Consider the following 72,089-nt stretch of genomic DNA (forward strand, 5'->3'; position numbering starts at 1 on the left):
AAGCATACAGGCTCGGTTTTCTTACAAAACACAGTCTAATCCGGTTTATTAAACTTCATAAACCACATGACATACAGTCTATTTCATTATATCCATGAACTTATCACGACCACCAGTCTGTTCATGCAGCAGATAAACTTATCTGCCATATATTACACTCCCCTTGTCCGGGGTTACCTTTCAGGAGTTCCACTCCTCACGCTGACTTCACGTCAGTCCCAGGTCCTCAACACAGACTGTCCAGGTCGACGGTCTCACAGCGCTTCCAGGACGTCTCCGCTCCCTGGAGCCTCCAACACTGACCGTCCAGGTCCACGGTCTCTAGGTACTTCCAGGACGTCTCCACTCCCAGGAGACTCCAACACTGACCATCCAGGACCTACAGCACACAGGCCACTCAGTGCCAAAGCCCAACCATGTGCTATTCAGGAATTCCCAGGATTTCCAAGACAGGCTTCCAGGGCCTTGCACTTGGACCATTCAGATCCAAACACAGGAACCATGTGACCCACACCCTGGTCACATTACATACCTGTAACCACTCCCCTGGGTGGGAGAAGAGTTGGTGTGTGTGGCTAGTTTGACCCTCCCATCTCTCATAACTAGCCCTGCCAGTCTCCCATTAGAACTTACACATTTACATGTGGGACTACAGGTCCCAGACCACAACATAATCTTCAGACTGACAGCACAGAGTGTCCTCCTCTGCGACACATACCGGCCATCTACAATTCTGCCGGACTTTGTCTCATCACAACTATGCCTCCAAGTGCATCTTGAAGTGCACACGCAGCGCCCCCAGGCTGTAACACTGGTCACTGCACCACAACTGCTAAATAGAGATGAGCGAGTGTGCTTGTCACTGTTCGCTACCCACTCGAGCATCAGGGTGCTCAAGATGCTCGTTACTCGGCGCGTATTTTCTGAATGCTCGAACGGAAGCTCGAGTTCTCGCCCTGCATGTTTGGCACTTTGTAGACTGCCAATGAAGATGCTTCAGAGCCATCTTGGTTGTGGCATTACTGTTATTGGCTGGCCGCATAGCGTCATCAGGTCTATATAAGACCCATGACCAGGGCTGTATTTGGTGTTCATGCTGCCCTAGGCACTCTAAGTCATGACGCCCCCTACTGATAAGTCAGACTAAAGTGCCCATATCTTTAGATATTAGTTAAAGTCCCCCATACACACCAGACTAATGTCGGCCAAACACGTCGGTATCACCTGGTTCGGCTGACAGTCTAAAAGGCAAGCGTTTGAGAAATCACCTGGGTTTCATCCAGAAAACTTGGACAATTTTATTATTTTCATCGGATTTTAATCTTTGCGCCATCCATGTGTCCATTTTTTATGTCCGTGTGCGATCTGCTTTTATACAACTACTTTAAAACATGTCCATGATCACATACAATTTCCCAGTTTTCCATGCGGGAAAAGATTTTTATCTCGCACCAAAAGACTTCAATGTGTGAGTCTCCTCCGAGACTCAGTAGACAGTAGTGCCTGCTGACATTTTATTCTCATGGACAGTCTGAGCGAAAAAAAATCATTCAACTGAACAGCCCTAATGCATAACATTGATCAGTGCACTGTCCGTGTGCAATGTGATTACAAATCAAGAGAGCAAAAGACCACTGTAAGGCCATGTGCACACGTACAGCATTTTTTGCGGTTTTTTCGCGGTTTTTCGCTATAAAAACGTGATAAAATCGCGAAAAAAACGCTTACATATGCCTCCTATTATTTACAGTGTATTCCGCATTTCTTGTGCAAATGTTGCATTTTTTTCCGCGAAAAAATCGCATCGCGGAAAAAAAAGCAACATGTTCATTAAATTTGCGGAATTGCGGTGACTCCGCACACCTAGGAATGCATTGATCTGCTTACTTTCCGCATGTGGCTGTGCACACCATGTGGGAAGTAAGCAGATCATGTGCGGTTGGTACCCAGGGTGGAGGAGAGGAGACTCTCCTCCACGGACTGGGCACCATATAATTGGTAAAAAAAAAAAATTAAAATAAAAAATAGTGATATACTCACCTTCGATGTCTTCCCGCCTCTCAGCAGTGCATGCTGCCGCTTCCGTTCCTATAGATAGTGTGTGTGAAGGACCTGCGATGACGTCGCGGTCTTGTGATTGGTCGCGCGACCGCTCATGTGACCGCTCACGTGACCGCGACGTCATCGAAGGTCCTGCACACACACACCATCTATAGGAACGGACGCCGCTGAGGAGATCGGCTGTCTGCAGGTGAGTATAACCATTTTTTAAATTTTTTTAATTATTTTTAAACATTCTATCTTTTACTATTGATGCTGCATAGGCTGCATCTATAGTAAAAAGTTGGTCACACTTGTCAAACACTATGTTTGACAAGTGTGACCAACCTGTCAGTCAGTTTTCCAAGCGATGCTACAGATCGCTTGGAAAACTTTAGCATTCTGCAAGCTAATTTCGCTTGCAAAATGCTAAAAAAACCGCGAAAAACCAGGAAAAAAACGCAAAAAAAAATTGCGGATTTCTTGCAGAAAATTTCCGGTTTTCTTCAGGAAATTTCTGCACGAAATCCTGACGTGTGCACATACCTTATATGCTCCTCTGCATGAGCCCCAAGGTCACATTCACACATCCATTGTGAGAGATAAGATCCAAGAGAAACAGACCAATGTTTCCTCAGGTGTCCTCCTAGTTGTACCTATTTGCTTCTGTGTGTGGAGGAGTCCATGTTTCCAAGGCAATAAAAACCTTTGGAAGATCACGACTTTATCACTATGGAATTAATGGTGCTATATAAATAAATAATAATAATAATATCACTAAGCAACAAATCCGTGATGAAAAACGGAAGCAAATGTGAAGTCTCCGATCTGTATCTGTGTGTCACGGATCCCCATAGACCTGAGTGAGTCTGATCAGCCGATAGGATCAGATTAAGACCTGTTCTGAGTTACAGGGATCTCACTACCAGATCTATGGTTGTAACAATGTGTGAATACATCTATTCTACTTTATGGGAAAAATAAAAACTGGACAGCACCAGGACGCTGTCAGACAGCTGAATAACCCATATGTACCCTTCATATAGTCCTGCCTATGTACCCCCATATATAGCCCTGCATCTGTACCCCCACATAGTCCTGCAACCCCCATATGTACCCCCACATACCCCTGCAACTCTCAGATATGTACTCCCCACATAGCCCTGCATATGTACCCCCACATAGCCCGTCAACCCCCATATGTAGCCCCCCACATTGCCCTACAACGCCCATATGTTGCTCCCCCACATAGCCCTGCAACCCCCATATGTAGCCCCCACCCACATAGCCCTGCAACCCCCACATATGTACCCTCCATTTCCCTGCAACCCCCACATATGTACGCCCCACATTTCCCTGCAACCCCCCCATATGTACCCCCCACATAGTCCTGCATCTGTACCCCCACATAGCCCTTCAACCCCCATATGTACCCACCCCCAGATAGGGGGTACATAGTCCTGCATATGTACCCCCACATAGCCCTCCAACCCCCATTTGGTAATCTTGACCTCTATTGCAGGCACTGAACCCAGTAACACAATATACATATCCATAGAGATACATTGGATATATAACAATGTATTTCTATGGTCCCTGTATACTGAGGTGAATGCAAATATTTTTTTTCCTATAATAGTAGTAAAAATAATAATGACCAATTATAAAAAGATGACTTTCTTTATATATTTACTTTTTCTCCTGTGATCAGGACTCCACTAGGACTTGAACTCATGTACATCTAGTAAAGTTCAGAAAAATTGGGATAGGTTCTTTCACTAATGAGGGCAGTGCAACTGGCACATTGTTGCTATTACTGACGACTTGCACATATGGGGGCACTGTGGCTATTAGGGCTCATTCAGACGTCAGAGATTTTTCATCAGTGTTTGTATGCCAAAACCAGGAGTGTCTCCAAAACACAGAATAGGTGTGAATCTTTCAATTATAGTCTTCCTCTTTATGTTCCTCTCCTGGTTTTTCGCATACAAGCTCCAATGAAAAATCACTGACATCTGAATGAGCCCTTACTGATGAATGACACATATGAAGACAATGGTACATTTGATATATTGAATCTTGTTAAAGAACGGGCCATAGATTGCTAGGGTGGGGATGAAGGCTGCTTGTGTGCACTTCCAGAGTGAGAGTTTAGCGCACTACTGATTCTAGGATATCTCTCATAGATGACTTGCCAAGGCAGTCATAAAGGACATAGTGACAAAGAAAAGAGCAGTATGGCTAGTCCTACTGTGTATGATCACAAGGAACAATTTACGTATGTTGGGCTTGATATAATGTGGTGGAAAGGACAATGATGGTGGTGGAGGGGGGAGGCAATGATAGAGGAGATGGAGAGGGCAATGATGGGAGTGGTGGGGGAGAAACCAATGGTAGAGGTGGTGAAAAGGGCAATGATGGCATGGTGGGGGAGAAGGCAATGATGGTTGTGGTGGAAAGGACAATGATGGTAGTGGTGGAAATGACATTGATGGTGGTGGGGCAGGAGGCAATGATGGAGGTGGTGGAAAGGACAATGATTGGGTGGAGGGGGAGAACAATGATGGAGGTGGGGGGCTGCATTATACTCTATGAGGGGGGCTGCATTATACTATATGAGGGGGGCTGCGTTATTCTTTACGAGGGGGCTACATTATATTCTATGGGGGCTGCATTATCTTCTGTTTGGGGGCTGCAATATTCTCTCAGGTGGCTACATTATATTCTGGGGGGCTACATTATACTATATGAGGGGAAGGGGCTACAGTATTTTCTATGGGGTGCTGCATTATATCTTATGAGGGGTTTGCATTATACTCTGAGGGGGCTACATTATATTTTGTGGAGGGGCTGCATTATACTATATGAGGAGGGCTGCATTATACCCTATGAGGGGGCTACATTATATTCTATGGGGGGTTGCATTATACCTTATGAGGGGGTTGCATTATATTTTGTGGGGGGCTGCATTAAACCCTATGAGGGGGGCTGCATTATATTCTATGAGAGGGGCTGCATTATATTCTATGAGGGGAGGCTACATTATATTCTATGAAGGGGGCTGCATTATATTCTATGAGGGGGGCTACATTATATTCTATGTGGGGGCTACATTGTATTATATGAGGGGGCTACTTTATATTCTATGAGGAGGGCTACCCCAACCCCGATACATAATTAAGACGTGTACTACCTTATATTATACTCTGATATTAGCGTGTTTTACCACACAATTGGTGGTCTTGTATTTATTTCTATGTAGCTACATAGTGGGCCCCAAGAATGATTTTCTCTGGTGGGTCCAAGGTGCTCCAGTCTGACGCTGTCTGCATCATATAGACGTCTCATAATAAATTAGTATTATGATTGTTTATTTCCCTTATCACTAGATTGTGGTTTATTTTATGTTCTTTGAATAATAGAATTTTGAAAAACAATCTAGTAGCAGGTACAAGAGCCAACCACAACCCAACTCCTGTCAACTACTTAGGGCACTTTGCACAGTTGTAGTAGCCATTGTTCTTTTCATGTTTTTTTTTTACATTCAACACTTTTCTTCTTTTACGGCATGTACATATATAGTTGATCCTCCTGAAATACTGTGACTACGATTAGGCATTATGTAAATGTATTTCTCATTTTCAGCCACTCGCATTAGTCTGGTAAAACAAGCAAAATTTGTCCCACTCCGTCATTAATTACTGTAATTGTTTTCGACGTATTCAAGTAAATGTTTTTTTTTTATTTAGTGTAGAATTTCAGATTTTTACATGATGTTGACCTAAAATGACATCAGCTATTCCAACAAGTCCTAAAAGTACAGTAGATAAAGAGAACCAAATCAAAGATGATTAAAAAATACTAAACTTTGTATTTTTTTAAAATTAAGAAAATGATCCCATATCTGTAACTATGTGACTGTAAGTGACAAAAGTATTTTTTTCTGTATCTGGTGTGACCTCGTTATGCAGCAACTGCGTTTCCGGTAATTGTTGATTAGTCCTGCAGCACATTGGCTTTGGGGAATTTTAGCTTATTCCAACAGCTTCAACTCTGTCACGTTTCTGAGTTTTCTCCCATGAACAGCTCGCTTCAGGTATTTCCGCAATGTTTTTTTTATAAGATTAAGGTCAAGACTGTGACTTGGTCATTCCAGAACTTTAAATATATGCTTCTTTGACCATTCTTTTGTAGCAAGACTTGTGGCTTTGGGTGGTTGCCTTACTTTGTGAGCCACATTCTCTTAACCCCTTAATCCTATATGACGTACTATCCCGTCGAGGTGACCTGGAACTTAATTTCCAGGGACGGGATAGTACGTCATGCCATTTAATGCGTTAAAGTATATCGTGGCACAACTGTAGTGGTGCTCAAAAGAAGGTTCCCACACCAGACAATAAATATGATAAATTTTGGCACTCAACTCGTCAAATGAAAGGATTTTATTGGCAGTCACTCGTATATAAACGTTTCGGTCAATAGCAATGACCTTCCTCTGTATACTGCAGAAATTTAAATAAACAATGTGCAATCAATGTATTTGAGACAAAATCATATGGTGGACACATTGAAACTAATACAACAATATTGTGCAGAATCGGTGAGGGATGGGAAAAGGAAACGGGAAAAGGAGAGGGATAGGAAAAATCCGAAAAATTAAGAAAAAAATGTGAAAAAATATATAAATCATACCTCGCTGCTATGCAGGAAAATTATATGTATGTGTATGGCTCACGCCAAATGTTAGGAGGTCCTACGATGGATCCCAGAGGATAGCAGTTACACACCATTATTATCATCATGTATTATAAATTATATGTGGGAGTTAGGTGTGGAAAGGGAACTGACCTATAGCTTAGTGTAGGTGAGGAGAATAGAAAGAGGGTCCCGTCTTGGTCCTCAAAACCATGTGAGGATCCCGAGACAAGTACGTTTAGAGTCAACGTCTCCTCATACATCAAGGTCAACAACAAATTTTAGGGTCAATTTCTCCTGTTACACTTGGGAAAATAAAAAAAATTGTTGCTAAAAGATCATTTTCGTGACTAAAAAGTAAAATGTTCATTTTTTCCTTCCACGTTGCTTCTGCTCCTGTGAAGCACCTGAAGGGTTAATAAACTTCTTGAATGTGGTTTTGATCAGCTTGAGGGGTGCAGTTTTTAGAATGGTGTTGCAACTTTTGGGTATTTTCTGCCATATAGACCCCTAAATGTGACTTCAAATGTGAGGTGGTCCCTAAAAAAAATGGTTTTGTAAATTTTGTTGTAAAAATGAGAAATCGCTTGTCAACTTTTAACCCTTATAACTTCCTAACAAAAAAAAATGTTTCCAAAATTGTTCTGATGTAAAGTAGACTTGTCGGAAATGTTATTTAGTAACTATATTGTGTGACATATTTATCTGTTTTAAGGGCATAAAAATTCAAAGTTTGAAAATTTCAAAATTTTCTACATTTTTGCCAAATTTCCATTTTTTACACAAATAAACGCAAGTTATATCAAAATTTTTTTACCACTATCATGAAGTACAATATGTCACGAGAAAACAATGTCAGAATCGCCAAGATCCATTGAAGCGTTCCAGAGTTCTAACCTCATAAAGGGACTGTGGTCAGAATTGTAAAAATAGGCTCGGTCATTAACGTGCAAACCACCCTTGGGGGTTAAGGGGTTAAGATTTAGCTCTTGGACAGATGTCCTGAAATTTTCCTTTAAAGTCTTCTGGCATAATTCAGAATTAATTGTTCCAGTAATAATGGCCGCTGTCCTGGTCCTAATGCAGAAGAACATGCCAATTCCATGATACTGTTACATACTTAGGCTGTTAACTGGTTCATGCAGCTTTACATGAACACCCGAGCCTTACACTATGGCTGGTCCAAATAACTAAAGCAATTGTTACCATCCACCTCTCGTGTCTCCCCTTTTCCTCATAGTTTGTAAGCTTGCGAGCAGGGCCCTCATTCCTCCTGGTATCTGTTTTGAACTGTGATTTCTGTTATGCTGTAATGTCTATTGTCTGTACAAGTCCCCTCTATAAGTTGTAAAGCGCTGCGGAATACGTTGGCGCTATATAAATAAAAATTATTATTATTATTATACTACCACCATTTTATTTTACGTATGAGGATTTAATGCTGTAATGTAGCGCTTTTCTTTCCAAACATAACACTTCTAATTTAAACCAAAAAGTTATTTTTTGGTTACATCCATCCACAAATATTGTTCTAGTAGCCTTATGGCTTGTCTAGGTCATCCTTAGTAAACTGTAGAATGGCACTAATGCACGTTTTTGGAAAGCAGTGGCTTTCTCCTTGCAATCCTGGTATGCACACCATTGTTGTTCAGTGTCCTTCTGATGATGGACTCGTGATCATTAGCAAATGTTAGGCTTTTAGCTAATTAGATGTTACCTTTGGTTCCTCACATTCTATTATTTGCCCTTCTCTTGAAGTAATCGTTGATGTTGGACCACTCTTAGGGTACCGTCACACAGTGAAATTTCCATCGCTACGACGGTACGATTCGTGACGTTCTAGCGATATCGTTACGATATCGCAGTGTCTGACACGCAGCAGCGATCAGGGACCCTGCTGAGAATCGTACGTCGTAGCAGATCGTTTGGAACTTTCTTTCGTCGCTTGATCACCCGCTGACATCGCTGGATCGTTGTGTGTGACAGCGATCCAGCGATGTGTTCGCTTGTAACCAGGGTAAACATCGGGTAACTAAGCGCAGGGCCGCGCTTAGTAACCCGATGTTTACCCTGGTTACAAGCGTAAACGTAAAAAAAACAAACAGTACATACTTACATTCCGGTGTCTGTCCCCGGCGTCTCAGCTTCTCTGCACTGTGAGCGCCTGCCGGCCGGAAAGCGAGCACAGCGGTGACGCGGTGACGTCACCGCTCTGCTTTCCGGCTATGGCGCTTACACAGTGGAGAGAAGCAGAACGCCGGGGACAGACACCGGAATGTAAGTATGTACTGTTTGTTTTTTTTACGTTAACGCTGGTAACCAGGGTAAACATCGGGTTACTAAGCGCGGCCCTGCGCTTAGTGTTGTGAAATTGGATTTTGGGCTCCCCCGGTGGCCACTGGTGGAATTGAACTGGTGTGCATCATCCCCTCTGTTCACCTGTTTCCATCAGGATGTGGGAGTCGCTATTTAACCTTGCTCCTCTGTCACTTCCATGCCTTTCAACATTGTAATCAGAAGCCTTTCTGTGCATGTTCCTGCTGCTAGACAACTCCCAGCTAAGTTGGACTTTAGTCCTCGTTTGTTTTTGCATTTTGTTCCAGTTCACAGCTGTAGTTTCGTTTCTGTGTCTGGAAAGCTCTTGTGATCTGAAATTGCCACTCTGATGTTATGAGTTAATACTAGAGTCTTAAAGTAATTTCAGGATGGTATTTTGATAGGGTTTTCAGCTGACCATGAAAGTGCCCTTTCTGTCTTCCTGCTATCTAGTAAGCGGACCTCAATTTTGCTAAACCTTTTTTCATACTACGTTTGTCATTTCATCTAAAATCACCGCCAATATATGTGGGGGCCTCTGTCTGCCTATCGGGGAAATTTCTCTAGAGGTGAGCCAGGACTATATTTTCCTCTGCCAGGATTAGTTAGTCCTCCGGCCGGCGCTGGGCGTCTAGGGATAAAAACGTAGGCAACGCTACCCGGCTACTGTTAGTTGTGCGGCAGGTTTAGTTCATGGTCAGTTTAGTTTCCATCCTTCCAAGAGCTAGTACTCATGTTTGCTGGGCTATGTTCTCTTGCCATTGAGAACCATAACAGTTTGACCGGCCTCCAAGGGTTAAATTAATTGACAGAGAAAGGAGAGAAAAGAGAAGTCTGCTGAAGATTTTTTTTTTTTTCCCTTCCCTTCAGTTCTGAGTGTGCTTGTAATTGAATCTCTTGCAAGTCTGCCTATATTGCAGCCTTTCTCTCTCTCTCTCTCTCCTTCTAATCCTGGAATGGCTCTGTGTTCACCTGTTTAAAATGGATATTCAGAGTTTAGCTGCAGGTTTGAATAATCTCACCACGAAAGTTCAAAATTTACAAGATTTTGTTGTTCATGTTCCTATATCTGAACCTAGAATTCCTTTGCCTGAATTTTTCTCGGGGAATAGATCTTGCTTTCAAAATTTCAAAAATAATTGCAAGTTGTTTTTGTCCCTGAAATCTCGCTCTGCTGGAGATCCTGCTCAGCAGGTCAGGATTGTGATTTCCTTGCTCCGGGGCGACCCTCAGGATTGGGCTTTTGCATTGGCTCCAGGGGATCCTGCGTTGCTCAATGTGGATGCGTTTTTTCTGGCCTTGGGGTTGCTTTATGAGGAACCTCAGTTAGAGCTTCAGGCGGAAAAGGCCTTGATGTCCCTATCTCAGGGGCAAGACGAAGCTGAAATATACTGCCAGAAATTCCGTAAATGGGCTGTGCTTACTCAGTGGAATGAGTGCGCCCTGGCGGCGAATTTCAGAGAGGGTCTCTCTGATGCCATTAAGGATGTTATGGTGGGGTTCCCTGTGCCTGCGGGTCTGAATGAGTCCATGACAATGGCTATCCAGATCGATAGGCGTCTGCGGGAGCGCAAACCTGTGCACCATTTGGCGGTGTCTACTGAGAAGACGCCAGAGAATATGCAATGTGATAGAATTCTGTCCAGAAGTGAACGGCAGAATTTAAGACGAAAAAATGGGTTGTGCTTCTATTGCGGTGATTCAACTCATGTTATATCAGCATGCTCTAAGCGTACTAAGAAGCTTGATAAGTCTGTTTCAATTGGCACTTTACAGTCTAAGTTTATTCTATCTGTGACCCTGATTTGTTCTTTATCATCTATTACCGCGGATGCCTATGTCGACTCTGGCGCCGCTTTGAGTCTTATGGATTGGTCCTTTGCCAAACGCTGTGGGTATGATTTGGAGCCTCTTGAAACTCCTATACCCCTGAAGGGGATTGACTCCACCCCATTGGCTAGTAATAAACCACAATACTGGACACAAGTAACTATGCGGATTAATCCGGATCATCAGGAGATTATTCGCTTTCTTGTGCTGTATAAACTACATGATGTGTTGGTGCTTGGATTGCCATGGCTGCAATCTCATAACCCAGTCCTTGACTGGAAAGCTATGTCTGTGTTAAGCTGGGGATGTAAGGGGACGCATGGGGACGTACCTGTGGTTTCCATTTCATCATCTATTCCCTCTGAGATTCCTGAATTCTTGACTGAATATCGTGACGTTTTTGAAGAACCTAAGCTTTGTTCATTACCTCCGCACCGGGAGTGCGATTGTGCCATAGATTTGATTCCGGGTAGTAAATACCCTAAGGGTCGTTTATTTAATCTGTCTGTGCCTGAACATGCTGCTATGCGAGAATATATAAAGGAGTCCCTGGAAAAGGGACATATTCGTCCTTCGTCATCTCCCTTAGGAGCCGTTTTTTTCTTTGTGGCTAAGAAAGATGGCTCTTTGAGACCGTGTATTGATTATCGGCTTTTGAATAAAATCACGGTTAAATATCAATATCCGTTGCCACTGCTGACTGATTTGTTTGCTCGCATAAAGGGGGCCAAGTGGTTCTCTAAGATAGATCTCCGTGGGGCGTATAATTTGGTGCGAATTAAGCAGGGGGATGAGTGGAAGACCGCATTTAATACGCCCGAGGGCCACTTTGAGTATTTGGTGATGCCTTTTGGTCTTTCAAATGCCCCTTCAGTCTTTCAGTCCTTTATGCATGACATTTTCCATGATTATTTGGATAAATTTATGATTGTGTATCTGGATGATATTTTGATTTTTTCGGATGACTGGGACTCTCATGTCCAGCAGGTCAGGAGGGTTTTTCAGGTTTTGCGGTCTAATTCCTTGTGTGTGAAGGGTTCTAAGTGCGTTTTTGGGGTTCAAAAGATTTCCTTTTTGGGATATATTTTTTCCCCCTCTTCCATCGAGATGGATCCTGTCAAGGTTCAGGCTATTTGTGATTGGACGCAACCCTCTTCTCTTAAGAGTCTTCAGAAATTTTTGGGCTTTGCTAACTTTTATCGTCGATTTATTGCTGGTTTTTCTGATGTTGTTAAACCATTGACTGATTTGACTAAGAAGGGTGCTGATGTTGCTGATTGGTCCCCTGCTGCTGTGGAGGCCTTTCGGGAGCTTAAGCGCCGCTTTTCTTCCGCCCCTGTGTTGCGTCAGCCTGATGTTGCTCTTCCTTTTCAGGTTGAGGTCGACGCTTCTGAAATCGGAGCTGGGGCAGTTTTGTCGCAGAGAAGTTCCGATTGTTCCGTGATGAGACCTTGTGCCTTTTTCTCGCGTAAATTTTCGCCCACCGAGCGGAATTATGATGTTGGGAATCGGGAGCTTTTGGCCATGAAGTGGGCTTTTGAGGAGTGGCGTCATTGGCTTGAGGGGGCTAGACATCAGGTGGTGGTATTGACTGACCACAAAAATCTAATTTATCTTGAGTCCGCCAGACGCCTGAATCCTAGACAGGCGCGCTGGTCGTTGTTTTTCTCTCGGTTTAATTTTGTGGTGTCCTACCTGCCGGGTTCTAAGAATGTTAAGGCGGATGCCCTTTCTAGGAGTTTTGAGCCTGACTCCCCTGGTAACTCTGAACCTACAGGTATCCTTAAGGATGGAGTGATATTGTCTGCCGTTTCTCCAGACCTGCGGCGGGCCTTGCAGGAGTTTCAGGCGGATAGACCTGATCGTTGCCCACCTGGTAGACTGTTTGTTCCTGATGACTGGACCAGTAAAGTCATTTCTGAGGTTCATTCTTCTGCGTTGACAGGTCATCCTGGAATCTTTGGTACCAGGGATTTGGTGGCAAGGTCCTTCTGGTGGCCTTCCCTGTCTCGAGATGTGCGAGGCTTTGTGCAGTCTTGTGACGTTTGTGCTCGGGCCAAGCCTTGTTGTTCTCGGGCTAGTGGATTGTTGTTGCCCTTGCCTATCCCGAAGAGGCCCTGGACGCACATCTCTATGGATTTTATTTCGGATCTTCCTGTTTCTCAGAAGATGTCTGTCATCTGGGTGGTGTGTGACCGTTTCTCTAAGATGGTCCATTTGGTTCCCCTGCCTAAGTTGCCTTCTTCTTCCGAGTTGGTTCCTCTGTTTTTTCAAAATGTGGTCCGTTTGCATGGTATTCCGGAGAATATCGTTTCTGACAGAGGAACCCAATTCGTGTCTAGATTTTGGCGAGCATTCTGTGCTAGGATGGGCATAGATTTGTCTTTCTCGTCTGCTTTCCATCCTCAGACAAATGGCCAGACCGAGTGGAGGAATCAGACCTTGGAGACATATTTGAGGTGTTTTGTGTCTGCAGATCAGGATGATTGGGTTGCTTTTTTGCCTTTAGCGGAGTTTGCCCTCAATAATCGGGCCAGCTCTGCCACCTTGGTGTCTCCTTTTTTCTGTAATTCGGGGTTTCATCCTCGATTTTCTTCTGGTCAGGTGGAATCTTCGGATTGTCCTGGAGTGGATGCTGTGGTGGAGAGGTTGCATCAGATTTGGGGGCAGGTAGTGGACAATTTGAAGTTGTCCCAGGAGAAGACTCAGCTTTTTGCCAACCGCCGGCGTCGGGTTGGTCCTCGGCTTTGTGTTGGGGACTTGGTGTGGTTGTCTTCTCGTTTTGTCCCTATGAGGGTTTCTTCTCCTAAGTTTAAGCCTCGGTTCATCGGCCCGTACAAGATATTGGAGATTCTTAACCCTGTGTCCTTCCGTTTGGACCTCCCTGCATCTTTTTCTATTCATAATGTTTTTCATCGGTCATTGTTGCGCAGGTATGAGGTACCGGTTGTGCCTTCCGTTGAGCCTCCTGCTCCGGTGTTGGTTGAGGGCGAGTTGGAGTACGTTGTGGAAAAAATCTTGGACTCCCGTGTTTCCAGACGGAAACTCCAGTATCTGGTCAAATGGAAGGGATACGGTCAGGAGGATAATTCTTGGGTGACTGCCTCTGATGTTCATGCCTCCGATCTGGTCCGTGCCTTTCATAGGGCTCATCCTGATCGCCCTGGTGGTTCTGGTGAGGGTTCGGTGCCCCCTCCTTGAGGGGGGGGGGTACTGTTGTGAAATTGGATTTTGGGCTCCCCCGGTGGCCACTGGTGGAATTGAACTGGTGTGCATCATCCCCTCTGTTCACCTGTTTCCATCAGGATGTGGGAGTCGCTATTTAACCTTGCTCCTCTGTCACTTCCATGCCGGTCAACATTGTAATCAGAAGCCTTTCTGTGCATGTTCCTGCTGCTAGACAACTCCCAGCTAAGTTGGACTTTAGTCCTCGTTTGTTTTTGCATTTTGTTCCAGTTCACAGCTGTAGTTTCGTTTCTGTGTCTGGAAAGCTCTTGTGATCTGAAATTGCCACTCTGATGTTATGAGTTAATACTAGAGTCTTAAAGTAATTTCAGGATGGTATTTTGATAGGGTTTTCAGCTGACCATGAAAGTGCCCTTTCTGTCTTCCTGCTATCTAGTAAGCGGACCTCAATTTTGCTAAACCTTTTTTCATACTACGTTTGTCATTTCATCTAAAATCACCGCCAATATATGTGGGGGCCTCTGTCTGCCTATCGGGGAAAATTCTCTAGAGGTGAGCCAGGACTATATTTTCCTCTGCCAGGATTAGTTAGTCCTCCGGCCGGCGCTGGGCGTCTAGGGATAAAAACGTAGGCAACGCTACCCGGCTACTGAGGTTTAGTTCATGGTCAGTTTAGTTTCCATCCTTCCAAGAGCTAGTACTCATGTTTGCTGGGCTATGTTCTCTTGCCATTGAGAACCATAACAGCTTAGTAACCCGATGTTTACCCTGGTTACCCGGGGACTTCGGCATCGCTCCAGCGCCGTGATTGCAAAGTGTGACCGCAGTCTACGACGCTGGAGCGATATTCATACGACGCTGCGACGTCACGAATCGTGCCGTCGCAGCGATGGAAATTTCACTGTGTGACGGTACCCTTAGTGTTACACACCTGTATTGAATCCAGGCTTTCCCTCCCTCACCCAGTCCAATAAACTTTGTTGTGCTCTACGTCGGGCAATGCTGATGGCCCGGAATGATCCCAGCTGATCATCAATCTGGGCCTATATAAGGCTCACCAAGACATATCTTGGTATTAAAACTTTTAATTTATCTGTGCACAGAAACCTGTTTGTCTGCAGTCTCCAGGACGTCTCCTGTCTACTTGCGGCTTCCAGTAACTCTGATACCTTTCTGTGGTCTCCTGGACACCTCCGCTTTGCCTGCAGATTCCAGTAACTCTGCTACCTGTGTGCGGTCTCCAGGACGTCTCTGGTTTGCTTGTGGCTTCCAATAACTCTGCTACGTGTTTCCTGCATGCAACACCAGTCTGCTGCAAAGACGGCCGTGACCCGTGTGCCCACCCGGACCTTGGGCTTGGACAATCCACATCACCAAGTGAGCCTAACACGTAGAGGAAATTCAGCACAATTTTTAGCCTCCTATTTGTATACAATTTGTCTGACTGTGGATTGGTGAAGTCCAAACTTTTTAGAGATGGTTTTGTAACCTTTTTAAGCCTGTCGGGCATCAACAACTTTTCTTCTGAGGTCTTCATAAATCGAATTGGTTTGTGCCATGATACACTTCCACAAATATATGTTACGAAGATCAGACTTTAAGCAATTCCGGTTCTTTAAAAATAACAGGTCACCCACTCGCACCAGATTTTGTTCCCATTGATTGAAAACATCAAACGCTAATTTCACCTTCAATCTGCTAATCCTAAAAGTTCACATACTTTTGCTATTAACAGACATCTGATATTGGACCACTTTCTCTATTGAAAATTACAAAGTTTAATATTTTTAATTTGTTTAATTTGGTACTATTTATTTACCTTTGTAAAACGTTGATGGAGCTTTAGGTTAAATCTATGCAGAAGTCTGGATAATTCTGAAGGATTCCCAAAATTTCAAACACAGCTGTATTTTTGTATATTATATTTTAAGTGTTTTTGAGACATTCGGCTGAATTATTTTACTGCTATTAATGTACATTTTGCATTTGACATATGGATCCCAAGAACCATAACCAATCTTCTGTGTAGGTTATCATAATTTTCACAACTATTATTATTAGGGTAAGTTCACACACGGCGTTTTTGCTGCGTTTTTTTGCTGCGGTTTTGTATGCTAATCTTCAGTTGCTTTTTACAGTACCAGCAAAGCCTATGAGATTTCAGAAATCTCATGCACACACATTGTTTTTTTGTGTGATCAGTATTTTGTGCTTTGCCGTGTTTTTTTGGACATAGAGCAAGTCACTTCTTTCAGCGTTTTTGCTGCGTTTTTTCACCCATTGACTTGAATGGGTGTTGAAAAAAAACGCAGCAAAAACGCAGGTATCATTATTTGCTGCATTTTTGCTGCTGAAAATCCAAGGACATTAGCATGGACAAAGAGAAAAAAAAACCCGGCAACAAAACGTACCAAATATGCAACAAAAAACGCACCTAAATCTGCGTTTTGGCGCAGCTTCTTTCCTGCCAAGATGATCAGGTTTTGCTGCAGAAAAAAAAAGCAGCAAAAACGCTCTGTGTGAACTTACCCTATGTTCTGTTTTTGGAGAATACCTTGACTGTAAAGTCTGAAATAGACATAGCCTCTTCTCCCTGGCTCTTCTCAAAGTTTCTGTGCACATCAGCCTGACACCTAGTGTTCAGAAAGTGTATTACATAGCAGATGTTGAGGCTGTAGGAAGCCCCTTTAGGCTACGTTCACATTTGCGGCCAGCGCCGCAGCGTCGGGCGCCGCAGCGGCGCCGCATGCGTCATGCGCCCCTATATTTAACATGGGGGCGCATGGACATGCGGCGCACTTGCGTTTTGCGCCGCATGCGTCGCTGCGGCGCCCGCGTCGGGGCGCAGAGGACGCAGCAAGTTGCATTTTTGCTGCGTCCAAATTCAATGAAAAAAACGACGCATGCGGCGCAAAACGCAGCGTTGTGCATGCGTTTTGCTGCGTTTTTGTTTGCGTTGTGCGCTGCGGCGCCGACGCTGCGGCGCACAACGCAAATGTGAACGTAGCCTTATTTGTCTTCCATGGGAGGCCAAGTATGGATGACCGATATTTTTCAACAGAAGGGTTATGGGGCATTTAAAATCCAATACATTAAAAGGGTAAACCTATATTATAAGGTATGTGTAATTATATTTACAAGATATGCCATAAAAGTCAGACAGATGTGGACAAAGCTGCCACCATGAATGTAAGTGCCCCATACTGGCAAAAGTTTTGGGCCCCTTGAGACTCCACCCAGGCTTCACCCCAGCTCTGCCTCCACTCATTGAACCGACACCGCCCACTTTTTTGGAAAAAATCCACTTCTGCACCCTGTCCTCACCAATCACACATTAACAGTTCTCATCGAACACCTTATCACATAAAAAACCATCAGCTTTTGTTTTGGATGAGCAGAGAGTGGGGCAGAAGAGTAGCGGGTGGGTGATCCAGCGGTGGGAGAATGGGAGGTCGGACGGGCAAGTTGACGGGTGCGCGCACCTCCTCTCCTGCACACAATGGGCCTGAGTCGCGCCAGCAACTTGGGAATAGAGGGTGATGTCACTGATGTCAGACGCGGACCTCCGCCTATGCAGCAGTCATACAAGTAAGTAGCTGCGGCTGTAAGTGACTGAGGCCCTGTGGCTTAATAAAGCAAAGTAATTAACCGGGGCCCCAGCGTGCCAAACAGTCTGCCAGGCCGTTTATACAGTAGCTCAGCTATGTTGCCTCAGCGCAGGCTGTGCAGTGTGTCTCACCCGGTCTGATTCCTCTCTTTTTGCTTCTGCTCACTGGGCCCCATACATCAGTAATGGAATTAATACCATGATGGCGGCCCTGGATGTGGCTTCCAAAGAAATGAAAGTAGAGAGCAGTGGAGATGTACACGACTACTTTCCATACTCAGCAGGTCTTATGGATATGCCAGAAATGTATTGCATGAGCCAACCACTGAAGAAACAAAAGTCTGGTTTACGTGTGGCCACTGTCAGAATCATCACAATGTAGAAATGATAGGAAATAAATATAAGGTATGCATCAGTTTAGAAGGATTTTTTTGCTGCAACTACTGCAAAATTGTGGACAAATGTTGCAACTTCACAAAAATAATATATTTTAGCTGTGATTTAGTAGTAGTTGCAGCTGTAAAGGTGACATGGCCACTCAATTAAAAAGCCACTCACTGTCAATGTCTAACAGCAGCATTTAAAGGGGCTGTCTGGTCAAAACCGATAAATCTGCAGTCACTCTATGTAACTACAAACTTATGAATCCCCCCAGTGCAGACACTGTACGCAGTGGAGATTCGCTGGTTTCAGACCTGGGACCGGAGGGGACGTATGTACTATACGCGACCTCACCCTCCATACATGTGTATTGAGCTGCGGCTGAACCAGTGACGCGGACGGCAAGTGGCCAACTAAAGTGCGCAGCCTCATTCCATACAAGTGTATGGTGCCCTCTGTTCTGTCTGAAAGCGGCGAATCCCCGCAGCCCATGTGTGGTCTAGGGGGATGCATAAGTCTTCAGTCACACACAGTGATTGCAGACTTATTGGTTTGGACTAGAAAACCCCTTAAAGTGACGCAATGGCAGTGGATCGGTCCTTTGGGTGCCCAAAATTCCCTCCCTACTCTCTTCCCAGTGACTGAATGGCTGCTATACAGCTGGGAGCCCACTGAAGGGTGCTGTGCTTCACAGGAGATACCACAGAACCGAAGTACTGCAGTATATAGTACAAATGATCGCAGGGTTAAGTGCTCTAAGATGACTGAAAAATAAAGTGAAAATTAAAGTTTTAAAAAATATATATAAATTTGAAGTGCCCCCTTTTTCACCATCCTAATACTAAGACATTTAAAAAAGTAAGTATACTGAGCCCGTAAAAGTCCAATCTATCAAAATATTAAATTATTTACGTGTGACAAGGAAAAAATGTAAAGTTATGGCTCTTGGGAGAAGAGGAAGAAAAAAATGGAAGTGCAAATGCAAACATTGTCACAGCCTATAGGGGGTTAAAAGGGTTGTTCGCTACTTGGACAACCTCTCCTCAATCACCATATTTCCCCCTGTAAAATAATACCAGCTAGATGAGAGTGATGCAGACTAGTCACCACCGCTGATTAGCTGCAGGGGTCACAGAAGTGTCTCACAACCCCTGGGAGCGGAGGTGAATATAGGCTGTTATTTCACATGGGTGAGATATCAGAGTAGTGGACCGCCCCTTTAATAGTCCCTCCTAGTGAAGTCTTGTCATCCTGCTGATTCTAACATACGGTATTGCTGTAGCTTACAGCAGCCAATCAGACACCAGCATTAGACTAAAGAGAGTTCCGGAAGTTCAGAATCAGAATTCTGCTCAAATTCAAATTCCCAACACGTGACATCCAGAGGAGACAGCAGCCGGCTGGAGAGTTATGGCGCATGCGCGATTGTTGATAAAGTTTATTGATGTAAAAAAACTAGCGAAGCGAGTTTGCGCACTCTCGCTCTTTCCCGACATGCTTTACGCGGCATTCCTTTGCTATAAAAGCGCCCGCTCGCTTACCATTCGGTCATTTCGGACGGCGTGAGATCAGAGATGGTGAGTAGTAAGCTGTGTGCATCTGGGCGCGATGCCGGAGCACGTGGTGGCCCGGGGTTAGTACACGGCCTCTGGTACACCCGTGTTCTCTGGGCCGTGACCTGCACGCCTGGCCAGGATGAGATTATTCACAGACCTGTTCTGAGACCTGTGAGGACAGCTGAAGTCTCTGAGCTCCTCGGCGCTGTGGCTGCGTGCTGGCAGCTCCTGCATCCTCCTATGGACACTAATGAAGGCTGTTTCTTTCCTTAGGTGCAGATCCTACCTGGCAGGAAGGGTAAGTGTCCTGATCTGCTCTCCAGCTTCTGTCAGTATGTCTTATCATGTGTAATTAAGGATTTTCAGCTAAATGTCTGATTACTGCAGCCCTGATTGCTAGAATCATGCTCATCACAAGAATGATGGGAGTAGTAGTGCATATGTGTCATCAGTGCTTCATTCATTTCCATAAGCTGTGGAATGATGGGTGTAGTAGTGCATATGTCATCAGCTCTTCATTCATTCCCATAAGTTGTGAATGGGAGTGGTGACTGCATGTGTGCACAATCATTCTTCTGATCAGAGTCCTGGCAGTCAGGACTGAAGTTAGCTGAAAACTATGCTCATCACATCAGTCACCTGATTGCAGCAGCAGCTCCCCATGGAGCCTGTTGGTCATGGTGCCCAGCATTCAATTTAGATCAATTAAAATTCACATGATGGCTGTGAAATCGATGTTATAAGTCCAATAAAGTAGTCATTCCAGATGTCAGGAGGTCACTTTGTATTACAAATGGGATCAAAATGTCTGAGCCCAAAACTGTCTCAGGCATGTAAAGTGAGAACCTCGATGTTTACTATACAAGCAAAAAATGCAAAGATGCCTCACATGACGGACACGAGACCCATGTGTTCAATATGCATGTAATACAAGTTGTTACAACTCTTAAGCTGAAAGTGTTATCATGCACAAAGTATGTGCACTGGGTATATATCAGCCCATATTGAATAACACTGGTTTAATTGCCTGTGTACAAGTCTCCTTGGGGCAACTGACCTGTTCATGTTTCCATAATGGGACTTGTGTACAGGGAATATACAATTATCAAATATGGGCTGATGTATTACTTGTACTATGCATATTGAATGCATGTGTCTTTTTGTGTTAATCATGCAAGTTACCATTTTTGGCTTCATCAAGTGTTTGTATGGTTGTAGTGATGTGCTCAAGGTTGAGAGCATGCTCTGATGCTAAGGGTATGTGTCCACGGTCAGGATGGCCGGCGGTATCGCCGGAGCGGCGAAGCTGCTCGGCGCTAAGCCCCGCCCCCTTTCTGGGACCCGATGATGCCGGATGTGTTAACTGTACACATCCAGGATCATCGCACCCTTGCATAGCGCCCTGTGATATTACTTGCGGCGACGCAGCGTCGCCGCAGGTAGCACGGACATGCTGCGATCTGAAAAGACGTGCAGCATGTCCGGAGTCGCAGGGAAGTCGGATGCGTGTTTCCACGCCTAGTGGACACGGGATTCCAAAAATCCCCTCCACTATGCTGGAACATCTGGACGCTGCGTGTTTGACGCTGCAGCTCTGCGCAGCGTCAAACAAGCAGCGTTTACTGACCGTGGACACACACACTTAGGGTCTCTGGCATACTTGAATAATGTTAGTCCCTGTGGTTGTTCGACAGCTGCAACACATGCAGCAATTGCTTAACAGCCATTGGACATTCAGCTGTGAGGGATCTTAACATACTACTCAAGCATGCCAAAGACCTGTGCATGCACTGTTGCTTCTATAAGCTGAGTTTTATGATTAACATAGTGGCTTTCATTCTGCATACCTAAGTAACAGTTTTGGGCTCTGACATCTTGACCCTATAAGTCATGAAGTCTTGAGTTTCTGGTGTAACAACCTTACAAGTCTTTAAGTAAATGGCAGCATATATACTGTTATACTGTTTAAAGGGAACCTGTCATCCCCAAAATTGAAGGTGACCTAAGCCCACCGGCATCAGGGGCTTATCTACAGCCTTGAACCCCCCTCCAATGTATCCTGAAAGAGGTTATATTATACTCGCCCAGGGGCAGTCCCGCTGTGGTCCTATCTGATGGGTATCGTGGTCCGGTCTGGGGTCTCCATCTTCTTACGATGTCATCTTCCAGAATGCTGTAGATAAGCCCCTAATGCTGGTGGGCTTAGCTCGCCTTCCATTTTGAGGGTGACGGGTTCCCTTTAAGGCACAACTTATCATATTGGCAATAGTTCTACCCCATTTTTACTTGCCCCTGTAAAGAAGCTTTTATATCTTCCTGTAAGTGACCCTGAAATCTGATACATCAAGTCCCCAAAGTACTAAATTTATAAGGGACACATTTGTTTTGTGCTGTGCAGGCAACACTTCAATTAAGGTGAATTATTTCCTGCATGGCCACAAGATGTGCCCCAAAATCTGCAAATGAGCTGCAGTGACTCCTTATTGTGCTGCTTATAAAGTGGATATTCTGATAGTATTGCTCAAACACCAGGAGAACGTACAAACTCCTTGGTGGGCTTGATCCACAGACTTCCAGTGCTGTGAAGCAACAGTGCTAACCACTGAGCCACCCTGCTGGCCCTTTGGGTAGCCAGACTCTGTGGTTAGGATTGGATATTGCTAGACAATGGATCCCTTCCTGTAGGAATGAGAACCCCCCCCCCCCCCATGGGCTATAACTTAGATTAAAAGGCATAAATAATGCTTGTACACGAGCCACGAAGATGAAAACACTTGAACTCTCTCTTTCTGAGCTGACAGTGGAGACGACCTCACTGGCTGAGTGGCGATGGTACTTGCAGTCTTAGGTGAAGTTGGTGCTGCCATACTGACAACCCTGTTCCTGACATGAGCTCTGATCTAAACATGCCTTATAATGGAGCTAAGCTATTAAACTCTTGAAGGAATGGCTGAATGTGACATTTGTCAGGCTTGCAGTATGTGAAATATCCTTTTATTTTTTTTGTAGTGCCACTTTGCATTTTCCCTGAAGATGGTGGATGATGGCAGCAGGTGAGTCTGTATGACAAAGTAACTTGGCTTCTTCTTGCCTCATCACTGATGAATAATCTAGACAAGCATATGTCTGACTTCTAGTGATGTCACCTTTATTCTGAGATAAGGCCACACTTGGCCGAGGTGCGGCGAGCTCTCTGGGGTGTCATTCTGACCCTCTTCTCTCTCCTCAGGGCTGCTGAAGGTCACATTTCACTTGATGGCTTCCTGATGACCGCTGGAGTGGATGCCTTGGTGCTAGGTAAATCTCTTCTCATCCAGTAACGTGGCACATATATTGGTTTTACTCACCTACCCTAATGATGAAACATCACACGTCCGACCTTCTGTATGGTGCCAGAGCCTGAAAAGGTGAACCCACTGGTACCATCAGCAGGAGAGGAAGGACTCAATGTTCCAGCAGGAACGGTCTGACAAGGGTTGTAAGTTCATGCATTGCCCCTATATGCCAGGAGGAAGTTTGGGAGAAATTGGCTGCACTTTGCACAGTTACTTATGTCCTAACATTGTCTTAACTCTTCAGCTTTTGCAGATTTCACCTCCACCACGACTCTGGATTGATTGCCAGGTAATGCAGCGTGACATGTAGTGAGCTGTGAGATCAATGATGATCTTTGTTACCGCCCCAGTCTGATGTTTGGTGACTGACTGGTTACAAACTGAGTTTCTCTTAAAAAATAAATAAATAAATGGTGCCAGAGCTTGAAAAGTTGAAGCCACTGGCATTGACAGAAGGATGCAATGTTCCAGCAGGAACGGTCTGACAACAGTTGGATTTGCTCCTCTCCCTCCTTTAATTAAACTTTTTGAAGATTATGATGCATTGGAAAAGTCATAGCACCTTTCACTAACTGTCTAACTTTACAGGTGTTGCTGACCAATGGAACAACTCTTCCAGGTAATTCAGCATGTCATAGTGAGAATTATTCTATCTGTGATACCTATGATGATTTCTGTTACCGCCCCAGTCTGATGTTTGGTGACTGACTGGTTACATACTGAGCTTCCCTCAGAAAAGCTTAACGGGGGTCTCTAGTGTGCTGCAGAATCCTAAACCTGTCTGTCGTTACAGGATGATTGGTGAATGGAGGCCGCACTGCAGACCTAACAGGTAGGTTACTATACAGGATCCTGCACAGCTGATGAGACTGCAATGATGAGGCAAGCTAGCTCACTTTGATTACACAATGAAAATGTAAGAACGCCTGAGCAGCCTCTGTTCTCTGCAGCACTTGGCTAATATTGGGTCCAAATCTAATTATTCTGTCTTCTGCAGGATCAGGGCACCAGATAATGGGGCAGAAGTCCTGCAGCTGTAGGCACAGGTGAGTGTGGAGTTCTCTACATGAAATGGTACATGCAGATAGTGTTTATCCACCTTCTGGAAAGTGCTCTTAAAGGGAACCTGTCACTCCAAAATCAAAGATGAGCTAAGCCCACCAGCATCGGGGGCTTATCTACAGCATTCTGGAATGCAGTAACAGTAATGGCCATGTTGAAAATGGGGATGTGATCTGCAGGCAGGAGAAGTTGGCTAGATTGATATAAACTTTTGTGGAAGAGGGTTAAAGTAACCTTGCATTTTATTTTACTTCACTTTATGCAAGAGTCCAGTGGGAGGAGCCATAAGTGATAGTCTAACCTGCTGAATAGAACGACCCAGTGAGCTAAATGCCTAAAGCTTATATTGAAGGTTATACTGAACTTCTTCTCATCACTAGCATGTAGTCCAGATTAGACAGTACTTTAAGGCCATGTTCACACGCTGCGGTTTTTACCGCGGAACCGCCGCGATTTTGATGCTGCGGGTCCGCAGCAGTTTCCATAGCGTTTACATTAACATGTAAACCCTATGGAAACCGCAAACCGCAGTGCACATGCTGCGGGAAAAACCGCGCAGAAACGCAGCGGTTTACAACCCGCAGCATGTCACTTCTTTGTGCAGAATCGCTGCGGTTCTGCACCCATAGGAATGCATTGAACCGCTTACTTCCCGCATGGGGCTGTGCCCACGTTGCGGGAAGTAAGCGGATAATGTGCGGGTGGTACCCGGGGTGGAGGAGAGGAGACTCTCCTCCAGGCCCTGGGAACCATAAAATAGTGTAAAAAAAAGAATTAAAATAAAAAATCATGCTATACTCACCTCTCAGCGCTGCCTGCGGCCGTCCGGTCTCAGTTGCTGTGCGAACAGGACCTGCGGTGACGTCGCGGTCACATGACCGTGACGACGACGCGGTCACATGACCGTGACGTCACGAAGGTCCTTGTCGGCACAGCCGCTTGCAGCGCCGGGGAGATCGTGACGTCAGAGGGTGAGTATAGCCAATTTTTATTATTTTTTACATTACTATTGATGCTGCATATTGCTGCATATGCAGCATCAATAGTACAGCAGTAATCCCGCAGCGGAAACCGCGGAACAAACCCTCTTCTGCAGAAGTTGCAGATTTCATCACCACGGCCCTGGACTGATTTGCCAGGTAATGCAGCGTGACATGTGTTCAGCTGTGATTCTTGCTTTAACACTTATGATGATTTCTGTTACCGCCCCAGTCTGATGTTCGGTGACTGACTGGTTACATACTGAGTTTCTTTAAAGAATAAGTAATGACTTGTTGCATATAGTAGGATCCTAAACTTTTCTATTGTTGCAGGATTACTGGAGAGCAGGTGTCAATAGTACATGCCAAACAGGTAAATACAGCTTAGAACTTCCATTATTGAGTTTTCATTTAACCTAAGCAAAGTGTACCCCGAGACAGAACTGCACACACTGCTGTACACTTGGATGCATGTTATTGGGGGGCAGTGCACCAGCTGACATGATGAATTTCTATATTGGAATCTCGTTCGTCTGAATAGACCTGATGAGAATTACTGTTACTGACAGCTTGGAGGTTAAAGGGGGGGAAAAAACCTCTCCAAATGCTCCTGTCAAATTTGTAATGACTCTCCTCCCTCCTTCAGGGTTCAAATGGTGACCACAGCAGTGGAGACCAGGGTGACCTGTTCAGGTAAGGAGCATTAATTTTCTCTTTAAATGGATTGTTTAAATAAAAAAATAAAAAAATAGCTAAAGCTTTCAGTGTCTTGTATGTCAAACAGTCTATGGGGCTGCTACAGTCTTCCTCTAATTTCTGCTTTGATAAACTGGTCTGCTACCTGTTCAACATGTTAGCATGAACCATTTTGGCCACTTTTGCAAGATTTCCATGTTTTTAGAGAATCTGCCCTGGAGAATAGTATGAAGTTGTTGTGGTTTTTTTTTTTTTTTTTTTGTGTTGTTTTTTTCTTTGCCACAACAGCACCCACTCACATCAGTGGGGTGTGGTCTTGGGCTCTATAAAAGAGCATTATCAGTAAGTAAGCCAGTTTTTTCTTTTTTGTTAATGGCAGAACTCTAAACCTGTGGAAATCTTATTTTAAAGTGTACATGTTGCTGAAGCCATACTTTTAATTGTCTTGCTGCTGTATCATGATGTGGGTTATGGCAGGTTACTAGATTTATCCAACCACTTGGACCCTAGGGGTTCTCCAGGAATATAGCCTGATCATGTAATGCAAACAGCAACTCTACTTCATGTGCCAGGGTAGGCTGCTTTCTAATACACTGCTCCTGCAATCTGAGGCTCAACTGACAGAAGACCAGTATCAGAAGTACCCATCTGAGAAGGGTTGTAGCTGGAGAAAGCTTACTCTGGCAGTTCATTTATGCTTATGATAACACTGGTCCTAGAGCTGTTCTTTCAGATGAGTACTTACTAATTCAGCCACAGAAGTGTGGGTAGATCTTGCTGTATTTGACAGCTACATGTAGACCATGTCCTCTGTGAGATGACCTCTTTAATGTGGGTACTTTACAACTAAGCTTTCTTATGTTTTCATTGCAAAACCTATTTTAAATGGGGACTCCAGTGATGAATCATCCACTATACCCTGAGCTGGCACTTGTGTTGGCAGTGACAAGGATCGTCGCTATCCTGATGAGATCCCCCTCTTAATAAGACACTGACCTTCTATTAATCTTGAACTCTCTAATGCAAGCTGTTCCCTCTTTTTGCAGCCATTGTGTCTCCTCTCTGGTAAGTGTCCATTTTATGTGCCAGTAGTGTAATATCTGCTATGACGATCTGTTGTACCGCCCCAGACTGATATCTGTGACTGAGAGGTACTCTCTGAGCTTCTGCATCATGATTTTTATCCTTCCACCATTAAGTTTTTGGTTATGCACAAACTAGGTTCTGGAGTAACACTCATTTGTTCCTCAGCTTTCCCGATGCTGACTACCTTGATGTGTCCATCGCTGCATAGGATAAGTCCATGGAGGACTCAACATCTTTGTCTGGATCCTGAAATAAACTTTCTGAAGCTTGCTGGACACTGCAGGATCCTGCTGTGTGGCTGTATATTATACATGCATTTGTTTCAGTGTTGAAATAATTAATTTCTAATAAAGCTGAAGTTCTAACATGCTGCGGTGTGTTGTATTAAAGTTAGAAGCATCTAGATTTCCTGGCTAGGAATTTTAGATAACTGTCAACTAAGTGCTATTAAATTCCATACGGACATTGAAGTCAATGCAACAAGCTGGTTATTAACGTCCTGATAGGACAACACCTTTCCCCCTCTCCTATGACTGCACCTGAAAGGGATCTGCCCCAATTACTGGACCAGAAGCCATGTTCTTTGGATGCAGGAGCCTTGAGCAGCCATCACTAATACAGAAGTGTGATCTATAGTAGAATGGTGAGTACAGGGCCCAGCTACACGCTGAAATGCTGCAATCGGTTTAAGAGAATCTACATCAGGGATGTAACGCCCAATTCAATGACAAAATTAAAAGCTTTGACAAGACTGTCCAATATTGATATTTATTAAAAGTCTAACCTGTCAATGGGGGAAACTAAAAAAAAAAATATGGAGGTGTATCCTATGGAATAAAACTTAAAAGGGAATCTGTTGCCCTGGAACATGTATGACCTAGTAATATTGGTATACAGGTAACACTAGTCCTACCTGTCTGCCTCAGATTAATAGTCTTGTTGCTAAGAAATGTTCTGTATTTGTTAATTTCTTCCAGGCATGTGGTGCCTGGAAGAAATCCGTCACATTTTATCATTGCAATAGTACACCCCCTATGCACAGGAATCCCACACCTGCTTTCACTCACATACCTCATCCTTCCTTCTGTGGGCTTTACATTCAGGGATCTTCTGCTCCAGCAACTCTTGCTCCAGTGACCTCCGTTGTGCACACCCATAAGCTCACCCCACTTCCTCCCTGCATAGTCATCACCGTGTACACATGGCTCATAGCGATGACTGGGGAGAGCATATCGGCATACACTGCCGGTCAGTGACTCGCCTACACAGAAGATCCCTATATGCAGCTCCCATTGAAGAGAGGATGAGGTATGGATTTCTGAGGGAGTGCAGGCACAGGATTCCAGAGACATTGCTGATAGGAGGGGGTAAGTATTTCAATGGAGGCAGTTTCCCTTCACCAATGACCACACCTGAGAAAAATATCTGCCCAGCTAAGATAGAAAACCTACTGGAATAAAGGGTAGTACAAATCCCCCACCCCCCTCTTGCTTCAGTTGCTTTTCTGTCCTTGATGGGTCCCCATGCTGAAATTTTCAGTGAAGAGAATTACTCCCAGGCCTGTCCCAGCATCAGAGGAACAGGCTTAGTACCTGTGGTGGCCTTCAGGACACATGTGGGCTTGGTGTACATGCATGTGGGCAGCACTGTCACCCCAGTAACTTACTCAAGACTGCTGCGCCACCCTCCCAGCATCTGCTGTCCACTGGTTTCTACTTGATGGCACAGCCTGGACATGCAGCCGGAAGTGTTGCACACTGCTGACATCAGATGCAAGGTACACTGGGCATTGGCATGCCCAAATGACATTGGTGGGCATGCCAGAAGAAAAGTGCCCTACACATCACTGGCTGGGGCTCTTTGGAAGGTGTGCTCAGTCTGCTTTTGTGGAGGAGGGCAATCCTTGGGATCAAAAGGGAGGCCCCCACAAGATGGGGCTGACTACCCCCTTCTTAAGGGCGAGTAGGTTGCTGCTTAGGCTCCAGTTCATCGTGCCTGGTTACCATGGACCAATTCAGTTGACAGCAGCCAAACTGCTCACCATCAATGTGGACACAAGGGAGGCAGCAGTTCAAGTGGCAGGAGCGGAGCAGAGCATCTCGAGACTCCTTGGTGTCCAGAGAGGATGTCCTCTGTCCCACCATAGCCTCAAAATCTGGTACTCTTAAAGGGAACCTGTCACCCACCCCAAATCAAAGGCGAGCTAAGCCCACTTGCATCAGGGGCTTATCTACAGTATTCTGTAATGCTGTAGATAAGCCCCTGATGTATCCTGAAAGATGAGCAAAAGAGGTTAGATTATACTCACCCAGGGGCGGTCCTGCTGTGGTCCGGTGCGATGGGCATCGTGGTCTGTGACCTCCCATCTTCTTACAATGTCCTCTTGTCTTCACGCTCTGGCACAGGCGTACTTTGCCCTGTTAAGAGCAGAGCAAAGTACTGCAGGGCGCTGGGAAAGGTCAGAGGCCCGGCGCACTGCAGTACTTTGCTCTGCCCTCAACAGGACAGACAAAGTATGCCGGAGCCGCAGCGTGAAGACAGGACGTCATCGTTAGAAGATGGGAGGTCCCGGACCGTGACGTCCATCGGACCGCCCAGGTGAGTATAATCTAACCTCTTATTCTCATCTTTCAGGTTACATCGGGGGCTTATTTACAGCATTACAGAATGCTGTAGATAAGCCCCTGATGCCGGTGGGGTTGGCTCACCTTTGATTTTGGGGGTGACAGGTTCCCTTTAAGTGACGGTGGGTGGTGTGATCTTGGTGAGTGACCATTTACCGTAATAGGCCCCTTATAGTTTAGGCTGGTTTCACACTAGCATTTGGCAGGACTGCGTACGGTAGCCTTCTTCCTCTGTTAAGCCCCACCCACTGCCACACATCTTCAGCTCCACCTACGTCTGCACGCGTCCTGCATACCCTATCTTTAACCCCTTCCTGCCGCGGCCCTTTTTCATCTTTGCGTTTTCGCTCCCCTCCTACCAGAGCCATAACTTTTTTATTTTTCCGTCAATATGGCCATGTGAGGGCTTATTTTTTTTGCTGGACGAATTTTATTTTTGAACAACATCATTGGTTTTACCATGTCTTGTACTAGAAAACGGGAAAAAAATTCCAAGTGTGGTGAAATTGCAAAAAAAGTACAATCCCACACTTGTTTTTTATTTGGCTTTTCTTTCTAGCTTCACCAAATGCTAAAACTGACCTGCCATTATGATTCTCCAGGTCATTACGAGTTCATAGACACCAAACATGTCTAGGTTATTTTTTATCTTAAGTGGTGCAAAAATTTTTCAAAACTTTGCTTGAAAAAAAAAAAAAAAGCCATTTTCCGATACCCATTTTCCGTTATCTGGGGTCGGGTGAGGGCTCATTTTTTGCATGCCGAGCTGACGTTTTTAATGATACCACTTTCGTGCAGATACGTTCTTTTGATTGCCTGTTATTGCATTTTAATGCAATGTCGCGGTGACAAAAAAAACCCCGTAATTCTGGCGTTTCAATTTTTTTTTTCCTCGCTACGCTGCTTAGCGATCAGGTTAATGCATTTTTTTTTTTTTTTATATTGATCGGGCGATTCTGAACGCGGCGGTACCAAATGGGTAGGCTTTTTTTTTTTTTTTGGAGAGGCGAAAGGGGGGTTATTTAAACTTATTTTTTTCATATTTTTTAAAACTTTTTTTTTTTTTTTTTTAACTTGTGCCATGCTTCAATAGCCTCAATAGAAGCTGGCACCACTGGATCGGCTCTGCTACATAGCAGGAATCATCAGATCGCTGCTATGTAGCCAAAATGCAGGCTTGCTATGAGCGCCGACCACAGGGTGGCACTCACAGCAGGCTGGCATCAGTAACCATAGAGGTCTCAAGGACCTCTTTGGTTACTGTCCTGACACATCACCGACCCCTGATCATGTGACAGGGGTAGGCGAATGCGCTCATTTCCGGCCGGAAGCGGTAGTTAAATGCCGCTGTCAGCGTTTGACAGCGGCATTTAACAGGTTAATATTGCACGCACATGTCAGCTGTACAAAACAGCTGACATGTCGCAACTTTGTGGGCTCACCATCGGAGCCCACATCAAAGGCCTCAAAGGAGGTACTAGTACGGCGCATGTCGTGAAGGGGTTATTAACATTGGGTACGCAGGCCATGCAGATGCCTCCGCATGCGTCGTTTTGACGCGCTGACCTGCGTCGCATGCAACATATTGTGGTCGGTGCAGCGTCAAAACGATGCATGCGGAGGCATCTGCATACATCCGCATGGCCTGCTTACTCAACATTAAAGAGCCGGTATGCAGGACGCATGCAGATGTAGGCGGAGCTGAAGGAAGAGGCAGGGCTTAACGGAGGAAGGAGGCTGCCATCCGCAGCCCTGCCGAACGCTAGTGTGACACTAGCCTTAAATTACTAGGAAAGCTAGCGGTAAGAGGAATAAGGAGTGTGCGCTATACAAAAACCCGCTAGCAGTGGATTGGCAGAAGGACCTCTGCTCCAATTGCATTTACAGGACCAATATTGAGAGAACCCCTGACTTTGCAGCAAGCCTTTGGTCTGTTATTAGATCAGAAGTGGAGGGCTCCCTAAAAACCCTATTAAAGGGAAGAAAAAACTTAGGGAAGTTTCTTCTATCTCTAACTCCACGATTATCAGGACGATAATCCACATCCTCCTCAGACAGAGACATGGGGGGGCAGACCAAGTTTTCCAGTAGAGGACACGGATAAGCTGCTTAAGGCCGTTAAGACAAGAATGAGCCTGAAAGAGAAGACAGCTAAATCTCTAGAAGAAGTGATGTTTGGTGGGGGGGTTAGAGAAGAATCGCACCTTTAGATCCAGGCACTCAATAGCAGAGAGTGGAGGAGAACGGAGAGGACTGGTGCCTTGCTCTCGTCCTCAAAAAGGAGATATCCTTTTGAGGAAAAAGATTCAGAGCTATTGGACAAGGTCCCTAGGATTGATTGTGCAGTATCCAGATAATCAAAGAGGTCAGTACTACTCTGTAGATTCAGGGGTACTCGTGGACCTGTTGGATAAGAAGGCGGGCACTTATCTGAGACGCGCTTAGGAAGCCGGAACTTGTACCGCACAGGCCCCTTAAGGTTTGGCTACAACAGCTAGAGGAACAACTCAAGAGGAAGACCTCGAGAGAAAAGATCTTATCCAACTTACCCCTATTGCATGAATCTGCGGCATTCCTAGCAGACAAATTCACTGACTGTGAGACTAGTGGATAGCTCTGCAGGTCTGTGTAATGCGTCAAGATGGGCCTTGTGGCTTAAGGGCTGTCCGGTAGATTTACAATCAAAGAGCAAGTTGTGTTCCATACCTTCTGATGGCCAATTTTTGAGAAAAAGTTGGACGACATCTTAGGGTGAGTGTCCACGGTCAGTAAACGCTGCGTGTTTGACGCTGCGCAGAGCTGCAGCTTCAAACACGCAGCGTCCAGATGTTCAGCATAGTGGAGGGGATTTTATGAAATCCCGTCTCCACTATGCGTGGAAACCCGCATCCGTCTTCCCTGCGACTCCGGACATGCTGCGCGTCTTTTCAGATCGCAGCATGTCCGTACACCTTGCGGGGACGCAGCGTCCCCGCAAGGCATATCACAGGGCGCTATGGGAGAGAGCGATGATCCCGGATGTGTACAGTTAACACATCCGGCATCATCGCGTCCCAGAAAGGGGGCGGGGCTTAGCGCCGAGCGGCTTCGCCGCTCCAGCGATACCGCCGGCCATCCTGACCGTGGACACGCACCCTTAGAAAAACTGCTTTCCCGGTTTCTCAGGAGAGTTGAGGAAGACTTCCTTTCGGAGGAAGAAATTTAGTATGGGCTGTCCTCTGGGAGAAAGAAGGAAGTGGGAAAGTAAAAACAAAAGGGGGTCCAGATTAATGTTCGGAGGTCCCTCCTCCACTTCCAGGAAGTCTTTGCAATGATGCTGTCGGGGTCGTAACGACAATAAATCCTCATTCACCAGTCATTCCAAATTAAACTATAAGCATGTGGTACCGGGTAAGAATGAGTCAGACAGGTAGCTGGTTCAATCTCAGTGCATGCTCGTGGATCCACACACACATGTGTGTAACGGTCACAGCAACTGAACTTTATTTTCCAAATACACGGTACTAAAAAGGAATGCAATAGGCGGGGTTTAAGCAGTATACGTCTAGTGCTCAGTCCTTCTGATTCGTCAGAACGTCTCCCGGTGGTTACTTCTTTCTTCACATTCCAGAGTTATCTTTTCAGGAGAAATGAAATTTACCCCGTCACATTCTAAACTGAAGTGAAGAATGAACACTGGCAGCCATCTTTAGATACAATTACATTTGTATTAGCTAGCAGATAGGAAAAACTTATTGTTTCACAGTATAAGATATATAAAAGTACAAAGGTATATAAGAAAATATATTTTCACCTTGACAATCCCCCCTAAACACTAAGTTTTTCCCTTAAAGAAAGATCCTTCGAGACTGTCCATGTGATGGGAAAAGGGGAGGTGGATTTCTTCATCCAGACACCTCAGAAGCTCTCCCCTAGCGAGAGGCCTCCAGGCAGCTGAACCCTTCACTAACCTCACATGGAGTTCTCCCACTGTCCCTAAACTAAATCTCTTGGCATCATCTGAGAATGGGGGGTTTTGTCTACTCTCTTGAGAGGAATATACTTCGGGATCTCCCCTGGATCAGTACCATTGTACTCTGGTGGGTCTACTTCTTGATTGAGGAAGGTGCCAGTCGGAGTTGCTTTGGCAATAACCTTTTTATACAAGGGAATAACACAACAGAGGATTATCGATTCAATTATAAGGAGGGCAATTAGTACTAAACAAACTTATTGAAGGAATCCCTTGATCCCACCTAACCAATTGGAGAAGAAAGATGTGTCCACTCCAGCATACATGACACGTCGTCTTATTGTCCTAATTTGTTCAACTTCTTTAGAAACCTTCAGGTCTTTCGGATCTACATTTTGCCATTCAGGTCTGGCTGTCTATATTTCATCCGTCTCGTAAGTCTTTGGTCATACCGTCAATGAATGTATTTACCAATACTCTAACATCAAGTGGGTTTATGGGACTGTACTCCATATCTTCCCATTTCAGCTGTAACCGTCCAAAGTATAGCTCTACACTCTCTCCTTTTGTCACATTTGTAGAAAATCTTAATTTGCGTCCTAGCACGTCACCCGCTTTTGTGCTCACCAACTCCCTAGGCCTGCCTAGGTGCACTTATACGTCCATCATATGGTCATTATTTGTCTGTAGAATGAGAAAGGTTGGTTCTCCGGGTCAGCCAAATATTTTTGCGTAGCTAGCTAGTCAGAGGGCCTCCAGGGATAATACTCCTGTATCTGTCTTACCCTACCTGATGTGGTTGGTTCTCTGGTGGTGGGGGCGTGACATGACATGCTGGTCTACAGCTCCTTCCCAAAAGGATTACTGTCAGCCTACTCCTAAAAGTTAATGTCCCCACTATCCGCCAACCACAATCCTGTGTCAGCTTCTTATATCACTACATGTGATCTTGTCTGGACAGGATTCAGTGTAATTCTCTTAGGTCGGGTTGCAGCACGGGTCATACAAGTGTTAGGGCTCAAACCCTCAACTATATCCTGAAAGGCATCTTGGCTAAAATTGACGAACCTTTGTTCACTGTAATATATATATATATTTGATCCATTCAACATTTTTATTAATCTGCACCTGTGGGATTATAGAAGCAAAGCCAGCATAGATCTGGTTCTGGGCTTTAAACTGGTCAGGCACCCCCCTTGGCACTCCAATAGCATCAATATATACTAGTGGATCTTCATAACTCATGTGGAGCTGATCGAGACTTCTTCTCTTTCTGGTAGGTTCATCAGGTATCTTTGGATCCCAAGGTAAAATCTTGAACTGCATGGCTAGTTTAACAAGGGTGCATTGACCTATCCAGGCATTAGGCAACCTGGGACGGAGCTTACCATCTCCACATAACCAATAAATATCGTACATATATTGTGTATGTTTGATTAGTAAATCAGTATCTAGAGAACTGTTCTCCTTGCAGAAACCTGTCTCGAAGATTTCTACTGGTGTACCTGTGGTGTCGTGGGAATTATAGCAGGTGTAATTGTCAGCTAATACGGTTACTTCTCCTGGGACCTTCAGTCTGGGTTCCTTATGAATTAGTGGGACATAATCTGGGCAGTCAGTGGACTTCAGACCTTTCAACAGATTCATGACACAGGCAGTGGTGTTGTCATCAGGAAAAAGCAATGCATGTGTGTATAGGTGTGTATTCGCAGCAGCACAAGCAATACATCCTACAGAGATATTCTGGACTCTTACATTGTATCTCACCCATTCTAACCATAGGTTTTTCCTTGGGGCTGTTTGTGTTTCTATGGAGAAAACCTCTTGCCAACTGAGACCTGGAATGGGTATCACTTCATTAACTACATTTTGCAAACGCTCACCTGGGCCTGCTTTAGCTGTACTGGTAACAGGGGTCATGGTTGGTCTAGAGCTAATATCCTGGAGCTGTATATGGCCTAAATACCCATAGGGTCCAGCACTAAATACATAATTATAATGCCTTCCCAATACGAACGTCTGCAGATCAGCAGATTGGGGGTTTTCAAGATTCAGGAGGAGGGGGTGACAGCTTCTTCCCCATTTACAGCCTCTAGGTGGTTGCGGAAGGGCTGTTAGATGCATTCTCCCACGAAGACTCCTACCCGTCCCAACCTTAGGGAACATGGCTTCGCTAGGTTTATATCCCCAATCATCTCCCGTATTCCAGGCAGCATCGGGGCTGTCAGGTTTACCCAGAGAATAGTGGGACCAGGATTCTTATTTACAATAGAGGCCGAAGAGGTAGGGGCGAGGATGGCCCCCATTTCCAGGATCAAAAACCAGCAACATTTCCCTTCAGTCACTACTGTGACTAAACACTGGTTCGGTCTCTTTTACAGTGTGAGGCGTGGATCCAGGTGCTCTTTCCTTCAAGTTTTACTGCAGTGGGGGTGACTGGGATCACCGTGTGAAGTCCTTCAAATCTCGGCTGGAGACAATCTCTGCACACAAACTTTTTCACATACACCAGGTCTCCTGGCACAAAGGGATAGTGTCCAGGATCCTTGTCTGGGTCTGGAAGAGAACTGAAGACAGTTAAATGCACTTTGGCAAGATGTCCATGTAAGGCCTGCACATAGCTAGTCAAGTCCTGGTACTTGAGTTGCAACTGTTGTGGAAAGAAACATTCAAAATTGGGGCTCCTGCCAAACAGAATCTCATATGGTGACAGTCCTGTCTTCCTGTTTGGGGTATATCTTACTGAAAACAAAGCTAGAGGAAGGCATTCTGTCCATGGTTTACCAGTCTCTGTCATTGCTTTCTGGATTTTAAGCTTAAGAGTTCCATTTAGTCTCTCCACTTTTCCACTGCTCTGTGGATGGAGTATGCAATGCTTGACTTACCCCCAGTGCTGCCATTACCTCTGACATGATCTCTCCAGTAAAAACACCAGAACACAGGCAGGGATGCTTACCTGTTCAAGGCCTCCAACAATTGCACTACCCAGGGTGCACCAGGCCCAAATGAAGATAGCCTTCTATCTGCTATCTTCATTTGGGCCTGGTGCACCCTGGGTAGTGCAATTGTTGGAGGCCTTGAACAGGTAAGCATCCCTGCCTGTGTTCTGGTGTTTTTTTGTTTAGTTTAGTGGAGGGTTTCCTCCAATGGTGTTTTTTTTATGATCTCTCCAGTAAAATGGGAACTCCGATCGCTTTCAATGACTTCAGGAACTCCATACCTGCATATGATCTCAGCCATCAATTTCTTCACCGTTGTCTTAGCCGTAGCTTTGGCAACTGGGTAGGCTTCTGGCCAACCTGAAAATAAATCAATGCAGACCAACACATACTCATACATCCCTACCCTGGGTAACTGAATATAATCAATCTGCAGTCTCTGGAATTGGTTAAAGGGGCCGGGGAGTGTGTTTGGATGGGGTTTTCACTGTCCTACTCTGATTATGTGTGGCACATATCATGCAGCTCTGTACCTGCCTTTCTGCGCAGGTGGAAAACCCCAGGGGCAATCCATTGTTTCTGTAGGGTGTCACACATGGCCGTCTTCGAGTGGTGCACATTCCCGTGCAGAACCTGTGCCATCATTGGGTACAGTACCTGTGGTAGGCAGACCTTTTCACCCCTCCCCCATAGTCCAGTGACGGTATCAGAGCAAGCCCCTATCTTTTGCCACCTATTTTTCTCCTCCTTACTTGCCTGTTCTTGTAACCGGGCTAAGATGTCTTTCAACACAAGTGGAGATGGTGGGGTGTCTAGGTGATGTACTTTAGAGGCTACAGGAGTGCTTGCTGCTTTCTTGGCAGCCTGGTCTGCCAGTGCGTTACCCTTTGTCCGTCCATCAGTGCCTTTGGTATGTGCCTTTACCTTTATGATGCCTGCTTGGGTGGGAAGCTGTAGTGCATTCATAAGTTGCTGGACTGCCTCAGCATGTTTAATGGGGTGGCCATTTGCTGTCAGGAAAGCCCTGGCTCTCCAGATAGGCCCATAACCGTGTGCAATGCCAAAAGCATACCTGGAATCAGTGTAGATATTTACAGTCTTACCTTCTGCTAGTTTGCACGCTTCTGTGAGCGCCTTGAGCTCTGCTTCTTGTGCACACATATGAGCTGGCATTGACTCTGCCTTGATTACCTCATGTTCTGAGACCACAGCATATCTGGTACAGTAGCATCCTTGGTCATCTTGGTGACGGGATCCATCTACAAAAAGCTCAAAATCAGCATTAGAATAGGCACACTAGAGACCAGCCGTTTCCTGAGACATCAATTCTAGACAATCATGTGGTTTGGAAACCTAATCTTCCTCTGGATCCATTCTAGAAAGAAAAAGAGTGTCCTTGCTCATGTCACCTACTCCTCCCCCCTTTGGATCCAGGGGAACTAGGAGAAAAGTAGCGGGGTTCAGGACAGTGCACCTTTTCAAAGTCACATTAGTAGGCATGAGAATAGCACACCAAAGTCGCAGCTGTCCAGCCATGGACATGTGGCTAGGTTGTACCTGATTAAGGATACTATATACATCGTGTGGGGTGTGGACCATCAGTGGGTAATTCAAAACAATCTCTGAAGATTTGTGTAGCAACAGCTGGACAGACAACACAGCCCAAACACATAAGGAACTTCCTCTTGCCACCGTATCCAGGCGGCCACTGTAATAAGCAACAGGTCTCTGTTTGTCTCCATAAAACTGAATCAGCACACCTGTAGCATGTCCTGCATAGGTGAGCTCTGTCTGCAAGGCAGTCTACAATACTGTACGGCAGTGCTCGGGTGTCTTGTAATCATATACGGGGCCTGCAATGTGTAACACTATATCACAGGGCAAATTCCCTCTTTGGGTGGACATAGCGTCTCCTGGATGCAAGGGGCCATAAACGGCAAGGTAGGCCTGACACTCTTGGGCTATGACTGGGCTTCCCTTTTCTAGCTATCTGTTGGGCCAAACCACCTCTATGTGACAGGGTAGAATTAGCTGGGTTCACTATGGCTCCTACCTGGTGGGTAAGTATGTCCCCATACCCCACTGAAAAAAAAGAACCTGAGATTCCTGAGGTGTGATATAGTAGCGTGAATGACAGGGAACCAAACTTCAGATTCCTGGAAAATCTGGCCTTGTAAGTGTGAAGGTTTCACGGGAAGAGGAGATGTAGGAGCCTTTCCGGGCTGGGGGTCTGCCATTTACACCGATTAAAACAAACTCTTAATCTGAAAATTGACATAACGAAGCTAGGGAGGGACCATATTATCCAACAGGGAGCCCCCCTGTTGATCTTCAATTTGCTATATATATATGCAGGTAAATCTTTTACCAATCTTTCAATTACTTACAAATTTTCCTCTAAGACTAGACACAGGTCTATTTCACTTCCAATTTCATACAATACTTATTGCTTAAAACATAAATCTCTCAGCGTGTAGTAAACCAAGGACAGAGAAAACTTAGAATGCAATACATGGCCCCCCTTCCCTCTAGCCCACAGCACCGAGGGGAAAAATTTCAAGCAGGTCGCGCAGGGATTCACTCACCCCCTCCCATCTAGTAACACGGAGATAAGAAAAATTACTGCATTCCACAGCGCACAAGGGAGAATACAAAAGCCCAGCTCTTTGCCCCCCTTTCTCTAGCCCACAACACCGAAGGGAGAAATTTCAAGCAGGTCGCGCAGGGGCTAACACGCCCCTCCCCTCTCCTACACAGCACTGATACAAGGCTCCGTATCTTCTACAAAATAACAAATTGCAGCAGTTTTCAGACTTAATTTCTACAAAACTTTCCTATGATCCTCCGTGGTCTGGGCGGAGCCCCAAGGACGGCCCGTACGCGCACACGCGGCAGGTCTCCACCCAGGTTGAATTCTGCACAACACAAACAGGACACACCTACGCTTCTGGAAAGCTCATCCCGCCATTACAGGGCGGTGGCTGGGACTGCATTTTCATCACCAGTGGCACGGCGGCCATTTTACAATCTGTAAGATCACAGTTCAAAGGCATTTTATAACCAAACACGGGTTCTACATTGTCTGATCCTCCCTCTCCATCAACCTATTTTCATCCTTCATTCTTCAAGCCTCGCGCAACTCGCAGATGAGCTTGCGCTTGTTCTAACAATCCTTTATCTTTCAACATGCCCCTTTTATTTTCTATGAGATTGGGCCACATAGCCGGCTGCAATCTCCCTGACGAGGGCAATCCTACATGCTTATACAATCTCTCAACATTCTTGACTGCCTTCTTTCCCTCCCGTGACTCTACTATTGCCTTGACTTCCACAGCATCCTCATCTAACTTGTGGGGCACAGACTTCTTCTGCTTTAAGATACGCAACTTGACTCACAGAATACTGTGTCCTCCTGCAGTAGGCCACTGGCAGCGATCTTCAACACTGGTGTTCTAAAAACACGGAGCCTCTCGCTCAACGTATAAGAAAAAGAGCCTCGCGCTCAATATTTCCTGTCCCTAACCTGAGCACCAGTGATTAACACACTATCCTGCCACGATATTCCAAACCGTTGGGAGGCGGTCTCCTAGTGAGAGCCCTCCACAGAAATACAGGTGGTCCCCCTCCGGGACGTCTTAAATTACCTAGTTGGTACAATATCACAGAGGCTGCGTCTCCTATCCCTTCCTCTAAGCCGCCCCACAATCTACAACTAGCTCAATCTTTCACTCCACTTCACTACTAGACAATAGTCACGGGTAGGGTGGTTGAACGGAGTACAATGACCGGTGGAGGAGGTGTGGTGTACATGAGGACGCGCCGGATGCGACGTCTCTCAGTTGCTGGTTCAGAGCGTGGCACAGGATCGCGTTCGATCTCACCACTCGACCGGTCACCTCCCGGACCCAAGGAGACCACAGACAAACCAATAACGGCTGAGACACTAGCAAGTGTGACACATACAGTGTATATGATCGCCACTTACCGTGTGCGGAGGGTGATCAGTCCTCGAGGTCAGCCACTACGGGTATCATCCACAGACATCCAGGCATGGGTCCAGAGGGTCTCGGATCGCTGTCCACGCCCCCCGTTGGGCTCCAAATTGTCGGGGTCGTAACAACAATAAATCCTCATTCACCAGTCATTCCAAATTAAACTATAAGCATGTGGTACCGGGTAAGAATGAGTCAGACAGGTAGCTGGTTCAATCTCAGTGCATGCTCGTGGATCCACACACATGTGTGTAACGGTCACAGCAACTGAACTTTATTTTCCAAATACACGGTACTAAAAAGGAATGCAATAGACGGGGTTTAAGCAGTATACGTCTAGTGCTCAGTCCTTCTGATTCGTCAGAACGTCTCCCGGTGGTTACTTCTTTCTTCACATTCCAGAGTTATCTTTTCAGGAGAAATGAAACTTAACCCTTCACATTCTAAACTGAAGTGAAGAATGAACACTGGCAGCCATCTTTAGATACAATTACATTTGCATTAGCTAGCAGATAGGAAAAACTTATTGTTTCACAGTATAAGATATATAAAAGTACAAAGGTATATAAGAAAATATATTTTCACCTTGACAATGCCAGACCAACAGTAGGGGGGAGGCTCTCTCTCTTCATTCAGGCCTGGGATAACATCTTCAGCACCTGGGTCCTGGATATAGTAAGGGAAGGTGTGATAGAATTCCACCATCTGCCACGTCAGTCATTCATAATAACCCCCATCAGAAGATCAGTAGAAGAACAACTTGCCCTAGAGACAGAGATTTTGGGCCTAGTAGAGAAGCAGGTCCTAGGCGAGATTTTGGTTAAACAAAAAGGAAGGGGATTTTATTTCCCCGTCTTTTTGATTTAAAAAAAAGCCTTATGGCTCATTCAGCACTATCATTAATCTGAAGGGTCTTAATCCCTGGATTAAAAAAAAAATAATAATCATACTTTCAAGATAGAGTCGGTGAATACGGCCATAAAATTTCGTCATCACAATTGTTTTATGGTGGTGGTCAACTTAAAGGATGCTTACTATCACATCCCAATCCATCCAAATCATCAAAAATACTTGAGAGTGGCTCTATACATACAAGGAAGGGTCAGACATTTCCAATTCAAAGCCCTCCCCTTCGGGTTGTTGATAGCTCCGTTGTAGCTGCCTACATACAGCCCCGCACACACACAGCCCCGCACACATCCACGCACAAGCCTGCGATCCTCGCACAGCCCATGATCCCCGTGATCCCTGCACACAGCCCCGCAGACACACAAACACCCGCACACAGATACACACATCCTCTCCGCCCACACAGTCTCCACCCACACACTCTTCCCCTTCCCGATCTGCAGCGTTTCTCGCACCCAACTCTGCAGCAAAACCGCAGATCCTGCGGTTTTGCTGCAGATTTGACTGAATCAATGGAAGTCAATGGGTGCAGAAACACTGTAGATCCGCAAAAAGAATCGACATGGTCCTTTTTTGAATCTGTTGCATTTTTAGTGCAGAATTTTCCGCACCATTATCACAGCATTTTTTCCCCCATTGATTTATATTGTACTGTAAATCACTTGCGGATCTGCAGATTTTCTGCATGGAAAAAAACGCTGCGGACCTGCAGGAAATCCGCAACGTGTGCACATAGCCTAAGGGTACAGACCTTCTTGGGCCTTGTTCTGAACTCCGAATTACAGGCCTGTTTCTTAGGGCTCTTTTCCATTTGCGAGAAACACATCCATGTCTCGCATGTGAAAACCAAGCTCTGGCGCCGTCACTCCAGAGCGCAGCGTGCGGCCGCATAGCAACACATGGAGCTGCACGCTCCGCTCCAAAGTGCCGGCGCCAAAGCTTGGTTTTCACATGCAAGACACGGACGTGTTTCTCGCGCACTTACCTGAGAACAAGGTGGACAAATTTGTGGGCCTGGGCAGCCATAGGCATTCCAAAGATGTCCCTAAATAAGGCTATGTCACTGTTGGGAACCCTAACATTCTGCATCCCAGCAGTCGGATGGGCCCAATTCCACACCAGACAACTCCAGTAGGAAATTCTGTCTGCACAGAGATCGCTAAAAGAGCGTTTAGAAGGGAGGGTGAATTTTTCTTCAAAGGTCAGAAAGTCCCTCATATGGTTGGCAGACAGGAGAAATGTAACATCAGGGGTCCAATGTGTCAGACCAGTAAATTGCATAACAATGGACGCGAGCCTCTCGGGTTGGGGGCACACCTGAGAAGTCATGCCATTTATGGGTTATGCAAATGCATGTAGAAAAGCGGCGGAGACACCATCACGTGTTTCTCAACGCAAGCAATGAATAGCCAGGTCTTTCACCGGGAAGGAACAACCACGGGAAGGGCAGCATCCAATAAAGGAAAACCACCTATGCCAAAACATGGTATCCATCCACAGACAGCTGTTTCGGGGTATTTGCCCCCTCATCAGTGTGGAGTAGGAAACTGGCTATTAGGAGCAGTGCCTGGTGAAAAGACTATAAACATAAGGGTGAATGACCTCGGGGAGATCATCCAACACCGCAGAGACACCATCACGTGTTTCTCAACGCAGTGATCCAGAACACTGCCCCCATCCCTTAAGGGAAATATGCAAATGCATGTAGAAAAGCCGCGAAGACACCATCACGTGTTTCTCAACGCAAGCAATGAATAGCCAGGTCTTTCACCGGGAAGGAACAACCCATTTATGGGTTATGGGCACTCCCCGAAAAAGGATGGTCACCAAATCTAAAGGAATTATGCCCAGTGGGAAGGGCTCTTGAAGGCTTTCTTCCTCTCCTCCTGGGTTGCCACGTACCCATCATGTCAGACAATTGGACTACGGTGCCATATATCAACCACCGGGGGATACCACATTTATATAATTTTTCTCCAGTCACCTTCCACGACAGCAGTATCGGAGGATGTCTCCCCGCCCTAATAGGGGACAGGAAACAAAGAGGTTAAATACCCCTCCCCTTCCTGCAACCACCAGTGTTTTTCCTCTCCCCTATGGGGCATGAAGAGGTTCTCTGATAGTGCTGCCGTGGCCGGCGATCGACAGCACTGTTACCTTTCTAGCCGGGCAGTCGAGGTCAGGGGCTCCGCTCTCCTCCTCCTTCAGACTGCTCCCATCTCCGTGATCACCACGCGACTTGGGACCCTCACCCGCCCTACCCGCGCCTCTTTCGGGAGGCAAAGCAGGGCGGTGTGGTGCTCCGGGGTCCTCCTGCAGCTCCCCGGCTTCCTCCTTCCTCCACGCTGGTGCTGGCGCGTGCGCACCGGAAGTGACGCGCACCCGAACTTCCGGTTTTTCCCCCGGCTCATACACCGCAGCTCCCGCGCGCGCCGATCAGCGTCCTGGCCCAGGACATCCAGCGGCAGCATGGACGGGCGTCTCTGACCCCCCCCCCCAAACGGACCCTAACGAGGAGGAGGAGCACCACCAATCTCGCTGGGAGCCTCGGTATTCTATTTATTCCTGGCTAGGGAAGCCTCCAGGTAAGACCTCCTGTCTGTGACCCTCTGTAGCCAGGACCTCTGACCATATGGACGGCGACAAATTCCTTCACTCTGCTTCTGCAGAGCCCAGCGCTCACTCCCCTGCTGTAAGTAGTGGGATGATGTCCCTTGCTGTCTATTTTTAATTTAAGCGACTTAGTCCGACTTTCTCTCTCTTTTAGGGAGACAAGGTCTCTGCCCCTAAGAAGGTGCCCAGCCGCAAGTGTGCTGCATGTGCGTCCAAGCTTCCCTCCACATATAAAAAGAAGCACTGCCAGCCATGCACAGATGATGTTCTGCGTACTGAACAGCCCTCTCTTATGGACAGCATCAGAACTATCATCAGGCAGGAAGTTCAGTCTTCCATGGCGACCTTTTCCCAGCCTCCGACACTGCAGCCTCCCCCTCCTTAGAAAAGACAGCCCCGGTAGTCTCTGACTCAGGAGAATTACATACTTCAGATTCAGGGGACATTTGGGAGAATGAGAGTTCTGCCTCTACCTCTGCTCCCAGATCAGACAATAAAAAATATCTCTTTTCCTCCGAGGATTTGGAGGAATTAGTGTCTATGGTGAGGGGCACCATGGGGGTGGAAGAGGAGGTGGAGGGCCATTCTGTACAGGATGACATGTTCGGGGGTTTAAAACCTAAATCTGTGACTGTCCTTCTGATCGGTCGCACTTACCCGGAGCTCCTGCACCGAAGTGCTTTTTATAGAATATAAGGACCCCTGAAGTGCCAATTTCTGGCCCCTACACGGAGAGCCCTCTACACCCTTCACCAGGGAGTTAACACAGCGCTCTCAGAGCTTATTTTGTCTCTCTGGACTGCCGTTATTCCTGAGAGGAAGAGACGACGCTGTATGCTGGCGCCATCTTGAGACCTGCTCTGCCGGTAAACTAGGTTGCTCCACAGAGGTAACGCTGCTGATCGCCGCCCTTACCCCCCGGCTCATCACTCACCTGTTCCTGCCCGGATCGGGGGCCTGAAGAGACTTCTGCCGCTGTGATCACATCTCCCGCCTTCTGCTCCTGAGTAGGGAGGCTGCGGCGTGGTCCGAAGCTCTCGGTCGGTCGTGGTGTGAGACCGACTGCCTTCCTTGCAGCTGTGCTCTGCGGCTCTCCCACCCCATCGGTGGGTCCCGGCTCTGTGTGCTGCTGTGGAGACGCTGCAGCGCCGAAGATTTTACCGCCAATTCCGGCGCCATCTTTGGCCCCATCCGGCTGCTGGGGATCTGTGCACTGTCGGTCTGCGGGGTGAGGTGCATTGTTTCCACTCTGCTACACTGTGTTATCCTCTGCCTGCAGTTTGCCTCCTGATACTTCCTGCTGCCCCATACCCAGTGATAACTGGTAACTGCTAAATGGTAACTGCTGGTGTTTGTTCCTATAAATAGGCGATATAAAAACAATCCAGGTGGCTTTTTGTGACGACTGCCATATTTTTACCCAAACAGTGAGAGGTTTTTCCACAGTACCCTTTTAGTATCTCCCAGTCTGCCTTCTAACTACTAAGCTTTCCCTGTTAAGAGATCTCAACATAAACATTTGAGTCTAAAAATTTCTTCTTGGCATATCACCAGAGCTCCGACACTGTGATTGATCCTCAGGAAACCCAGATAGCCCCAAAGATTCCTAGAAACCCCTATTCTCTGACAGAAGAAATAGTAAGCACCCAGGGAACAACAAGGGCTCGTTTCCCCACTGTAAGACCAGTAATACCCCGTGTGGGGACGAGGGAGTGACACAGCAGCTTGGAGTGTCTATCTGTCTTTCTATTTGGCTTTTGAGCATCTTTCTACTTCAGATTCATACACATTGAGACAAAGAAGGTGCCTTGGAAGACAGACGTTTAGCGACACCTAGTGCTCAATCCAAGAACTGGTGATACATTCTATCACACAAAAAAGATTCAACTGGTCAACAGCCGTCTACACTGATACAAGAGCGACACCTAGCGTCCATGCTGAGCTCTAAATCTGTGCGCATTATGAAGGCTACGTAAAACAACCCCCCCCCCCCCCTCTCAGAGGCGCATGTGCGGTCTTCGGCGGTGACATCTATGTCTTGCTGATCTCCGCTACCCGACTTATCTATTTAGGCCCTCATTAGCACCCGAACTATACCAAGCGCACCACAATTGGACCTATTGTTTTCCTGGGTGATCCTCTCCCTGGCGATGCCTAAGAAGGGAGGCGCGACACAACCACCGGGCCGTAACATCGTGGATCTTCTTCAGTGCGGCGGCACCACTAAGATGACTGCTACGACTTCTTTCCCCTCGGCCTCTGCAGGGGACGCGGGAGATAGCATAGATCAAGATGAGACAGATCCCCACATGGAGACAACGATCTCCACAACAGCTCTTACCAAATCCTTACAAGAGACTTTCCGGGCAGAGCTTACCTCAGCTATGCAGACGATCTCCTCCCAGATACAGGACATTATGCAGCGTACGGTGGCCCTGGAGGAAAAGATGGACGCCACTGCAGATGCCTTAGAAGAAGATCGTGAAACCCTCAAACTACATACAGAACGTGTTGCAGAGCTGGAACTACGATGCGAAGACTATGAGAACAGATCGCGTCGGGGTAATCTGCGGATTAGGGGACTTCCTGAAAATATTGTAGCTCTCAAGGACACTGCTACCGCTCTCTTCACCGCGCTACTCCCTGACACAGATCAGTCTATGCTACATATCACCAGAATCCATAGAGCCCTGGGCAGGCCACGCAATAGTGATATGCCCAGGGATGTGATCCTAAAACTGCAATGAGGAGACACGAGATTTAATCCTGAAAGCCGCACGAGATAATCCAGACCTGCCGGGACTGCCATCTTCAGTGCATATCTATGCGGATATCGCGTCAACCACCCTCGCCAGAAGGAGATCCCTCAAACCAGTAACATCAGCTTTGCAGACGGCACAGATTAAATACAGATGGAGCTTCCCCTTCGCCCTCATCTTTACATACAAATCTCAACTATACACCTGCCGTACACTAGAAGAAGGGAAACAAGCCATGCTTAAAGCAGGGATCCCGATCTCTATAGAGACTTCAGCCATGCCACAGAGAAAACCAAGACCGCAAAGAGAATGGCAAAACACCCCCAGAACGAGGAGCCAAAACACACGGATCGTCTGATATGTCTAACTTACAAATTTGTCTACCTGGTTTCCTGGGGGGAGGAGTGGGTTGATACTGTTCATCCTGATTGCTCCTGGAGTCCCTTGCCGTCTCTCCTCTCAGCCTCTCAGAATTAGTAATGGACTGCTAATTGTTTATATAGATAAACTATTTTGACTTTAAACGCAAGAGGTCCATCAAATTCCTGCATCTTTCATCGACCCTATTTCTTGCCTATCTTTCCCCTCTCAGATTTCCCCCTGCTTTCCCCTCTTCCCCCAACAACTCCCATTCTGTAGTTCCCCCCTCCTTCTGTTCCCTCCCCCCTCCACTTCCTCCCCCACCTCTCCCCCCCTTTTCTTCCCCTCCTTCCACCCCTTCCTCTACCCCCCTCCCCCCTCCTCTCCTCTCCCCCCACCTCCCTCTCCCCTCCTTCCTCCCCTCCTTTCCTCCCTCCTCTCCCCCTCTTCCTTTCCCCCCCTCCTCCCCCCCCTCCTCTCCCCCCTCCTCTCCCCCCTCCCCTTCCCCCTCCTCTCCCCCCTCCCCTTCCCCCTCCTCTCCCCCCTCCTCTCCCCCCACCTCCCTTTCCCTTCCTCCCTCCCCTTCTTTCCTCCCTCCTTCCCTCCCTCTGCCCTCCCCCCCCCCCTTTTTTTTTTTTTTTTTTTTCTTTTTCTTTCTTCTCTCCTCCTTCTCTTTTCCCTCTCTTTCTCTCTTCCCCTTTACACCTAACTTTTTATCAAGGGCCTAAATGTCGGGTTTATAACATGCTGCCTAAACTTGGCGACACCTGGTACTCCACCTAATATGGTAAACCAGATCGCCATATTTTCCGGATTTGATATCCGTCTGTTCATATTAATTGTTATGTCTGTCCTTGTCTCTCCCCAGTCTGTCTCCTTCCTACTGTTTTCCCACATAGATCTTCGCTGCACTTACCAATCAACTCAACAACTGCTACTCGAGAACACAACTCAGGATCCTGCTCGGGCTTCTTCATTCTATAGCGGTAAATACTCACTGAAAAATGTGTAATGTTATTTCCCATAATGTCCGAGGATTCAACTCGCCCACTAAGCGTAAGAAAGCCTTCCTTGATTATTCAAAGCACGCACCTGACATTATCTGTCTCCAGGAGACCCATTTCTCCACCTCTTCCCACCCTAAGTACTTTGACGCCAACTATTCACAGCACTATATGTCAAGCTGGCATAAAAAAACGAGAGGTGTCGCCACTTTCATTAGAAATAACTTCCCATTTCAACTCATCAGCACACACTCAGACCCTGAGGGCAGATTTCTCATTACTCTTGGAACATCACGAAACCAGACAATTTGCATTGTTAATAGCTATTTACCCGCAACCTCCCAGAGGTCGGTCTTTCAGCTAATTACATCTAAACTAGCCACTCTTACGTATGACCACCTTATCTGGTGCGGCGACTTTAACTTTATCATTAATCCTAAATTAGATAGCAGCGCTCAGAAGCGGTCAGATATAACTAAGGCTGACAAAAAGAAAATCCAACACCTAATGAAAGAAAACTGCCTGGTCGATGTGTGGAGGGAATTAAATGGTCCTGTAAAGGGTTACACATACTTCTCACCTGCACATCAGTCCTATTCGCGAATAGATCTACACCTAACTACAGCAAGAACGATCCCATCGGTCCTATTCTCTCGTCATATTCCATCATCATGGTCTGATCATGATGTTGTTTTATCAACATTTAAATTCAATGTCACCACCTCTAAATTATTCAAATGGAGACTGAACGAATCCTTACTTACTGACTCTATTACTCTCACTAAAATTAAAGAGGAGTTGGAACTGTACTTCCAGACCAATTCCACTGATGGCACTTCCCCTGGACTTGTGTGGATGGCACACAAAAAATTTATTACCGGCTCACTAATCAAAATTGCATCCAATAAAAAGAAACAAAGATCTGAATTACAAACACGTTTAGAGACTAAACTCATGAAACTTGAACTTGCTAACCAAACCACCACTTCCCTCTTTTTAATTAAACAAATCAGAGACACTAAGCAGCAATTAGATACTATTCTTACAAACAAAACGGAGAGAGCGTTAACATGGACTAAGTCAACTTTTTATAAATACGCAAATAAACCTTCTAACATGTTGGCACGTAGACTCAGATACAAAGAATTCTTAAATAATGTCACCTCCATCAAAGATTCCAAAGGCAGAATTTCCGCACACCCGGATACAGTATATGAAACATTCCGAGACTACTACCAGAAACTATATTCCTCCCCGCAGATATCCTCACCACAATCCTTATCCTCCTTCCTTCAGGAACTGAAATTACCTAAAATCCCCAACTCTGTTGTAGACCAACTCCAAACACCAATATCTGAGGACGAAATTTCTGCGGTAATTAAAAACCTAAAGAAAAATAAAGCCCCCGGACCTGACGGACTCACGGCACTATATTATAAGAAATTTACAAACATCCTCACACCACATATTAAAAATTACTGTAATGCTCTACTAAATGGCACCCAGATGCCTCCTGAATTCTACATCGCTCATGTGGCGGTAATCCCAAAGCCAAAGAAAGATCATCTCCTTCCCAAGAATTATAGACCTATATCGTTATTAAATGTTGATCTCAAACTCTTTACATCCATCATTACCACTAGACTAAACAAATTTTTACCTACCCTCATTCACCGAGACCAAGTGGGTTTCATACCCAATAGACAAGGCCCTGACAACATTAGGAGAAATTTAAATATTATTCATTCAGCAAACTACCACAAACAACCCTTACTATTATTAGCTTTAGATATAGAGAAAGCTTTCGACTCAGTCTCATGGTCCTATCTATTTGAAGTCCTATCCAGATTTGGCATCCCTCGCACCCTTATTACATGCCTCCAACTATTGTACGACAGCCCTACGGCCTACCTGAAACTCCCATCCACTAGACCTACTCCTATCAACATACAAAGGGGGACGAGACAGGGCTGCCCACTTTCTCCAGCCCTGTTTGCCATGGCCATGGAACCACTAGCTGAGGCAATAAGGCTTAACCCGAACATACTTGGGCCTGCAGGATTTGACTCGCAATATAAGGCAAGTTTATTTGCGGATGACTTATTGCTGACTTTGTCCAATCCACTTATCACTCTCCCAAATTTATTTTCAGTTCTACGAAGATTTGAGTCTATATCAGGACTCAAAATTAATGTTGACAAGTCCGAAGCTCTATTTCTTAACACCACTAAGGACATGCAAACAAATATTATCTCCCAGTTCAAATTTGTAAAAAATGAACACTATATAACTTATCTCGGAGTCAATCTTACCTCTCATAAGTCGACCTTATTTAAGTGGAACTACCTCCCGTTAATAAAAAATCTCCGAGCTGACTTAACCAGATGGTCTGCCATGAAGTTGACCTGGTTGGGCAGACTGCATGCAATTAAAATGGTCTCTCTGCCTAGATTTCTGTATTTATTCCGCTCTCTCCCCATTCCGTTGCCCCATGAGACCTTACATGAGATCCATTCTATGATATCAAAATTTATTTGGCAGGGAAAAAAACCCAGAATCCGTCAAAAAACTATGTTCATACACAGAAAGTTGGGGGGGCTTTCCATGCCTAATTTTACATTGTATTACAAGTCGGCGCAGCTGGCACAATTGACTAATGCCTGTGCTACCACTTATGCTCCGAGATGGGTTCACCTGGAATCGTCCCTCCTGCTACCATTTTCCTTGCCTGGCCTTATGTGGTCCACACAAAAACTACCAAAAAGTCTACACATTACAGCACCTTTCACAGCTCATTCCCTGATCCTTTGGAGGAAGGAAAGGTTTAAATTTGAACTCCAATCTAAGTCCGCCCCTCTGACCCCCCTCTTCTGTAACCCCATGTTCCCACCGGGTCTTGACCCACGTTCTTTTGCTTGGTGGAAACTTAATGGAATCACCACGCTAAAACACCTTTGCTCACCCTTTAATATAATTCTATCTAGACAAGAATTCCTACATAAGCACAATCCACCCGCTAATGAAACCTTTCGTATCTATCAGGTTTTCCATTTCGCGGAACAGCTTCTACAACATAAAATCCCTTTTCGCGCGACTAACTTTGAACAGAGGTGTATGAATGACCCACTGGGAAGGGGAACCATTTCTCTGCTATACAGTTCTCTCAATGCGGCACATGGAGTTGACAAACTACATTACATGAAACAGTGGGAGGAAGATCTGGGTATCCAATTAACTTTGGAAAATTGGAGGCGATGCTGCGACACAGTTTCCAGGGGTAGTCATCAAGCCTCCCTAGCAGAGACATCCATTAAGGTCATGCATAGAACATACCAAGTCCCAAGTAAACTCCACACTATATACCCCAACATTTCAGATAAATGCTTTAGAGGATGTGACGCAGTGGGAGATATGAAGCATATTTGGTGGGAATGTCCAATAGCCTCGACCTTGTGGCGGGAAGTAGGATTCATAATTGAAAAAATGTATGGCGGGGCAATACAGCCTGACCCGACCACATTCCTCTTGGGAGCTAAGTACTCAGGATTCTCTAACAAATTCCACAGGCTGATAAGCCAGTTGCTTATGGCCGCTAAGCTACATATAGCTACCAATTGGAGGACGCCATTCCTCTCTGTCCAAGCAGTTAGAGATAAAATGAATTCAATCCTCTTATATGAACGTATACACGCGACTAGGGAAGATTTGTGGGAGACCTTCTACCAAATTTGGAAACCATGGATGGATCTTAACACGAACTCGAATCTTGAACAAACCTTGACTTTATCTATATGAGATTCCATTATCTTGTGAGTGATTCCGATTACACTGGGGTTGAGCCTGTGTTGGGTGGGGTGCGGGGAGGTGGAAGGCGGAACTCGCACAACGGAACAAAGTATAATCTTGTCTTGTAAATATGCTGCAGTTTACCGCGAAGTAAAGTGCAAAATCTCATTTCCCTCCCCTTTTTCCCTCTTTTATGTCCCCCCATGTTCTTGTCCCGTCATATTTGTATTTTTGTAATCTGAGTTAATGTATGTACGGCTTTTTCTCTTTGTTTAGTTTGAAGCCTACTGAACTCCCTTGTAAGGGAATCTGTTGTTCAACTGATATGTTATTGAAAATAAAAATTATCGAAACTAAAACCTAAATCTGTGAAGGGATTCCCCATACACGAAAATATTGAAAGCCTTATCCTTCACGAGTGGGGCCTTCCAAAGAAAGGATTAAACGTCCCATCAGAGTTCAAGAACCGTTTTCCCCTTGAGGGAGACTGTTCTCTTTTTGAAATGCCCAAGGTTGATGTTCAAGTGTCAAGGGTGACCAAAAAAACAGCCCTACCCTTTGAAGACTCCTCCCAGCTGAAAGATCCCATGGATCGCAAGACTGAGAGCTTATTGAGGAAATCTTGGGACACTTCAACTAATTTACTGAGATCCAATGTGGCCTCAATATGTGTAGCCAGATCCTTGTTCCTCTGGCTGCGTACATTGGAGAATTGTTATGATCCTTAGTGGCTGAGGATCACGAATAGACCAGCAAGTGAATAAACCAAGGACAAGCTCTAGGGAGATGGTAACTGGACTGATCGCAAATCTGAACCTATCCAAAACAACTAGAGGTAGCCGGTGAACGTGCCTAAAAAATTCCTAGACGTCTCGAGCCAGCCTGAGGAACTAGCTACCCCTAAAGAGAAAGAAAGACCTCGCTTGCCTCCAGAGAAATAATCCCCAAAGATATAGAAGCCCCCAACAAATATTAACGGTGAAGTAAGAAGAAGGCACATACGTAGGGATGAAATCAGATTCAGCAAAAGAGGCCCACTAGTACTAGAAAGCAGAAAATAGAGCAGGGGTCTCTGCGATTAATAAAAAACCCTTAAAAAATATCCATCCTGAGATTTCAAGAACCCACGCACCAACTAATGGTGTGTGGGGAGAAACTCAGTCCACTAGAGCATCCAGCAAGCGAGGGAATCACATTTTAGCAAGCTGGACAAGAAAACATGATAAACACTGCTGATCAAAAAATGAGCAAACAAAACTTAGCTTGTCCTGGATGGACTGGGAGCAAGGTAGTCAGAAGGAATCTGAGTAGCACTGATTACATCGACAGCCGGCAACAAGTGAAAGTAAAACAGAGCTATATAGGAACCTCCCAGAGGATAACGAACCAGCTGATAGCCAGAGACCAGCAGGATAACAAACAAAGCCACCAAGGGGAGCCCAAAGCAAAAGTCACACCATACCACCAGTGACCACAAGAGGGAGCCCGAAAACAGAGTTCACAACAGTACCCCCCCCCTTAAGGAGGGGTCACCGAACCCTCATGAAAACCCCCAGGGCGATCAGGATGAGCCACATGGAAGGCACGAACCAAATCGGCCGCATGAACATCAGAGGCGACAACCCAAGAATTATCCTCCTGACCATAGCCCTTCCACTTGACCAAATACTGGAGCCTCCGTCTAGAAACACGAGAATCCAAGATCTTCTCCACCACGTATTCCAATTCTCCCTCAACCAGCACCAGGGCAGGAGGCTCAACCGGAGGAACCACAGGTACCACATACCTCCGCAACAATGAGCGATGGAACACATTATGAATAGCAAATGATGCCGGGAGGTCCAGACGGAATGACACAGGGCCAAGGACTTCCAGAATCTTATAAGGACCGATAAACCGAGGCTTGAACTTAGGAGAGGAGACCTTCATAGGAACGAAGCGAGAAGACAACCACACCAAGTCCCCAACGCGAAGTCGGGGACCCACACAGCGACGGCGGTTGGCAAAGAGCTGAGCCTTGTCTTGTGACAACTTCAAATTGTCCACCACATGATTCCAAATCTGATGCAACCTATCCACCACAATATCCACTCCAGGACAGTCAAAAGGCTCCACCTGACCCGAGGAAAAACGAGGATGAAACCCCGAATTACAAAAAAAAGGAGAAACCAAAGTAGCCGAACTAGCCCGATTATTAAGGGCAAACTCGGCCAACGGTAAAAAAGTAACCCAGTCATCCTGGTCAGCAGAAACAAAACATCTTAAATAAGTCTCCAAGGTCTGATTAGTTCGCTCGGTTTGGCCATTCGTCTGAGGATGGAAGGCCGACGAAAAAGACAATTCAATGCCCAACTTAGCACAAAAGGTCCGCCAAAATCTAGACACAAACTGGGATCCTCTGTCAGAAACAATGTTCTCAGGAATCCCGTGCAAACGAACCACATTTTGAAAAAACAGTGGAACCAACTCGGAGGAGGAAGGCAACTTAGGCAAGGGCACCAAATGGACCATCTTAGAAAAACGATCACACACCACCCAGATGACAGACATTCTCTGAGAGACAGGGAGATCTGAAATAAAATCCATGGAAATGTGCGTCCAAGGCCTCTTCGGGACAGGCAAAGGTAACAGCAAACCACTGGCATGAGAACAGCAAGGCTTCGCCCGAGCACAAATTCCACAAGACTGCACAAAGGAACGCACATCCCGCGACAAGGAAGGCCACCAAAAAGACCTGGCCACCAAGTCTCTGGTACCAAATATTCCAGGATGGCCCGCCAACACCGAAGAATGAACCTCGGAGACGACTCTGTTGGTCCATCTATCCGGGACAAACAGTCTCTCCGGTGGACAGCGGTCAGGTCTATCCGCCTGAAACTCTTGCAGCACACGTCTCAAATCTGGGGAGATGGCAGACAAAATCACCCCTTCTCTAAGGATACCAGCCGGCTCTGAATCTACAGGAGAGTCAGGCACAAAACTCCTAGAAAGAGCATCAGCCTTCACATTCTTCGAACCCGGCAGGTACGAGACCATGAAATCAAAACGAGAGAAAAACAACGACCAACGAGCCTGTCTGGGATTCAGCCGCTTGGCCGACTCGAGATAAATCAAATTCTTGTGGTCAGTCAAGACCACCACACGATGTTTAGCTCCCTCGAGCCAATGTCGCCACTCCTCAAATGCCCACTTCATAGCCAACAGCTTCCGATTACCGACATCATAATTCCGCTCGGCAGGCGAAAACTTTCTTGAAAAGAAAGCACATGGCTTCATCACAGAGCCATCGGGGCTTCTCTGCGACAAAACAGCCCCCGCTCCAATCTCGGAAGCATCAACCTCCACCTGGAAGGGAAGTGTGACATCTGGCTGACATAAGACCGGAGCCGAAGAAAACCAATGCTTCAGCTCCCGAAAGGCCTCCACAGCCGCAGAAGACCAATTAGTCACATCAGAACCCTTCTTGGTCAAATCCGTTAAAGGCTTAACAACGCCAGAAAAATTAGCTATGAAGCGACGGTAAAAATTAGCAAAACCCAAGAACTTCTGAAGACTCTTAACAGATGTAGGCTGCGTCCAGTCATGAATAGCCTGAACCTTGACTGGGTCCATCTCAATAGTAGAAGGAGAAAAAATGAAACCCAAAAAAGAAATCTTCTGGACTCCAAAAAGACATTTTGAGCCCTTCACAAATAAAGCATTGTCACGTAGGACCTGAAAGACCATCCTGACCTGCTTAACATGAGACTCCCAATCATCCGAAAAAAACAGAATATCATCCAGATACACAATCATAAACTTATCCAGATATTCACAGAAGATGTCATGCATAAAGGACTGAAAGACTGAAGGAGCATTAGAAAGTCCAAAAGGCATCACCAAGTACTCAAAATGGCCTTCAGGCGTATTAAATGCAGTTTTCCATTCATCACCCTGTTTTATACGCACAAGGTTATACACACCACGAAGATCTATCTTGGTGAACCAACTAGACCCCCTAATGCGAGCAAACAAATCAGTTAACAATGGCAAAGGATACTGAAATTTGACCGTGATTTTATTCAAAAGGCGATAATCAATACAGGGTCTCAGGGAACCATCCTTTTTAGCCACAAAAAAGAATCCTGCACCAAGAGGGGATGAGGACGGGCGAATATGTCCCTTCTCTAAAGACTCCTTTATATAACTCCGCATGGCAGCATGCTCCGGCACAGATAAATTGAAAAGTCGTCCCTTAGGAAACTTACTACCAGGAATCAAATTTATAGCACAATCACAGTCCCTATGAGGAGGTAGAGAATTGAGTTTGGGCTCCTCAAATACATCCTGGTAGTCTGACAAAAACGTAGGGACTTCAGAAGGAGTGGACGAAGCAATTGACACCACAGGAGCGTCACCATGAATTCCCTGACAACCCCAACTTGACACTGACATAGCTTTCCAATCCAGGACTGGATTATGAGTCTGCAACCATGGTAGACCCAACACGACGACATCATGCAAATTATGCAGTACAAGAAAGCGAATCATCTCCTGATGAACAGGAGTCATGCACATGGTCACTTGTGTCCAGTACTGAGGTCTATTCGTAGCCAATGGTGTAGAATCAATTCCCCTTAGTGGAATAGGGAATTTTAAAGGCTCCAAATCAAAACCACAGCGCCTGGCAAATGACCAATCCATCAGACTCAGGGCGGCACCTGAATTTACAAAAGCATTAACCGGGTAAGATGACAGGGAACAAATCAGGGTAACAGACAAAATGAACTTAGGCTGTAAAGTACCAATGGTGACAGATTTATCAACCTTTTTTTTGCGCTTAGAGCATGCTGAGATAACATGAGCTGAGTCACCACAGTAAAAGCACAACCCATTTTGCCGTCTATAATTTTGCCGCTCACTTCTGGTCAGAATTCTGTCACATTGCATAGATTCAGGTGTCTGTTCAGAAGACACCGCCAAATGGTGCACAGGTTTGCGCTCCCGCAAACGCCGATCAATCTGAATGGCCAGAGTCATTGACTCATTCAGACCTGCAGGCATAGGGAACCCCACCATGACATTCTTAATGGCTTCAGAAAGACCTTCTCTGAAATTTGCAGCCAGGGCACACTCATTCCACTGAGTAAGCACCGACCATTTCCGAAATTTCTGGCAGTACACCTCTGCTTCATCTTGCCCCTGCGAGAGGGCCAATAACGTCTTTTCAGCCTGGTTCTCAAGATTAGGTTCCTCATAGAGCAATCCAAGGGCTAGAAAAAACGCATCTACACTAAGCAATGCAGGATCCCCTGGCGCCAATGCGAAGGCCCAATCTTGGGGGTCACCACGCAAAAAGGAAATGATAATCTAAACTTGCTGAACGGCATCACCAGAGGAACGAGGTTTCAAAGAAAGAAACAACTTACAATTGTTCCTAAAATTCAGGAACCTAGATCTATCTCCAGAAAACAACTCCGGAATAGGTATTCTAGGCTCAGACATAGGACTGTGAACAACAAAATCCTGAATACTTTGAACCCTAGCAGCAAGATGATCCAGACTGGAAGCCAAGCTCTGGACATCCATGTCAGCAGCTGAACTCAGAGCCACACCAAGATTAAGAGGAGGAGAGAAGCTAGCCACAGCAGCTAGACACACGGCAAAAAAAAAAAAAAAATTTCTCAAGGCTTCTTTTCTCCTGCTTCTGCCATGCAATTAACACTTTACTGGCCGCCTGTACTGTTATGATCCTTAGTGGCTGAGAATCACGAATAGACCAGCAAGTGAATAAACCAAGGACAAGCTCTAGGGAGATGGTAACTGGACTGATCGCAAATCTGAACCTATCCAAAACAACTAGAGGTAGCCGGTGAACGTGCCTAAAAAATTCCTAGACGTCTCGAGCCAGCCTGAGGAACTAGCTACCCCTAAAGAGAAAGAAAGACCTCGCTTGCCTCCAGAGAAATAATCCCCAAAGATATAGAAGCCCCCAACAAATATTAACGGTGAAGTAAGAAGAAGGCACATACGTAGGGATGAAATCAGATTCAGCAAAAGAGGCCCACTAGTACTAGAAAGCAGAAAATAGAGCAGGGGTCTCTGCGATCAATAAAAAACCCTTACAAAATATCCATCCTGAGATTTCAAGAACCCACGCACCAACTAATGGTGTGTGGGGAGAAACTCAGTCCACTAGAGCATCCAGCAAGCAAGGGAATCACATTTTAGCAAGCTGGACAAGAAAACATGATAAACACTGCTGATCAAAAAATGAGCAAACAAAACTTAGCTTGTCCTGGATGGACTGGGAGCAAGGTAGTCAGAAGGAATCTGAGTAGCACTGATTACATCGACAGCCGGCAACAAGTGAAAGTAAAACAGAGCTATATAGGAACCTCCCAGAGGATAACGAACCAGCTGATAGCCAGAGACCAGCAGGATAACAAACAAAGCCACCAAGGGGAGCCCAAAGCAAAAGTCACACCATACCACCAGTGACCACAAGAGGGAGCCCGAAAACAGAGTTCACAACAGAGAATCACCTGGTACAAGGTACACCTAGAGAAGAGATTATCAATTCTCTCCCTCTGCTCCAGAAGGCAACTGGATTCCTCGCGGATGCCTCCGCAGAATCAGTACGAGTTGCTGCTAAATCAGCGGTTCTCACTAATTCCGCTAGAAGAGCTTTGTGGCTTAAATCCTGGGGAGGCGATATTACCTCAAAGTCTAAGCTTTGCGGTATTCCTTTCCAGGGTCATTATGTATTTGGGCCAGTTCTGGACGAAATCTTGGACAAAGCTTCAGATAAGAAGAAGGTCCTTCCAAAACAAAAGAACCCTAGAAAGCAGTTTTTTCATTCCCCCCGTGACCAAACCCCCCAGTAAAATTACAGGGGTAAGTGCAAATCGGGACGATGGATTTACCCCAAGGGAGGGAAAACCAGAAATATCCTGGTCCCCCAGCCTCCACAGACCTCTGAGAAGCAATGACTGCTCTCCGGTCGGAGGTCGACTCTCGGGATTCCTCTCCCAGTGGCAGATGATCACCGCAAATCAGTGGGTCCTGCGTACCATACGGGAAGGCCTAAGATTGGAGTTCGAGAGCCCTCCTCCTCACCGTCTGACTATCACTTCTCTACAATCCCCTGGACTTCGGGAATCTCTGATGCCGGATATCTTAAACCTGCTTCGAGCGGAGGTGATTTCCCATGTACCACATCGGGAAATAGGAGAAGGTCACTATTCCCACCTCTTTTTGGTGAAGAAACCCTCCGGGAAACAACGTATCATTATAAACCTCTAAATCATGTAATAAAATACCGAAGATTCAAAATGGAATCGATCAGATCAGCAATCCCGCTGATCGGTCAGGACTGGGTGATGGCGACGCTGGACCTGAGGGACGCACACTATCATGTGCCGATACACCCAGACCACAGAAAGTTCCTCAGGTTCGCGATTTCCCAAAACAAACTGATCAGCCATTACCAATTCAATGTTCTTCCGTTCGGAGTCTCGTCTGCTCCACGAGTCTTCACCAAGATCATGTCAGAAGAGGTAATCTTTATTCGTCAACAAGGGGTCTGTATCATTCCATACCTGGACGATTTTCTTATCATCGCTCCATCCACTTCACGTCTCAATCAGGATGTGACAAGGGTCCTCGACATCCTAGGATCGCTCGGGTGGATCCCGAATCTGGCAAAATCAGATCTCCAGCCTTCTCCACAGAAGAAATTCCTAGGAATCCTTCTGGACTCGGAGAAGAGAATGTCCTTTCTACCCAAGGACCGTCAGACCGATCTTGTCCACAGGATCTCCAGGTTCAGAAATCAAAAAACCCCGACTCTAAGAGACTCTATGTCAATCCTGGGTTCATTGACATCTTGCATCCAAGCAGTCTCCTGGGCCCAAGCCCATACGAGAATACGCCAATCACACATCCTGGCGTACTCAAGAGGACACCAGATGGCCTTAACCAGGAAGATTCCCCTTCCCTCTCGTGTGAGATCCTCTTTGTCATGGTGGCTGAACTCCCAAAATCTACATCGGGGAGTCAGCTGGGATCAAACTCCTCTCAGAGTACTCACAACAGACGCAAGTCAGAGAGGTTGGGGCGCCGTGATAGAAGGCTCCCACTTTCAGGGGTTGTGGGCCCCAGATGTAAGACACAGTTCCTCAAATCTGAGGGAACTGAAAGCAGTGGAAGAGGCGCTAAGAGCCGCATCTGTCATCATCCAAGGTCAACATGTTCGGGTGATGTCCGACAATATGACCACTGTGGCCTATCTCCGACACCAAGGGGGCACAGGACACTCGAGCCTGAAGTTAACTGCTGGAAGGATTTTTTTCTGGGCAGAAAATCACCTTCTGTCAATCTCTGCAGTACATATAAGGGGATTAGACAATTCCCAGGCGGATTATCTCAGCAGGAGGGACTTCCATCCAGGGGAGTGGTCTCTAAACCAGGATGTATTCCTAACCCTAGTCCAGAAGTGGGGAACTCCCGATGTGGACCTGTTTGCCAACAATCGGAACACAAAATCAAACACCTTCTTCTCCCTGACCCCCTCAAATGAGGCACTAGGACTGGATGCTTTCTCCCACCACTGGGAGTTTACCCTGGCATAAGCCTTTCCGCCAATACCATTGCTACCCAGAACATTGCAGAAGATCCGGATGGATCAAGTTACAACGATTCTGGTAGCCCCATTGTGGCCAGGAAGAAGCTGGTTCAGCGCATTGACAAGCATGTGTCTAGAAGGCCCGATTCTGCTTCCACAGAGACGCGACCTTCTTCAACAGGGTCCCCGACCCATCCAGACCTACACAAACTAAAGCTGACAGCCTGGTTACTGAAGCCGAGATCCTGAGAGCCAGAGGACTCTCGCAGGCAGTAATCGAAACCCTACAGAAGAGTAGGAAGCCGATAACTAATGCCATTTATGGCAAAATATGGAAAAAAATTTCATCATGGTGTTCCCCAAACAGACCGGATCCTTTCAACCCAAATATTGCACAGATTCTTCAATTTCTACAGAAGGGCTTAGAACTGGGGCTTTTACCTAGCACCCTAAGGGTTCAGGTGTCAGCTCTTGGTTCTTTCTTTGACCAGGATCTAGCAAACCATCGATGGGTCAAACGATTCATATCATCGGCAACCAGAATCCGTCCGAGACTCCAGGTCCATACCCCCCCTTGGGACTTAAACCTGGTGCTAAAAGGTCTGACCGGGGACCCCTTTGAACCCCTTTCAGCATCCAGCTTAACGATCTTGACCCTGAAAACCGTCTTCCTGGTAGCTATCACTACTGCCAGGCATATAGGGGAGTTACAGGCTTTATCAATCCAGGAACCATTCCTGACCATATCTACAGATAGTATAATCCTCAAATTAGACCCTTCCTTTACACCTAAGGTAGCTTCAGACTTTCACAGAAATCAGGACATCATATTACCCTCTTTCTGTCCAAATCCCTCTAATCCAAAAGAAGAGCCTTTCACACCCTGGACGTCCGCAGGGTGGTCATGTTCTACCTCCAACAAACGGAAGGTTGGAGGTTGGATCAAAACCTGTTCATCCAGTGGTCGGGATGAAATAAGGGCAAGAAAGCTGCCAAAAGCACAATTGCTAATTGGATTAAGCAGGCCATTAGCCTGGCATACTCTTCTCAGAAGTTTACACATCCAGCTTCACTGAAAGCCCACTCTATCCGCTCAGTCTCGACTTCCTGGGCAGAGAGGGGAAGCGCATCAGCAGAGCAGATATGCAGAGCCGCCACCTGGTCATCAATCCATACATTCACCAGGCACTATAGGCTCAACTTCAACAGGGATCTATTGTTTGGCAGACGTGTTCTGCAAGCGGTTGTCCCTCCCTAAAGAAATTAGCGGTTGGTATCACTCCGATACTGCTGTCGTGGAAGGTGACTGGAGAAAATAGAATTAGTTCTTACCGGTAATTCGGTTTCTAGGAACCTTCCACGACAGCACTAATTTCCCTCCCTATCTGATTTATTAATTTTATGATTCCTGCACTTAAGTGGTAACTATACATGCTACTGTGTCCAGAAAAAACACTGGTGGTTGCAGGAAGGGGAGGGGTATTTAACCTCTTTGTTTCCTGTCCCCTATTAGGGCGGGGAGACATCCTCCGATACTGCTGTCGTGGAAGGTTCCTAGAAACCTAATTACCGGTAAGAACTAATTCTATTTTTCATGCTTTGTTACTTCTACACAATAAAAACAATTTTATAGAAAAAATATTGCTTTTGCATGGCTTTATTCTGAGAGGTGTAATTTTTCTTATTTTTCCTCTGATGGAGATGAATGATGGCTTGTTTTTTTGTGCGACAAGATGACGTTTTCAGCTGTACCATGTTTATTTTTATTTGTCTTTTTCATTGTGTTTTATTCCACTTTTTTTTTTTTTACAGCAATATGATGACTAAATTTTTTTTTTTTTTGCCACTTTTTAATCTTTATTTTTTGCGGCGTTCACTGTAGAGTTTAGCTAGTGTGACAGTTTTATAAATCAGGTTGTTCTGGACTCATTACATTACATTGGCATTACAAAATACGTGTAGTTTTTTTTGTTTTTTTTTGTTTTTATGTAAATATGTGGTAAAACGTACTAACACTTAAGGTACTGTTACACTAAACGACTTACCAACGATCACGACCAGCGATACGACCTGGCCGTGATCGTTGGTAAGTCGTTGCGTGGTCGCTGGGGAGCTGTCACACAGACAGCTCTCTCCAGCGACCAACGATCAGGGGAACGACTTCGGCATCGTTGAAACTGTCCCCCTGCAGCACCCGGGTAACCAGGGTAAACATCAGGTTACTAAGTGCAGGGCCGCGCTTAGTAACCCAATATTTACCCTGGTTACCATTGTAAAAGTTTTAAAAAAAACCAGTGCATACTCACATTCTGATGTCTGTCACGTCCCCCGACGTCCACAGGGTTAAAACTGCTTTCGGCAGGAGCGCTGCTAATATGCACGCGCTGCTGCAGAGAGCTTGCCTGCACTGAATGTCTCAACGCCGGCAGTAACAGCGGTGACGTCACCGCTGTGCTCTGCTTTACGGCCGGCGCTGACACATTCAGTGCAGGCAAGCTCTCGGCAGCAGCGCGTGCATATTAGCAGCACTCCTGCCGAAAGCAGTTTTAACCCTGTGGACGCCGGGGGACGTGACAGACATCAGAATGTGAGTATGTAGTGTTTTTTTTTTTTACTTTTACAATGGTAACCAGGGTAAATATCGGGTTACTAAGTGCGGCCCTGCGCTTAGTAACCCGATATTTACCCTGGTTACAAGTGAACACATCGCTGGATCGGCGTCACACACGCCGATCCAGCGGGTGACAGCGGGTGATCAGCGACGAAATAAAGTTCCTGATAGTTCCCTACGACCAACGATATCCCAGCAGGGGCCTGATCGTTTGTCGCTGTCACACTATAACGAGATCGTTAGCGGGATCGTTAGCGGGATCGTTGCTACGTCACAAAAAGCGTGACGTTGCAACGATATCGTTAACGAAATCGTTATGTGTGAAGGTACCTTAACTGTGCAAAATGGTTAATCAATGTGTGAAACAGCAGATTAGACACCACTTGAGTAAAATGAGCCCCCAAAAAAGCACAAATATACAAACTCCAAACTCTCTATGTATTTTTCTGCTGCATTTTTTGGTGCAGAAAGTCATTCTGGTATGTTTTTTTCCATGTAGGCTTCTAAGAGGAGCATGAAAAATGCATTTAAAGGGGTTGTCCCCTTGTAAGGAGGTGAAACACCAGAAGAGTCTGGGGCGGTTACCTTCTGGGCTCTGTGCCTGCAACCATTGAGCTGTGCTGCAGGTTCCCCAGGGGGCAGACTTAGAGACTGGGACAGGAAGGAAGCGGGCAGAGAGCGGGAAAGGCACGGGCGCAAGGGACAGAGCAGCGTGAGCAGCGGTCAGAGCAGGGTGCAGCTGCGCTCCAGGAGAGAGAGCTCCTGGTCTGAGGACAAATACAGGGAGATTGCCCAGAAAGACTGCAGCTTGTGAGTACTTGAAAGCGGACTCTGCTGTGACTGTAGAGGGGCGCTTTGAGACCCGTGTAGGGACATTGGCCCGTGCAGAGACTTCGACCCCCTGGTCCCCGCGGTATCAGTAAAGAGACTGTGATTCCTGATACAGAGACTTAACAGTGCAGAGCCCCTGATTCCTGGTACAGAGACTTAACAGTGCAGAGCCCCTGATTCCTGGCTGTGCTGTAAAAGCTAAAGATTTAGAGCCTGTGCATACCACATTAAGTCCCGAAACCCCAGGCAGCAGGCTCCTAGAGACTACTCAGCCCACGGACAACAGAGGGACGACAAGTGCCACTGTTTCTCGGCGCCTACGCTGGAGAAGACGACCCTTCAAGCAAGTCCTCATCAGACTGATAAGTTTTCTTTTCTCAAGAAATCTTGCTTACTCCTGTTACATTGTTTGACTCCCATATTTTTGCACTGTTTTATTGCTAGTTATTTCCCATTGCTTCCTCCCTGCGAGGAGAACCTGATTCCTGTTATTAAACCCCTCAACTGTTGGTCTGTCTGTTCTGTGGTGACATACTCAGTACCTGCATACTATTACATTTGGCGTAGTTGGCAGGATGTCACACGGTAGCGCGTACAGGGCAGACCAAGCAGCTGGGGAAGTTCCCAGGTCTAGCATTTCCCTTGGAGCCATGTTGAATAATTTGCCAAGGTTCACTGGGAACAATGTAATGCTGTGGAGTTGGAAGGAGCGTATCCGGGGAATGATGCGGATGCATCCCATGACACCAGCCCTGGAGGCAGAAATTGCATTGATGGCCCTGGAGGGGGAGGCGCGGGAATCTGTCATGCATAGGTCCCCCTGGGAGAGAGATACCCTGGACAAAGTGCTGCGCATACTTGAGGAGACACATGGGGACCCCACTGACGTAGGGGAACTTCGCATGCGACTGTTTCACCGGGTACAACGGGAGGGGGAGACCGTGACCCAATTCATGAACGCCCTACAAGAGCTTCACACTGCTATCAGACGAAAGGACGGTGTAGGGGTTGGGTCAGTTGATGTGGTGCTCAGAGATCAGCTGGTGACGGGACTGCGTGACGCAATGATGAAACAGGCACTGCGAGAGCGCATGTGAGTAAAGCCAGACATGACTTTCTCTGAGGTTGGCAGTGAGGCGCGTGTGCGAGAAAAAGAACAGGGAGTGACGGGGCTGGTGGGAGTGTGCAGAGCGGGGAGGTAACCACCTCCTAGAAGAACTCTGGCGGAAGGGCCTGGCCCTCTGGTGCGAGACAGAAAAGCTGCCCCCCAAAGGGAGGGTGAGACTACCAGGAGGAGAAGCCCTCTTACATGCTACACTTGTTGAGAATCCAGCCACATTGCTCGATGGTGTCCCCGGCGGAGCCAACCATCCCCGTGCCCTCCTTTAAACTAGGTGGCTCTGAGCTTGAGGGGCACTGCTCAGAGCGTGAAGAACAGAGGAGGAGTAGTAAAAGTCCCCACAGCCTTGTTTCCATGTGCCCTCTGGTCTGGGCAGAAATCAATGGAAGAGCAGTGTGGTGTTTGATAGACACCGGCTCACAAGTGACCACCATGCCTGAGAGATATTTCCGCCGTCACTTCACAGAGGCTCTACGGGCCGAATGGGGCCCTGTGATCAAACTTATGTCGGCCAATCACTTGCCCATCCCGGTAGCAGCGGTGGTATGGATGAACATAGAGGTCTGCGGAAAAGACCTCGGAAGAAGAGGAGTGGTACTGGTGGATGGTGAGGTAGCTAAAGACCATACCGTGACCCTGAGCATGAATGTGTTAAAAGACCTCGGAAGCCTGGTTTTCAACGAGTCCCCGGAACAGTTCCTGCAACAATGGAGCGAACAAACCCCCCCAGAGAAGGGTCTTTCAACAACTGATACGGACCGCCCAGGTCCGGGAAGCATACAGCGACGGAAAGGAACTCGGCAAAGTTGTCGCCCCTGCCTCAGTCAATCGAGTGTTGCCCCCTGGGCAGACGGTACTTCCCCTGCCTATACAAGCTGGCATCCTGCTGGAAGGGATCGAAGTCCAAATTGAGCCCAGCAGAGCCGACCAGCTGCCGTCAGGAATATTGATCGCACGGTCTCTGGCTACCGTGCGGGATGGAACTGTCCTTGTGCGCTGCATAAATTTGGGGCAGACAGATACAACTTTGCCCCCTAGAAGCAAAGTCGCTCAAGTCCTGGGCCTCCCAGACGAGTTGGTCCCCACTGAGGGGGTACAGCAGACAGCAAGGCTAGAAGATCCGTGGCTGGTGACCGTCAAAGTGGAGGCAGCTCCGGACCCCAGATTACTGCAAGAAGGGCGCCAGATACTGGAATGCATGAGGGCGGAGCTCTCAGAACTTACTCCGCAGCAGGTACCTCAGGTGGAAGCCGTATTGGGGAAATTTCAGGATGCGTTCGCCAAAGATGAAGATGACTTTGGGCGTACCATGGCCATCACTCACGAGATACACACCGGGGATGCTGCACCAATCGGGGAACGGTACCGCCAAATACCCCCACAGATGTACCAGGAGGTGAAGGGAATGCTGTCACACATGCTGAAGAAGGGAGTTATACGCAAGAGTCAGAGCCCGTGGGCTTCCCCTATAGTCTTGGTGAGAAAGAAAGACGGGTCCTTGCGGTTCTGTGTGGACTATCGCTGGCTCAACGCTTACACAGTGCGGGACTCGTACCCACTGCCCAGGATAGAGGAGTCCCTGATGGCACTAGGGAATGCCAGATATTTCTCCACGTTAGACTTGGCCAGCAGCTACTGGCAGGTGCCCATGTCTGAGCAAGACCGAGCCAAGACGGCTTTCATCCTTCCGATGGGACTGTATGAGTTCGACCGGATGCCCTTCGGCCTAGCAAACTCCTCAGGAACATTTCAGCGACTCATGGAGAGATGTCTGGGAGACCTGAAATTTGAAGCCACTTTGATCTACTTGGATGATATCATCGTCTTTGCCCCCACCTTTGAGGAGCATCTGCAGAGACTAGAGCAAGTTCTGAGTCAGCTACAGAAGTATGGCTTGAAAGTGAAACCCCAGAAATGTCACCTTTTCCATACCAAGATTGAATACTTGGGACATGTTGTCTTCGCTGAGGGGGTGAGGCCTTCCCAGGAGAAGATCGCAGCGGTACAAGAGTGGCCAACTCCAAAAACTGTGAAAGATGTACGTGCGCTCCTGGGACTCACAGGATACTTCAGACGCTTCGTAAAAGACTTTACCCGCCTTGCTAATCCACTCCAGGAGTTGTTGAGGGGAGTGCCTTCTTGCGCCAAAAACAGGAACATACAGTGGGGGAAGCGTCAGGAGGAGGCATTCTTGGCTTTGAAGAAGGCTTTGACGGAGGCCCCCGTGCTGGCCTACGCTGACTTCACACAACCATTCATCTTGCACCCTGATGGGAGCCTGCAGGGCCTTGGGGCCGTACTATCGCAGATGCAGGATGGGAAAGAGCGCATCATCGCATACGCCAGTCGGTCTTTGCATGACTCGGAAAGGAATCCAGAAAACTACAGTTCATTTAAGCTGGAGTTGTTGGCGCTGGTGTGGGCAATGACTGAGAAGTTCGCGGAATATCTGGCTGGCTCAGAAGTTCATGTACGCACCGATAACAATCCGTTGGCCCATCTCGAGAATGCCAAGTTAGGTGCCCTAGAACAACGTTGGGTAGCCCAAATGGCCAAGTTCCGATACAGAATTTCCTATAAAAGAGGAGCTGAGAATGTTCATGCGGATGCCCTCTCCCAAGTAAACTATCGCAAACCAGCAGCCAGCCAGGATGAAGAACTGGAAGATGTGGAGGTTCCAGGTTTTGGAGAGACTGCCAGGACGGTGGCAGCGGCGTGGGAAATTGAACAGGAAGAGGCCTGTGTGAATTTGCTGGAGCAGCCCCGCGATGAGTGGGTCCGAGTGCAGCAGGAGGATCTGGAGCTAGCTCAGTTGAGAAGGTGGGTCGTGTCTGAACAAATGCCCAATCAGCACGAGAGGAGGTCCATGTCACCTGAAGTACTGAAGATGCTACGCCAGTGGGAGAGGCTACAGTTGCGGTATGGTATCCTGTACCGGAAGGTATTCCTGCAAACAGAACTCAGTCTTGTATGGCAGACGGTGATTCCCTCGTCCTTGATAGACCAGGTGGCTAAGGAAGCACATGAGAAAGGAGCACACTTTGGGCCAGTGGTTACAGCGCCTATTTTATCATCCCCACTTAAGGAACATTGTGGAGAAAGTATGTCAGCAATGCAGAAGTTATGAGCTGGTCAAACTACCAGAACAATGAGCTCCCACAGAGGCGGTGAGGTCTTCTGGCCCCATGGACCTACTGGCAATAGATTACTTGACAATTGGACCAGCACACCAAGGCTATGAGCATTGTTTAGTGATGATAGACCACTTTACTAAATTTGCCGTGGTGATGCCCACGCGGGACCAGACTGCCGAGTCTGCTGCTCACGCAATCTGCAAACACTTCATACAGGTGTACGGGTGTCCCAAGCGCATCCATTCTGATCAAGGGGCCTGCCTCCTCGGAAGAGTGATGGAGGAGCTGCACCAGCTGTACAAAATCGATAAGTCCCAGACCACCCCTTATCATCCACAGGGGAATGTGGCTTGTGAAAGATTTAACCGCACTCTGATTCAAATGCTGAGGACCATGGAAGAGGACCAGAAGGCAAAGTGGATTGAGTCCGTCCCTGAATTGGTGTGGGCGTATAACAATCGGAAACACAGCACCACCGGATTCACCCCCTACTCTTTGTTCTTTGGCCGACCCGGGAAGGGGCTGGCAGAGCTGGAGCTGGAACCCGAGGAGGACTACCCACGGACGGGGGTGTACTCCTGGGTTGAAGAACATCGTCGTCAGCTGCGGACAATTCAACGTCTAGTGCAGAACCGGCTGCAAGAATTGGAGCATCCCCAGGTAGCTCCTCAAAAGGGGACAGCCCTGCGACCTGGAGACCGAGTCTTAGTGAGGGAAAAGCGTCCACACAACAAACTAGAGTACCGGTGGGAGAAAATGCCGTACCGAGTGACGCGGCGGCTCGGCAACGGGGGTCCCGTTTATGAGGTCCCGCCCGAAACGGAAGAGGGGACTCCCACCTGCACACTGCACAGGAATATGCTGCGTCCATGTTTGTCTCGAGATCCTGAATCAGTCCAATTGGCTCCAGCGCCCCCACCGGCTGCGCCAGTTATCAACATAGATGTGGAAGACGAGGAAGACTCCCAATCTCTCCCAGGGAACCCAGGAACAGGGCTGGTGCCTGAAACTACCAACATATCGGAGGAAGCCTCGACTCCTCCCACAGCAGTTGACACCACCGCCCCTGCTGATTTGAGACGCTCTGAACGTTCAATGGCTAGTGTACCCCCTGTTCGCTACAATCAGGACGAGTTCATCTGGCAGCGTGAGCAGCGGTCAGAGCAGGGTGCAGCTGCGCTCCGGGAGAGAGAGAGCTCCCGGTCTGAGGACAAATACAGGGAGACTGCCCAGAAAGACTGCATCTTGTGAGTACTTGAAAGCGGACTCTGCTGTGACTGGAGAGGGGCGCTTTGAGACCCATGTAGACATTGGCCCATGCAGAGACTTTGACCCCCTGGTCCCTGCAGTATCAGTAAAGAGACTGTGATTCCTGGTACAGAGACTTAACAGTGCAGAGCCCCTGATTCCTGGCTGTGCTGTAAAAGCTAAAGACTCAGAGCCTGTGCATACCACATTAACTCCCGAAACCCCAGGCAGCAGGCTACTAGAGACTAGTCAGCCCACGGACAAGAGGGACGGCAAGTGCTGCTGTTTCTCGGCGCCTACGCTGGAGAAGACGACCCTTCAAGCAAGTCCTCATCAGACTGATAAGTGTTCTTTTCTCAAGAAATCTTGCTTACTCCTGTTACATTGTTTGACTCCCATATTTTTGCACTATTTTATTGCTAGTTATTTCCCATTGCTTCCTCCCTGCGAGGAGAACCTGATTCCTGTTATTAAACCCCTCAAATGTTGGTCTGTCTGTTCCGTGGTGACATACTCAGTACCTGCATACTATTACACCCTTTCAGAAAATCCCAGTCCCTAGGCATAGACTGCTTGCTCCCCAGGTCCAGTCCCAAGATTCCTCTGTTCCTGGTGTCTGTTATCGGCTGAAGCACATTGGCGGTGCGGCAACCAGTCGGTGAGCTCATCGGCTCTGCTCGTGTAGATGGAACGCTCTGCTCAGAGCCCCTGAGCTCTCTGATTGGCTGCCACACTGTTGAAGTGACATCAGCACTGCAGCAAATATCAGACACAGACTCCAGACTCAGCTCTGGACCTGGGGAGGGTGAGTAAATTGCAATCCATTTGTTATAACAAACTGTGTCCAGGAACTTGGATTTCATGAAGGGTACAACCCTTTTAAAAAGCCACAATTGCACTTAAAAAAAATAAAAAAAAAAAGAAAATAGAACCCGAGCACTTCTGCATAAAAAAAAAATCATTAAGGAAACCAGAGCAAATTTGTGCCAAAAATGCATGAAAAAGTAAGCAAAAAAGAAACTCAATCAGAGGAGATTTTGTTGCAAGGAAAAAAAATACTTTCATGGTGCGTTTCTTCTTGGCTTTGACTTTACAAACTGCATTAAAAAAAAGCAAAAACTGAACATGGAAACTCTCCCAATGTGTTCAGGCGTTTCACGTGAGGATTGCAATAAATAGATAAATAATTAAATAAAAAAACAATTCCCGGAGGACTCGTCCTACCAGAGGGGGATGGACGAGGAAAGTTGATCCACCCAATGACGGGTGAGGCAGGCGTATATAAGGCTGCACCGTAGCTTTCCTTTCTCTCTGACCGGCCAGGAGGTAAGGTTTCTGCCCTGCAGTGCTGGTTGTGCAGGTTTATGTTTAGCTTGGAATGTTCTATATGTAACTAATACTTATGGCTTTTCTTATCGCTTGTTTTGCGCTCTGACTTTAGGGTCAGACATGTTCAGGTTTGCGTTTGTTGTAGAATAAACCAGGAGTATATTAAAAGTAACAGATCAGTCGTCTCTTTATACTTTCTCACTTTTTATGATCCACATCTGGTTTTGTCTTCAACACGTCCCCCTCGTTTCGCCTTTTTATTTACTCTGTAACCTGAAATTCCGGTTGTAGCCGTTAATCGCCCGGTTCTGTGACTTGTTAGAACTAAAGTCCAATGAACTTCTTCTTCTCTTATGTCTTACCTTGATAAGGTTGAGGAAATCAACAAAACTTCAACATGGCCCAAAAACATAGACCTGAACTAATTGGAGTCTGTAAAGTGAGCAAAAATCAATTCCTGAACTCCAAAAGGCTGGGCCCATCTGCTCTATAGATCACTAATTGGCCGCCTCATGGGGAGATTATATAGCCAGACGTTATTTTGTTTGCACGTGCGGGTGGCAGAACTCTTCCGATCTAGATTAATTTACCCTACCGTTTTTCCAGGACTTTTGCTTTTTTCGTGTGTATCTTTTGGAAAGTTCTAGATATATTTATGCCCGTCTTCACTCTGAAACTGTGCTGCTCTGCGCTCATGTTACATCAGTGTGCCATGTGGCAAAGTGACCCTCATTTGACCTTTTTGAATTAATGTAGGAGTAGGTGTTTGTTTTTTTGCATTGTGATTGGTGGTGTAAGTGCACCTTTTTAGGGTATGTGCATAATATCATTTATTATTTATCATTTCTTATTATTCCTTCTTCTGGACTTTAAGTGTAAATTTTATACTTTATCTTTTTCCTACCACTTGATGCAGAAATTTCAAAAGCAGTGTGCATTTCCTTCATCTTATAGTTGTGTGCAACTCTAGTTATATGGAGCTTCAATTTGATGCCCATAGAAGTGTATGGAGACCTTAATGTACCTACTGTATTAAAGGGGAATTGCACCATGTTTAAATGGATTCAGTATTAGGGTATGTGTCCACGTTCAGGATTGCATCAGGATTTGGTCAGGATTTTACATCAGTATTTGTAAGCCAAAACCAGGAGTGGAACAATCAGAGGAAAAGTATAATAGAAACATATGCTCCACTTCTGCATTTATCACCCACTCCTGGTTTTGGCTTACAAATACTGATGAAAAATCCTGACCAAATCCTGATGCAATCCTGAGCGTGGACACATACCCTTAAGGTACCCTCACACGAAACGACTTTGTAACGATATCGTTAGCGATCCGTGACGTTGCAGCGTCCTCGCTAGCGATATCGTTTCGTTTGACAGGCAGCAGCGATCAGGATCCTGCTGTGATGTCGCTGGTCGCTGAATAAAGTCCAGAACTTTATTTGGTCGTCCGATCGCCGTGTATCGTTGTGTTTGAAAGCAAAGGCAACGATACCAG

At 46.4% G+C, this 72,089-nt stretch overlaps 2 long non-coding RNA genes and 8 other non-coding genes across 12 annotated transcripts in view; all 10 read left to right on the forward strand.

Moving 5' to 3' along the window:
- Positions 1 to 19,549: 19,549 nt before the first annotated feature.
- On the forward strand, positions 19,550 to 27,135 carry LOC143806711 (uncharacterized). Its single transcript, XR_013221538.1, has 13 exons — positions 19,550 to 19,632; positions 19,885 to 19,909; positions 22,621 to 22,664; positions 22,841 to 22,908; positions 23,191 to 23,235; positions 23,535 to 23,565; positions 23,740 to 23,778; positions 23,944 to 23,992; positions 25,105 to 25,147; positions 25,322 to 25,361; positions 25,635 to 25,681; positions 26,731 to 26,749; positions 26,936 to 27,135. It is a non-coding gene; the product is annotated as an uncharacterized LOC143806711 (long non-coding RNA).
- Positions 19,743 to 19,810, forward strand: LOC143810859 (small nucleolar RNA U25). Its single transcript, XR_013223237.1, has one exon. It is a non-coding gene; the product is annotated as a small nucleolar RNA U25 (small nucleolar RNA).
- LOC143810792 (small nucleolar RNA SNORD26) lies at positions 22,368 to 22,439 on the forward strand. The gene has a single exon (XR_013223178.1). It is a non-coding gene; the product is annotated as a small nucleolar RNA SNORD26 (small nucleolar RNA).
- Positions 22,962 to 23,088, forward strand: LOC143810801 (small nucleolar RNA SNORD22). Its single transcript, XR_013223185.1, has one exon. It is a non-coding gene; the product is annotated as a small nucleolar RNA SNORD22 (small nucleolar RNA).
- LOC143810798 (small nucleolar RNA SNORD31) lies at positions 23,265 to 23,336 on the forward strand. The gene has a single exon (XR_013223182.1). It is a non-coding gene; the product is annotated as a small nucleolar RNA SNORD31 (small nucleolar RNA).
- On the forward strand, positions 23,604 to 23,675 carry LOC143810796 (small nucleolar RNA SNORD31). The gene has a single exon (XR_013223181.1). It is a non-coding gene; the product is annotated as a small nucleolar RNA SNORD31 (small nucleolar RNA).
- Positions 23,816 to 23,881, forward strand: LOC143810790 (small nucleolar RNA SNORD29). Its single transcript, XR_013223177.1, has one exon. It is a non-coding gene; the product is annotated as a small nucleolar RNA SNORD29 (small nucleolar RNA).
- Positions 25,189 to 25,260, forward strand: LOC143810794 (small nucleolar RNA SNORD31). The gene has a single exon (XR_013223180.1). It is a non-coding gene; the product is annotated as a small nucleolar RNA SNORD31 (small nucleolar RNA).
- LOC143810793 (small nucleolar RNA SNORD31) lies at positions 26,784 to 26,852 on the forward strand. The gene has a single exon (XR_013223179.1). It is a non-coding gene; the product is annotated as a small nucleolar RNA SNORD31 (small nucleolar RNA).
- Positions 27,136 to 70,559: 43,424 nt separating the features above from the next.
- Positions 70,560 to 72,089, forward strand: part of LOC143806713 (uncharacterized) — a 15,392-nt gene continuing 13,862 nt past the window's right edge. For 2 of the 3 annotated variants that reach the window (XR_013221541.1, XR_013221545.1), the window contains exon 1: positions 70,560 to 70,583. This is a non-coding gene — a long non-coding RNA (uncharacterized LOC143806713). Of the gene's footprint in view, positions 70,584 to 70,622; positions 70,647 to 72,089 lie in introns of those variants that run through there. The other variant, XR_013221542.1, reaches the window with a different exon arrangement.

Source organism: Ranitomeya variabilis, chromosome 2 (assembly GCF_051348905.1).
Source record: "Ranitomeya variabilis isolate aRanVar5 chromosome 2, aRanVar5.hap1, whole genome shotgun sequence".
Classification (NCBI taxonomy): domain Eukaryota; kingdom Metazoa; phylum Chordata; class Amphibia; order Anura; family Dendrobatidae; genus Ranitomeya; species Ranitomeya variabilis.